The following is a 72,089-nucleotide window of genomic DNA, read 5'->3' as shown; positions in this document are numbered from 1 at the left end:
AACAAAGAATTACCTTGTCAAGAGTGATAAAATGGGGGAGTTACGTGAATGCCTACTGCCTGGCTACTACTAATGCTGGTCTCACCACAGCTTCACTCTGCTGAGATACAGTACTCCTTTGCTTCTTTTCTTACCAGAAGCAAAACATTAGCACCAATTGCAGTACAAAAAGCAGGCCACAGCCTGTTTGGTGATCCACAGTCCTGTCCCAGATGATACAAGGGTCTGTAGGCTTGTTGTAGCCTTTTCCTGGTGGATGCCTTTGAATAGAAACCAGACCAATCAGGAATGTCAAGCACAACCACTCACTGCTTAACCAGAAACAGTCAGGAATCAATGTACTCTGCTATTTCTCTCACCAGGAGCAAAACAGAAGCACTAAACTCAAGATAACTACTGACAGGCATAATGTGGGCTCTCCAATAATTGTTAGTTTGCAATAGATGCTGCATATTTTAAAGGTAAGGTGGAAAAATGGGTTAATATCCAAAGCACTGCAGTGTGCACTAAGCAGTTAGATATGAAAGAGATGTAACCTAAGATTTAGATGTCTAAGGGGAGAGCCAGTAAATTTAAAAGAGCAAGATAGACTGATGGGGGATGGGCACATTGTATTCTGATTCTATGGAATACAGTGGAATGGCCAATAAATTTAAATAGTTGAAGGAGAGTGATTTCACAAAATGATATATTTGTACTTACAACAGCCAGTGAAAGGGGAGAGAGAGAAGATCTGTGGTTAAATTAACTAAGGGGTAGGCAACTAGAAAGACAGTTGTATTTAAGACTCCCAAGAGACACAGCTGTGGTCTCTTTCCTAGTTTTAATATGTAATTAAAAGCAAAATACAAATAAAACAAAGTGTAAAGAAAGCAAATCACAGTATACAAAACAGAAGAAGGCAACAAAGTAATGCAGAATACAAAAGAAAAAGCAAATTAAACTTTCCCTCACAGATAGTAGTGGCAGAATCTGGGTGAGCTTTTCCAGTAAACATTGAAAACAGGAAGTATCTATATCTATATGTATCTATATATATCTATATATATATATATATATATATATATATATATATATATATATATATATATATATAATGTGTGTATGTGTACACAGCATGAAGTCTGAGACTTTTGAAATCACAATAAGTAGTTTTATGTGTTGAATGTCCAAAGAAGTAATAATTACTTGAGAATGCTGCACAAAAAGCAGTTGAAGTCAGGCCTCTCAAACATCTCTATTTTGAAGGAACATTCTCTTTTTCAGGTCTGAATTAGGATGTCCCCGGTTTTGGAAATATGTCCCCATTTTCATGCTTGACTTACTCCTTCACACAATTTTCTGATTCCCCCCTCATCATATGTGATTTTCGAAGCTGTAAAGAAGGAGGATACATCTTTCATCTCCATTTTTCTGAAGCAAACATAAATTACCAAGTGTGGTAGAATTTAGCAGTGTAGTTTAAAGTCTGCAGATTGTACACTGTCTCTTTTATAATGTGCTTATGTTTTTACATCATTTTTGTCTGTTTTTTAAACATATGATTCTGACTACTATCTCACATTCCTACTGGAAGCAAGAAGTGTTATTTTCTATATGATATTCAGATTTTATTCTAATTAGACATCCAGATTGTTAGCTGGATGTTTCTATTTTAAGGGCCTTTCCTATTTTTAATGTCTGCAGTTTGATATATATGATTCATCTTTATTAGTAACAATTGCAAAAAGAATATATATATATATATATATATATATATATATATATATATATATATATATATATATATATATGTGTGTGTAATTTTTTATATTTACCATGCTTCACTTTTATGCACAAGGCATGGTATATTTTGAATCTGGATATTTTATTGTACAAAAACATGCAAACCTGATTTACCAGATATTGCTGAAGTTATAAAAAGAATGTAGATTTCACAGAATTTCCCATTATTGTTATGAGGAGCCTTGCAATTTATAGTTTTATGGAGGAAAGCATACATATAATAAAGAAAATACTGTTCATTCTGTACCATCATTTCAAAGAAATATGTGAGGACTCACCTCAAATAGCATTTCTCCTCCTACTCTTTAAGGTAATAGAGCATGTATAAAGAACCCACATATCTGGCTTTTGAAAAGAAATGTTTAATATTTTTTCTTTTTACAAGGGGATGAAAATCACTGTAACAAAACTATTATAATACATTTTATTTGTATGTAAAAACTCTGTATTTATAAAACTCATGTTACTCAATGTAAATCATACTGGGTAAAGCCCATTTGCAAAGTAGCTGAAAGAAAAAAGATGTCCAAAATGAATTCAGCTTTACAGATAGATTATAATAAGAGAGAATAATCTAAGAAAAACATAGCAATGTCAGTAGTACAACAGGTAGTATACTCACCTTTGGTGCAGAAGGCTGGAGATTCTTTTCCCACACTAGGAAGATTGACTACTGCAAGTGCATAAGAAGGGTGCTGCACTTCTGAGTGTGTCATTCAAATGAGACATTAAATCAAGGTCCCATCTGCTTGGGTCGGTGATACCTTGGGTGGATGCAAAAGATCCTATGGCACTTTATGAAAAAAGTAGGAGTTTCCATGATTCCCTAGCCAAATTTCCCCTTCTACTATAAATACCACCTTGGATTTCTCCTGAAAACAGGCTAGTATAGTGGGACTAACCCAGTCAACAAAGTGTAAATAAATAAACTGTGCTGTTTCACTGGCAGTGTAGTCATTACTAGTGCAAACAGTTATCACTAAAAATAAAAGATATAAATGCAATGATGAACAGACTAAAAAAATATTTACTTCATATCCAAAGAAGAAGGGGCTTAAGGAAAATTAACTGGCCATTGTGAGTCTTCATTTAGGAGATTTGATATCACTAATGTTATACTGTTATCACACCAAAAGGCTACATAAATGAAAATGCAATGCATTTAGTATTAAACTCAATCAAGCCTATTACAAGGCAGTTTACATGCATGAGAAAAATATGCAAAGTACAAGAATGCTGTGGGTGAATGAACTGGTCAAACATTCTTTTCAGACATTCGCCTCAGTCAAAGGCTTAATGAAACGGTCTGATAATTTAATCAGAGACAAACATGCAAATGACAATAAATATCATTCATAAAATAAAAAAGTATAGGCGTTGATCACAAAGTCACAGAGGCAAGAAATAGAAAATAAGAGGAATACATGTAGACAGTGCCAAAAATCATGGCTGTACCAGATCATTTAAAATAAAAAAAATGTGTAAACTGAGTTACACTGGCTGGTCAAAAGTGCTTTTGTTCATATATGTATGATTATCTAAAATTTGCAAACATTTTTGAAAGGGTACTTAACCACTATTTATAATACACTGGTGTATATATCAAAGATTTGCTTAAGCATTATTACTAAAACTCTGAAGTGCCTAAAGGGGCACTAAATGTCTCCATACACTTGAATGAGGCACAGTTATATCATTTTTGACTTGCTGGGGTAGTAGATTTCTTAAACCTAAGGTGACTTTCCTAAATGTCTCCTCCCTTGCTTATAAGCCTGTCAGGGCAACTTACTTTGGTTATTTTCCTACAAGTGATGTGAAGTAGTTTCAAGCATGTGAGCAAATCAGGAGAATAATCCAAGTGAAGTAAGTGAGACAAGTATCAATGTTGTCTAAAGGATAACTGGAAACCACTTTACTTTCTCAAAGGAGAAAGAGGGGTGCCCATGGTGATTAGAAAGTGAATCAAATCTACAAATATCGATCATGGATTGGAGCTCACAATTATTATGCGATTACTAAATGATAGTAAATTGCAGTATGAACTGCAATGATATGTATATTCATATCTATGGCCATTCAGGATTCATAAAGTAGCCAATCAGTGAATCTGTAGCAAGTTTCATTTGTTTCAGTGCACCACTCACTTTTTATAATTTCTTCAAATCTTTTGGGTGTCTAATACCACGGTGGGAATGGACCCCATTCCTAAGTCAAATTATGATTAAAGTTCATGATATTAGTATTGTTTCGATCTTTGTTGTCAGCCAGAAGTGCTCTTCGCAGCAATGCACCCAGTAATGACTCCTGCAAATTGTACAGAGTTACATGTATTGGTAACATATCTAAATACAATTGTAGATTCTTTTTTATAAGACCCATTCCTCCTACCACTATTGGAACTATCTGGGTATCCTTCTTCTCACATTGCTCTCATTTCTGCCTGCAGATGTTGATATTTTATGACTATGTGTCTTTCTGTACACAAGACACTGCCATCACTGGGCAATTTCAATGATCAGTGCTACTTGTGTCTTCTTTTCATGGACCACTATATCTGGTCATCTTAATCTGTCTTTTGAACTGTTGGCAATAGATGATACCATGCGATGTACACTCCGTCATTTTCTGTGATGCTTTGTGGCTCATACTTCCAGTGTTTTTTTCAGCTACTTCAGTATTATAATGCTTGCACAATCCCCAGTTCAACAATCTTGTCACATTATTATGCCTTTCAGTATACAGTCCTTCTGCCATTAGTATGTCATAACCAGCAACAAGGTGTGCAACTGTTTCCAATTCTGTTTTACAAAATCTACATGTATCTGTTTCTCCCACATGTTCAATGGACTTTGTAAACCAACGTGTATGCAGTCCACTGTCTTGGGCCACCGATATTAACCTTTTATCTTTTGGTTTGAATTCATCTCTCCTTAAACATTCCTGCATTCAATCCTGATCAACATGAGGCTGTTCCAGGAGCTTTCTATAATTGCACATATATTTATGCATTTTCCACATTTCTTGGCTTCTCATCTGATCCTTCACCTTATATTCTTTCATTTGTTTTTGGCACATTCAGTTGCTGTCTGATTTTTATCTACTTCTGGTTTGATTTCCATTCCTACTTGATGTTGAGATGCTTCTGCAAGACTAAGCAGGGAAGTCATCTTAGATTTATTCTCCTCATGTTTCAAAACCTTCACTGTGTTTGGATTTGTGAGGTCAGCAGATATATGTGCAGTTCCATAATTGCAGATCTATACGTGTAATCAATTTCAAGAAGGCCCATACCTGCTTCAGAACAGGGAATATATAATCTTGGTATGCACTGATGTTTATAAATAATTTGGTGAGCATGAAGCATCCTTCTTGTTTTCCTGTCTAATCTATCCAACACCTTTTGGGGCCAGTCAATCACTCCAAAACTGTAAGTTAGGATAGGAAGAGCAAATTGATTTATAGCTTGAACTTTGTTCCTAGATGTCAATGCTGTTTTCAGGAATAATTTAAGTATTCTAAAACATTCTTTACTGAGGTTTATTCACATTTGTTCATGTTTTATTGTTGAGCCTTCACCATTTCCCAAATATTTATACACTCCTTCTTGCTCAAGTTCTTTTATATCACATTCTTGTCCCAAATTGATGTTTTCTTGGTGCTGCAGCTTTCCTGTTTTAAAGGTTGCTTTTGTGCATTTATCAAGGCCAAATGACATTCTTATATCATCTGAAAAAGTTTTAACTACTTGGAGTTGTACTTTCAGTTCTGTATCTAATGAGATATACAGTTTTAAATCATTGACAAAGAAAAATTGAGAAGTCTTTACATATTGTTGCTTTCTGGGAGTCAAGTTACAGGCATGGCCTAATCTGTTAAGCAGACAGCTGAATGGGTTAAGGGCAAGGAAAAAGAGCAACGGTGACAAAGAGTCACCCTGGAATATTTCACTTTGGATTGTAATCCCTGGAATAATAATTGATCCTTTGTTCCATATGACTTTCTTTTATTACCTTTTTGTTCTATTGCCATAATGGAATTTTCTTCTGCATGACTATAAACTCGGTCAGCATCAGCTCCAGTGTATAATTTACATGTCACTAGAAGACAAGTTATTGGTCTATAATTTTTAGGATAACTTGTAGGTTCACTGTTAAGCAAAGCATTGTTTTTCCTGTTGTTAGCTAGGCTGGTGTCTGTTTGGGATGTGCATATAAATAGTTCTTACTCATGGCTAAAATCTTCATGCAAAGATGTTAATACTTTTAGCTAGAAGTTAGTACTGAATCTGAGCCTGGGGTTTTCCAATTAGAGGGTTTTCTTAACATTGTTTAATCTCTTTGGCCATTACTTCATCCCATTTCATATCCTGTACCTTTGAACTTCTTATTCTTTCTTTTATTTCTTTATCCATTTAGCATCTTTATTATGTTCCACAGGATCTTCATAAATATTTCTCCAAAATGTTTCTATTTCTTCTTTTTTAGGTGGTCTTTCAATTCCTTTTAACTTGCTTTCCAATTCTGTTTAAAACTTGTATGGGTCATCAATAAATTGCTTATTTTGTATTTTTCCTTTATATTTTTCTGTGTATCTTCCAAGTTTTCCACCTGTTCTGATATTTTTACTTTATTATTTGCAATAGTGCATGATAAATCCTGATCCATTGTAATACTGTGCATTGGTTTTATCAGGTTTATCTTTCTGAGTAGTTTTGTTGATCTGTTCCTTCTTCTGTACTCTTCTAACAATGGCACATCTTGTCCTAATTGCTTTATAGTTTTCTCTTTTCAAGTACTTCCATGATGGCACTGAATTTCTCCCGTCCTTTCTATTACTACCCTGTGTTCTTGTGGTAGGACTTTATCTGTTATTATACCATGACCCCCCCATTAATATTCTAAAACGTGCACGCTGATTGGCCAGCGTGCACATTGTAAATCGACTTATACTAATGGAAAAAGGTCCGGTCGCCCGGACTTTTTCCATTAGTATAAGTCTTTTTTAAAACACTGGCTCGCTATGTTAAAGGAGTTTAACATAGCGACACAGATTTAAAAAAAGCAACGGAGATGTCCCTTGCTTTTTTTAAAGCTGTCTCGCTATGTTAAACTCCTTTAACATAGTGACACAGTGTGTAAAAAGCAACGGAGATCTTGCTTTCTCCGTTGCTTTTTTACCTTTCGAGTTAAGAATGGTTTAACATGCAGAGACAGAAAAAAAAAGCAACGGAGATTTCCGCTGATTATTTTAAAGCTGTCTCGCTATGTTAAACCCATTTAACATAGCGAAACAGTTTGTAAAAAGCAAAGGAGATCTTTTCAAAACTGTCTCGCTATGTTAAATGGGTTTAACATAGCGAGACAGATTTAAAATAAGACACAGAGATTCTCTGTTGCTTTTTTCAAAACTGTCTCGCTATGTTAAACCCATTTAACTTAGCAAAACAGTAAAAAGCAATGGAGAAGATCTCCATTGCTTTTGCCCACAGCTCTGATGTACTGTGTAGGCTTACGCATGCGCAGTACATCAGAACTGCCGCGGATAACAGACAGTGGCGGAAGGGCAGCAAGGAGGCATTATACAATGCCATTATTTAAGAAAAGTAATTATTATTTTTCTTAAATAATGCCATTGTATAATAGCAATAACCCATGCCTGGGTGTGGGTAATGCTGGATTTACCCACGGTTGGCTTTGTTTGGACCAAACCACGCCAACCGTGGGTAAATCCAGCATTACCCACACCCAGGCATGGGTTACTGCTATATTAACTTGGCTGCACAGTAATGTATCCTGTTTACTTCTGTTATATTGCATGAATCTCTATGGATAGTCCTAATTACTGTGTTCATTTGTTTTATCAAACTTCTAACTTTTTGGGTTTTAGTGACCATCTGTAGTCTATTTCTTTCATTGATCTTGATATATTTATCCATCTTTATTAAATCAAGAACTCTTCTCTTAGATTATTTTCTTCTAAACTGAGGGTACATTCTTTGTTTTTTTTTTTTTTGTGCTCCTCATTGATGTTAAGGGGTACCAGATTTTGGAATGGCTACAGGCAGTAGGAGAGGCAGCTATACCACTCACTGATATGACTTTCTACATGATACTGAAATGAGGACGTTCAAACCATAACTTAAGTTATTTGTATTCCTTTCCTATCTCAATTGGACTGTTGAAAGGATCAGTAATATTAAGGCAGTCCAATTACCCACCCTTCTGAAGTGCCTAATCTTTATGAATTTTTTATTTAGTGCTTTAACATTCATAATTGGTTTATTGTTTGAGAGCCAGTAGTACAGATTGTTAATATTTTAGAAGTCACTTTATACCTTCCCAAAGGTTGTGGCATATTGGAATATAGTCAGATCACCTGCATATAAATCCTTGTCAGTATTATTGATCCAAGACTAAATTGTTACAGTAAATGAAAACAGAATTGGACCACATACGGGTTCTTGTAGAAGTCCTGCCTTAATTCATCAACATGTGAAATACTTTCACCCAAATAAGCACTGTTGGCAGAGGTATAACTGTCTCATCTAGTGCCTGTAGCCATTACAAAATCTGGCACGCCTTAACAACACGAAGGAGCACAAAAAAATAATAAAAGGTCTGCATTATGGTACATCTGAAATGCAGGAGCCAACCAGCCAAATAGTTCCTGCTTCTGCATCCCACTCCACCCTCCTTACGACAGGAGCAAGAAAATAAAAAAAAAAAGATCCAGGATCCAGTACTTGGTGCTGCTGAAATGCAGGAGCCAATCAGGTCATGTTTCTGTACCCAACCTCACCCCTCATCTCTTTGCTGAGAGAGGAAAGAAAAAAAAAGTTCTTCTCTCTCCTTAAACTGTTATACTATGTACAGAGTGCATCAGCGCTCAGATTTGCCTTTAACAGAATAAGAAAAAAATTATATATTTTTCTTTTAAACTGAAGCAAATTTCTGGGATAAGATTTTAGATAAAGGAAAAGTGATGCAAGATTTGTACAGAGGAGAGGCAACTCCTTCAATGACACAGAGATGCAACAAATATAAGGACGAATAGTTTTGCAAGGCTTGTACCTCCCATCTAAAATGATGGGTATGGAACTCTTGCAGTGGAAATGCAGTGAAACTGAAACTTTTCCACTTATTTTCTATTTCAAAATCAGGCGAAGTTTTCCAAAATTTGAATCAGGGTTTGCCAATAGAAATACCATATAGGTCAATGAGAATGGGCAAAGTTAGGAAGTTTAAGCTGGATGCTGTGCTATCATCTTCCCTTAAAATATGATCCTCAAACCCTTAATCAGGTTGGCTAAATTCTATATATTCCAGCCCCTCTCATTTTGCTTTCCATTACCCAGGTTGGCACATTCTGTAAGACTGAGTGTCATGCAGTCAATTCTAAAAGCAACACATGCAAAACTGCAACCCCTGTAATGGGCAAACTCCCACACCACAAAAACATCCCCTCCCCCAGTGGAACTTTAATATCAAGTTAAATACCACTTCCTCTAAAAAGATGGCCATAGCCTAGTGGGACTAACCACGTCAACAAAGAATAAGAAAATAAAATAATGGGCCCTTGTTCTCATGCTTGTAATCTGAGGACCACAATACAACAACACACTGAGCTGATTATAAACAATGTTACCTATATCAAAGCTGAAGATACAGCTAACCTACAGGCCGATAAATTCAGCTCAAATTTTACCCCTCTTTCCCCATCTATTTCACATGAAATATCTGAAACCAACTCACTTCCATTACTCACTCAAGTCCAAGTCCTGAAATCATTATCAAAAGTAAAATATACTATGACAATGAGTCCTGACAAAACACAGGATGCCTCTTAAATAGAACAAAAGAATGATTTAGCCACACTGCTATCAACACTGTTCAGCCTAAGGTTCCATATTAATTTTGTTACAAGTGAATGGCGAATCTGGGTTGGGAGGGTGGCTTAATGGTTAAGGTGTTTGCTTTACAAACACAAGGTGCAGGGTTTGAGTCTCACAAGGGATAATTGGCTAGGCTTAAAATGGCTCACAAGGGCAGTTAGCCTAGTACTAAACTATGAACAGCGATACTTATTTTCCTGCTTAAAGGAAGACCTCCGGAGCCCCAGCCAGTTACAGACCCATAAGTCTGACAAGCCTCATATACAAAGCCATGGAAAGATTTTTCATAGAACTAATCAACAGGGACATATGGAACCTCCAAACAGTGGACCCCTCTCAGGCTGGATTCATCAAAGGAATGTAATGTTTACTTAACCTGTTTTTTTGAAAAGGTCACCAAAGCAATGGCTAAGATAAAACAGAACACAGTGCTTAATGCAACCTGGATAAGTCTTTTGGCACAATTCCCACTCAGACAGAGTAGAAAATTATAATAAACTAGGAAGAAACTCCTTTGTCACCCCTGGATTGCCCACTAGCTCACAGAAGATAGAATATAAGGCATCAAAATAGGGGAAGCAACCTCCACAAAAAGACCTGTCGGCAGTGTAGTCCACCAGTGATCAATGATGGGACCCCTTCAGTTTGGCATGTACTTCTCAAAAGTAAAAGCCAATACCAAAGTACCCTGACTAACTAGGCTTGCAGATGACTACAAGCTAGGAGCAGTGATCAAACCCCTAAAGACTCACCTATCCCACAAGAAGGCCTGTCACAAACAAATAACCACTGTCAGAGTCATAGACTAAAGCTCAATGCCAACATAAAATTATTGGATGCCATAAAATACATTCTGAACTTCTATGCCTTGCCCTCTTTGAAAAGCTTGGTAGAGCCAGAGGATGTTTATTAACAAGGCACATATGTTGACTAGTCTAGTAGCTTTGTATTTCCTATGATTCTTATGACATAAAGTGGTGCAACTGCTGGGAATAATGCAGGGACACAGTGTTGTAGGAGTCCTTCTGAAACTAGGATTTTTAATGTGGTTCTTGAAGTAGGTAATGTGGCAGGAGTAAACCTAAGATTTACTTATGCAAGGCAAAAACATTAGCTGATAATATCTATTACTGGTAAGGAAAATAAAGCGTAAGACAATGTTTGTTTTTTTAATGAGTACCAACAAATGTTTTAATTGTGTGTAATAGGAAGTAATACACCACCAGGCATTAACAAAATGGTTCTTCTTTTTAAAAGCTTTTTTGAATAAAAATCAGTTAAAACATATGCAATGTCTGTATGAATCATTTAATTTCTTAGTATATATATATATATATATATATATATATATATATATATATATATATATATATATATATATATATATATAATGGATGTATTTATTATATCTGGATTCAGAATGAAAATTATCCCTTAAAAATAAGTTTGATATTAATTGTAGTTTTATTTTAACAATTTCATCTTGTTTGGGTTACAAGCTACAAATTTTGTTTGTTCCTTCAGTATTTTAGTTGTTTAGAACTACTCATCCCAGTCAGTCACACTGTTATGTAAGCATTAATCTCAGCATAGCTTCAGTAAACATATAAGTAAAGAACTAAGCTGCAACTGCACTACATAAAACATGTCAACTAACAAAACACAGTCAAAGAGGCAGCATTGCTGCTCAGAATAAGATTATTTCCTCAAAGCTCCACGGTTCAGTTCTGGCCTCTTGTCACTGTATGTGTTAGGTTTGTGTGTTTTCTTCTTGTGAATATGTAGGTTTTATCTTCCTGTGCTTATTTCCTTAAACCTCACAAAATTATGCTATCTGAATTGGTTCACTGAATTATATCTATCTATATATATTTGTCTCTCATTTTTTCTGTTGTATAGGCCCGGCAAGCCAGCACGTAAAACTCTACTGCCAATCATTAGCGGACCGGAGTTCCGCTGTGGCGACCCCTAACCGGGAAAAGCCAAAAGACACAAACAATGTATATATATATGTATATATATATATATATATATATATATATATATATATATATATATATATATGCACACATGCTATATACTGCCATGTCATGAGGCCCAACTCAATACCAATTAGTTAAATTAATTTCAAAGAACATTCAAAGGTTATATTTCTACATTAAATCATGTCTTTATGGAAATAAGCTTATCAAATCAGTATGCAAATGTGGTAACTCTTTGAGATGCTTCAGAGGTTCTATTGTGAAATACCAACTTCTTGAAAGGACAAAACAACAAACAAAAAAAAACTTGCTCAAAACTCAAAAGGGAAAAAAAATCTGTTTTATTCATTTCCTGCACCCACAAATGCTACCTCCTCCCCCACTGAACTTACATATACCATTTTCATTGTCACATCGACTTAGAAAAAAGGTGAAATCCTCCAAAACAATTGAATTAACAATCAAATTATTGCCAGCACACACTTAGTAACTGCACCAGCAATGATTTCCTATGGAAAACAGCATTCAGCATTCTGCAGTTTGTCTATTTTTTCTGATTGCTATTGATGCTCAAGCAGTCTCTTTCCAAGCATGTGTACAGGAGCCACTTTCAGATAGTAAATCCCAAATTTAAGTGATAAAATTTCTTGTTGTAACAATACTTTGAATCTTGCAATTTAAATATGTACTTCTATTGTGTATTGGAGCTTTTCTCCTCGGGCCTCTACTGAAAACGGATATGTATCCAGTTAGACCAGCCCGGTTAACAAATGTAAAATAAATAAATAAATAAATAAAATAAATTAATTTTCTTAAGCAGATCACTGTTCTCATGAGTCCAGTTTGTACCAAAAGCCCAGGCCTTCCTTGCCTATGTCTTTGGTATTGCTTCAGGCTGACTCTGGACTTCAACAGGTTCTTGTCTAGATAGCAGGGTCCCATCTGTATAATTACATTAGACAATCCCATACCTAGGTACCATGCTTTTGCCTATAAAGCTCCTGTGGACCATGCCTCCCCAGCATGCATCCATCTGCATTCTGTCAGCTGCGAGAGGCAGCCAACTTTGTTGGCTTCAGCTTCAAGCCATCTCAATGAAAGGTCTTCCAACTCCACTATATACAATATACAGTATATATCCACTATATATACAACTCTATATGCAGATGCACACACACAAACACAAATGCACTCACACACTCACACACAGACACACACACACGCACACACACGCACACATAAACACACATACACACACAGATAGATACCTACATACATAGGTTCATAGGTTGGTACTAGGCTATCAGCCCTAGGGCCTATGCAAGCCTAGCCATAACAATTCCCTGGATATTTCTTCCCACAATATTTACTTCTCCAGGACCCTATCTAGCAGGGCGACTGACATGATCCCTGGGGTGAATTTCCTATCTCCCATCCAATCATCAAAGTTCCTTTTGAAGAGGGCCAATGAGGCGCTCTGTTTGATATGTATGGGCAGTCTATTTCAGAGTATGGGGAGTCTCTGGGTCAGGAACCTATCCCTCCAACATGTTTTGTTCATTGTGATGACAAGGTTTAGATCCCTGGAGCATGTGGTTCTGAGGGACTGGGATTTCTTTAAGTGGAGCATGTCCAACAGCTCAGGGTTTGACATGGCCTTGCATGTTAAGCAGAGATTGCCTCTGAGTAGACGATATGCCACAGGGTATAGCTGGAGTTTTTTTAGACGGTCAGTATATGGCATCTGCTTTAGGCCTGTGATTCTTTTAGTGAGGTATTTCTGTAGCCTTTCCAGCTGTTGCAGATGTCTTGTGAGGTACATACCAAACGGGGCATTATACTCTATAATGGGTCTAATGAGGGATGAGTACAGTGGGACAATGACCTCCTTTTTTCTGGATGAAAAGCCCTTAGTGATGAGGTGTGCCACATAGAAGGATTTCCTGACTGTTGTGGCAATGCAGACACACACACACACACACACACACACACACACACACACACACACACACACACACACACTCACACACAAAATGCACACACATGCACACTCACAAATATAAATATTTATAAAACTGGATATATTATTTTAAACTGAATAGCCAAAATATCGACAGCTAAAATATTGAATCATTAACATCAGTAACAAATTGTTCTCCAGCCTTGGGGACTGTCGGTCTTGTACACCTCTTGACCATCTATTTGCTGACCAAAGAGATCTGCACTAGACTGCAAAATTCTTAATATCAAACATGAAACCATCAAAATCATCAAATTAAGAACAATTTACAAAAAGAGTGATTTTCCATGCACTCTCTGAGACTGAATCTAGGAAAAAAGGCAAATTTCCTTACCCTGTGGTATGTAAATCTCACAAAAGACACAGCACTGCATACCACAGAAGTATAAATGGAATGGAATGAACACATCTATTCACTTACACTGATGCACTCAATAGAGCTGCACAGCATCATAAAACAGCATACACACAAACACACACACGCGCGCACACACGCACACACACACACACACACACACACACACACACACACACACACACACACACACACACACACACACACACACGTTAGTATTCATAGTCATTTGTGTAAATGCAGTAGGGGTATCACTGATGTTTACGAATGAGCATAGCAAAAGGCAAGATTCATAGAGGCCATTTACACTAAAGCAAAATGCCATGAGTATAATAAGAGGCAAATGAGAAATTTGATAAAGCAGTGTATGCTAATGAAGTGTTCTTGCAATTCATAGTCCAATGTCCACATGGTGCACACATGCCTTTTTAAAGCAATACCTTGTCTTTGATATCTGAATTGCAGTCCTTGAACATGCCCCCAGTCATCCCTGCAGTAATTTGTCCAAGTATGCACAAGCACTTCCTTGACGCACAATTTAATGATTCTCCCCAGCAGCTCACCTCAGTAGTTTATCTAAAAATGCACAAGCACTAAAATTATGCAAAATAAATGATTTTGCCCAGCATTCACTTCAGCAGTGTGACCATGTATGCACAAGCACTTTTCTGACACCAAAATGAAAAATTTTCCTTAGCAATCCATTCAGTATTATGTCCAAGTATGCACAACACCAAAATTAAACATTTTCTCAAGCAACCCCTTCGGTAGTTTCACCAAGTGTGCACAAGCACCAAAATGAAACATTTATTTATATTTTATTTATTGACATTTTTTTTCCACAGAAGTCTGACTAGGTAATAAATACCCATTTTCACCAGAAGCCTGGGGGAAAAATCTCTGGAAGTAGAGATGTAATTATAAAGCATATATACATACAATTTGACAGTGGAATATATAGGATACAATAAAGCATGAGGAGACACCAGCACTATAATAATATTAAAAGAAAACAATGCAATTAAATATGGTTAAATATGTGGCATATCCAAGTATGCACACACACCAGAATGAAACATTTCCCCAAGAGACCCATTCAGTAGTATCTCCAAGTTTGCACAAGCAGCAAAATAAGACATTTCTGCCAGCGACCCCTTCGGTAATTTATTTATGTATGGATGAGCACTTCACTGACATCAAAATGAAACATTTCCCCCAGAGACCCCTTCTGTAGTTTATGCTTGTATGCACAAGTATTTCACTGACAACAAAGTTAAACATTTCACCTATCTCTTCAATAGTTTGCCCATAAATGCACAGGCACATCACTGACTCCAAAATGAAACATTTCACTTAACAACCCCTACAGTAGTATGTCCACATATGCAAAAACACAAAATTACATAACAAAATACTTTCATTAAGTAAAGAAAATAACTGCACCTCATTTTAAAATATGTAGCAGCACACATTCCTTTTTCTCTTACCTTCTCACCTCCATGTTCTCATGGTAAATTGCTGTTTCCTGACATAACTTCTAGGCCATTTACATATTTTGTATGCAAATTTGGTAATTTTATATTCATTTCTATGAATCCCACTGATATGCAAACGTGTAATGCCCCTTATCTGTGCATTAGCTGTCCCTCTATCCATAGTGTATGAAGTGCCTGTAAGCAAATGGTAAGCTTTCTAATTAAATTGTTTTGATATGTTGTTTCTGAAAATGATCTTATCATTGATTTGTAATTGTTTTTGAAAGACAATGCTAACAGGAAAAAGCACAATATAACTTAATATTCATTCATACATTCTGATAAAGTATGTTCAACATGCGTCTGTTTTTCTAAGATTTTTATATTTCAGGAGTGCTGCAGATATTGTGTTCAGCTTGAAGTTCTTTGCTTTGTCTCACTGTTGTAATGCGCTCTTATCTGTTTTTCTGTTTATGTCACTTTGTGCCACACTAGCTTAGGATCAGTCATTATATTATCTTACCAACCTTTAAAGGAATAAATATATCTTGTTTTTATCTTATGTTTGTAAATAAGATAAAATGAATTACTTTATTTACAAGAACAGGAAAGTTAAGATGCATATGAAATTAGAATTAGTGTTTTCTTTAGAAATGAATAAGATTATGTATTTCCATCATGCAATCTTGATGGAGTGGCAAGTTTTGTTTCTTGTATTTTTGATATGTGATTCCTTTGTACCACTTTGTTTTATAGCAGTACTCTCCAGGTTTTTATAAATTCACAGAAGATGTTCTGATTGTTGTTTCAGTTGTTCTGTAATGGCCAGACAATCAAAATCAAAGGTTAGGACAATAATCAAATTATATGGATACAAACTGTATTTACATTAATGCTTAATTCAAAACAGAATTATTTGGTAAATGGTAGAAGATGAACTCAATTAATGAATTATAAATTAATTTAACAGATATTGCATTTATAATGGGTGAACAAATTTAATTACCTTAGAAATCAAATATACCTTTTACTTTTCTTTCTTTTTTTTCACTTGTCTTCTTCCATGTACAGCATGTTGTTGTTTGTCTTTCAGCTTTTCCTGGTTAGGGGTCGCCACAATGGAACTCTGGTGCACTAATGATTGGCAGTAGATTTCCACGAACGCCGAGGTGCCAGCTTGACGTTCAACCTTCAACGAAGACATGCCCATTTACGCATGTCTTTCGAACACCCACCCAACCATGGCGGGGACATGCAGACGCCATACAGAAGGCACTCCCCACACTCCAGCCGAGAATCGAACAGGAGAACCTCTTGCTGTGAGGCAACAATGCTACCGCTGCACCACTGCGATTCTCTTCCATGTACAATATGTATAGTCTCTTTCGGCTTTTTCCCGTTAGGGGTCACCACAGCAGAACTCCGGTCCACTAATGATTGGCAGTAGAGTTTTACGTGCTGGCTTGCCGGGCATAACACACAACCTTCAATGAAGGAACGCCCGTTCACGCATGTCGCCACACAGAAGATGCTCTAATTGAGAATCGAACGGGCAACGTCTAACTGTGAGGCGACAACACTACCGCAGCACCACCACCGCAGTCTTCCATGTACAGCATAATTCATTCAATTAAAATCTTTAAACAATAAAATTATGAACCTGCTCTTTAACCCAAGTACATTGTCTCACAGCCAACAAGAAAACCATATATCAGATATATAACTAAATAGTAATTTATTAACATTAATGGGGGTTCTATATTGATCATGGATATAGCACAATGCAATACTCCCAAGATAAATATGCTGTTAAATAGTATATTTTATGAAGTAAATTCTAAACAAGAAGTATTTATGTCATACAAAGGTACTGGTGATACAATTTATGATTTTTTTAAATTCAAGATAATATTGATATGACATGTTTTGATTGTCTTTCCATTAATTACCCCAAGTTTAGTTTATCAATGGGATACCTAAAATACATAAAAGTATTAATAATCCAAAATCAAGACTTGTAGTAAGTATCATAGTTTCAAGAAAAGAACTAACTGCTTTATTTATAGATATAGGCTTATATAATTTGTTAAATGTCAGAGTTCTTTTACAGTTGGTTGTATTGACTTAATTCATAAGATAAAAAAATATCAGCATGGCAAAAGATGTTTTTGTAATGTTTGATATGAAATCATTATTGCTGTTCTGAGACTGAGCAGTGTAGGAAATGTTAGGTGCATGTTCATCTCTGGCAGATGAGTTTAATTTAATATGTGAATTCTTTGAACTGGCTTTGACAAACAGTGAATTAATTATCCAAGGAGTAGTATATAAACAAATCAGAGAAGTAGCATTTGGGGCTACAGTGGCTCCCAGTTTTGCAAATATTGTTTTAGCAAAAAAAAAAAATGTGGCATGCAACAACATATTCTTTCAGAATATAGTGTGTTTTTATTTTTTATTTTTTATTTGAACATGAGGAGAAGCAGTTTGAGATAGAGACATTAATGTATTACTTATATAATAGTACTACATTTTTGCATTTTTCAGCCACAATTAGTCCTAGGAATATCATTTTTTTTTATTTTATGTATTTAAAAAGAGAAAGGCAGTGCATGTTTAAAAACAAAAAAACAGAGAAAACCAATGTGAATTAATACACTATTATTTTATATTAGCATTTATTCCTTATTATTAAGAGTCACCCCAAAATAACATTGAGATTAACTATAGATGAAAGTTTCTTATATCGCAGAATGCACTGCCTGTTGTTATTAATATACAGGCTGCATAATTAGCAATTGGGGAAAAAGGATTTATAGACACATGTAGAGTGAGGAAACAGGACTCATGATGCATTAGCTAGGCAAGTTATGGTATGCAATAATTTTAACCATTTCAGTCTTGCATTTTGCATAGAGTTGAGCTGGGACCTAAGGATGGAGATATCTAAAGCTGACTTAATTGCCCTAAATATTATTGATAATTCTTAGAGAATTAACATATAAATATAGTTTCACTTAAACAGTATCTCATGGAAATATACCTTCAATTTTTGTGAATATTAAATATCTCCACCCAGAGCCTTCAAAACAAGGTCTATTGTCAGTGTCCAGATCTTCCAGACTAATGTGTCCAAACAAAAGGAGAGGCATGAAGATCAGAAAATGGTGATGATAAATAAACAAGTCAAATAACTTTATCCTACAATTACAGGAATTCAGACTAAAGTGTTTCAAACTTGAAGTATAACTCAGAAGGAGACACACACACAAACACACACACACACACACACACACACACACACACACACACACACACACACACACACACACACACACACACACACACACACACACACACACACACACTTATTCCAACAAAATATCCAAAGACTCCTTATTAATACAAAAACTAAGACACCATGAGGGGAGCTTGAGACAATATTTTCCTTTCATACTTCATTCTATAGCATTTGTGAAAGTGTTTGTGCGTGGTATACGAGCATGTAATCTGACCTGTACATTAACTAACACACTATCTAAGGCACCAGGATGGAATGCTTCACATTGAACTTCCTTTACATTAGCAACAAGTGAAAAATCCTTTTGCAAAACAGTTCCTGCTTGCTGGGATTCATACCCACTTAGGAACATGCTCACATAATTTAGGAAACACCTAAAAACTTACTTTGTTGATGAAAAATAAGTATATGCACTTCATGGATCCTGGTTAAGCTACCAGTTCACAGTAGAGACTGTAAATGTTTCCATTGATTATAACCCCTTACTACCCTAACCCTGCTAATCATTGAAAACTAAAGTAAGTTGCCATGGAAATGATTTTTTAATATATCACTGAAATCACAGAAAGATAAACTAGAATGCTTCTTTTTTGCAGGAAAAACACATTGGCATACTTTCTCCTTGCCACTAAGTAGAAAATATAAATTGCTTTAAAAAAAGCTTAAGGTAATGGTCTGCACCATGAAGTAGGTAACAAGGATGGCCTTTCAGTGCATATTCCAATAGAACACTGGCTGCAGAGCAACCGGACATCGTTCCATTGGTGTATGCATGATGTACAATGGGTACACTGGTTGGACTGTCCAATCACTGTGCTCGTTTTTGAGTAGTACTGGGCCTTTTTTGTATAATCTTGTATATACTAAAAACAATTCTTAATTTAGCTTGTTCTGTGATTTTGTATATGATGGTACTTATCTGTTGCTATATACCATAGACAAGCTAGGTTAATATCATATGAATGATCTATGGATTCTCTATATCAATAATGTTTGATTTGAAGATATAACTGCAAAAACACATAAACTAGCAAGTCATTTATTATATAATTGCATATTTTATGCTTTCATTTTTGTTAATATGTCTCTACTGCATATCCAGCTATTATGACAGGTATTGTAACTGTATTACTCTTTATGTTTTCATGCATGTTGCATTATTTGTTTCTGTTATTTATGCCAAATACCCCAGGTTGTGGCTATAAAGGGCACTTGAACCAGGTCTCTTACCATTAGCCAAATAAGAAATGTTGAATGAATGAATGAATGACTGAATAAATAAATAAATACATAGATACTGACATAAAAGCATCTCAACAGTAAGCAAACTGTGTGAGACAACATCATTAAGACTTAATTTGCACAGCAATTGCTCAAAAACACAGTAATCACAGGAAAACAATCTAAAAATAATGACAAACCACATGCATGATGCTACAGTACCTGCCAGCTCTTTTGTTTTACTGTGAACTCTGATATCCCTGCAACTTGGTGAAAGAAATTATTCTCCAATTGGGAAGTGAAATTTCCTCAAAGAATCCACATGCTAATAAATTTGCAATATATTACTCATCAAAATTGAGTACTTGCATACTGAAAATTAAAACTAGATGATAAATATATTTAAAATTAAAATAATTCATATAAACATCAAAGAAGAGTAAATAAAGAACCAGCCGATCCACAATTAAATGACAAGTAATACTAAACTGTACTCGTGCACCCTATTATTATATGAGCAGTGCACCTCAAATGAAGTTTAATCCTACTGTCTACATGATGACTGCTGTTGTTCAACAACTATGTAATGCCAAGTTCTGTATCTGCTTGTCAGTCAACAAAAATCTCAAGGCTGATTTCCCATCTTGCTGTTTTTACAGACAGGCTAGAGAAAACCAAAGAATTCCTGTATCAACTTTTTTTATATGTTGTGATTGTTTGTAGTCATCATGCAACAGATATATGCATTTTAAGCTGAATAAAATAAGCCGCAGTGTGTACCACATCAGTTTAAGAGTGCATACATTTAACAGGATCACTTTTCTGTGTAATGTTGCATTGTACATTTTTGTTCTTTCATACCCTACATACTAATTCATCATAGAATTGGGAAGTATCAAAAACCTCAAAACTGCATTTTACTTTGTAGATAAGGCACCTGTACCCTATATATAATGAGTAGAAGCTTTACTCCTTCCACTAAATATCATAATCATATCTGAGTTTGCAACACTACAGAGAAGATGGAAATGCTCAGAATTTAGCAAAACAAAAACACAATCCCTGTCTTTGCAGCACTTATGTTTCAAAAATCTTTGACCCCCAGAAAAAATATTTTTATTGCACTAAACTCAATGGAAAAATAGCCACATATTATTAGTACTAATAGTAGTAGTAGTAGTAGTAGCATTAGTAGTATTATTAGTATTATTAGTATTATTAGTATTAGTATTATTAGCAGTATTAGTATTAGTAAAATGTACTCCGGGGTTCACTGCAGTGGCTCTGCTGGACAGAGGCACAGGGAACTAATGGCTCTACTGCACAGAGGCACAGGGAACTAATCTAAAGGGGTGGAGAAAGCCAACACATTCTGGCTAGGCTTATAGATGCCCTCGGGCAGATAGCCTAGTACTTACCTATGAACCTATGAACCTATTAGCAAAAGTAGTAGAAGTTGCTGCCTGGGTTGCTTGCTTTGTGCTGATTGTCTCCATCTTTGAAGTGTTTGTATAGCCATATAATGATAAATGCAAGGGAGTCTTTGTGCAGTTTATAACTAGTATCAAAATCTATAATCTATTGAATTGCAAGTCAATTTGTTCTGCACTAAAAACACATAGTATAGCCCACTGATTGCTTGCAAATAAGACTTAAATGAAATGTCAGAGTCCTCCAAAGTATCAAATACTGACTGTTGGTTACTATGAAATATGGAAGACTGAAATCCTTGTAATTGATTGCAAATGTTACAAATGTCATAGTTTATTAATATTATAGATAATCAGATTTATATGAGTTTACATATAAGTGCTTTATTTCATATCATAAACAATACTTAAACAGGACGTGTATAATGGTGACATTTATAGCTAGTCTCTTTGTCTTAATCTGAAGAGTGCAATACTTGTCTGAATTCATGTAAATCAGCCATGCATTTTCTAAACTATTCAAGTTACAAAAATGTAGTGCTGCAAAGGCATAACACAAAAAGACCAAAGCTGCTGATATTCCATTTATTTTAACAGAGTGAATGTCTAATTCCCAGTCATGATTTATTAATGCATGTTTAAGCCAGTGAAATATCACTGCAATGATAATTATCTGTAAAAAATCAGTATAGTTCTAAATTACTTCAGAAGGTAACTGAATAAGTAAAATAACAAGGCTAATGCAATAGGAAAGGTGATGAAAAATCCTTTCCAAAAAAAATGAATAAAAATCCCAGAAAATGTATGAGAGTGATGTTGCCATGGAAATTACAGCTGTCTTTTAAGATTAGAACTTGGTCTTTGCTGTTCTGTTCTTCCCAATTTCATGCTATGTACTACTGGCTGAAACCGAAGCGGCTCATACCATTGTAGTCATTCTTACTTTATGTCAGACATGGCATGCAAAGAAGTGACAAGGATATGACTCTCCGTAATCACTGACTTTTGAGAAAATCCATACAGTTTTATCTTTTACCTGTCAAATGTATATAGATGTCAGTAAAACCATCTACACTGTCAGTCAGAAGGCAGATGTCCCTGTGAAACTACAAGTACAAAGTATGCATCTGAGAACATCCCTGTATGAAATAAACAGTAAAGATTGCTGGTTTTTTTTCCCTGTGAGTCTAATGCAACTAACTATAAATATAAGTATGCAGAGAGCCTCTCCCTCACACTACTGCATGACACAACTCATATACTTCACTGTTCCCTCTGTGTGTTGTGGTACTTTTTACAATATGATACAGCTATCAGCTGTAAGGAATATACATGACAAACATATGTGGACTTTAGTCATGGAATGATGCTGTTAAGAGTATAAGCCTTTAAAGTGGAGGTCTGGGCTGAAAAGCTGTGGTTACCATGGTGATATTCATTCTCACTTGCCTGTCTTCCTCTCTCTCTCTTTTCCTTCCTCTGTAATTTCTAAAGACAGAAATCAGTATTCAGATCATTATAATAACTAGTTGGAAGGCATTTGTTCTTGTGTTCTAAGAAACTGAAATTGACTTTAACCACACATTTAAATCATCAACATAATATTGCTAATGGCAGTTCAGCCAGCCATGAGATAGAAAGACACCTTCTTTAAGCTCTATACGTTACAGTTTAAATATTGATTGTCATTACATATGAAAATAAGCATTATGGTATCTACTTGAAGAAGAGTTAATAGGAATATTGGGCTATGCCATTGGACCTGATTGGCTATTTAAGACTGATATTGCAAACATTAACCCAAGTGAAAGAGGCCTCATTATGTAGATGTAATGCAGGGGTCATTAAATCCAAGTAAACACTGCTAAAATATATAATCTGAGTCAATGAAAAAGGGAAAAATATTTAGAACTATCTAAACATTTTACACTATCTTGATTGCTTTGACTACATTTATCATGTCTCTGGTACTTCAAAAGATAGACTCATGATCAGTTTCAGACATATTAGCATTACCGTTTACAAATGATAGTGTGAAATAAATTGCAAGCAGTAGAATGCTTCAATGATGATAGGATGGTCTGACGATTGTGTGTCTTTAAATGAATAGGTAGAAGTGATATTTCTAAGTGTATTTTGTAGAGTTAAACTAATCACTAGACAGATTTAGGAAATCCGTCAAAACCATACTTAAATACATATTTTTGTATAGCATTATAGTGCTAAATCTTCAGCAGAAAGTATAATAAAGTGCAAAAATCAGAAGCTCAGCTGTTAATGGAAGAATTTCTATTTGCAGCTCTGTTATGTTGTAAAGGAGCTACACTTTCTGGAAGACCATTAACATGGACAGTCTGTTTTTCAGGCAGCTAAGTAAATAAACTTACTAATCACATTGTGGAAAATTGGCAGAGGGGGTGTAAAGTATGAATAACAGCTTGAGAAATGTGACAAAGGATTTCAAATGTGAAATGAACTAAAGCCACATAAATGGACGTGGTTAAAGGCAAAGTGTTGGGCTATGTGTTGCAGCTGTGCTTCTATATACTTGAAGTTACTACATCAACAGCTGTGAGGTGCCAGATCATCAAGACATTTACTAAATTACAGTGCCCTGCAGAATTCGATCAAAGAACATTTAAAATGGTTTCTCATCTTTTATACTCCTTTTGGGCATTTTTCTCACTCCTCTAAGGACCTCCCTTAAAAACCTTTGATCATATTAATTATCACACAGGGACCATGTCATTGCAGTAGTAGCTGTTATGATTCTCTGGTATAAATTGTCTCTAGAGATTAAGGGCTTTTTTCATTTGATGTATAGTGGTCACTTGCTGACAAGCAGTAGTACATCTTATTAAAATATTCATAAACCTTCTTTTAATTGTGGAATGCTTTCAGAGACTCATCATTCAGATGTTTGCATGTCTCTACAATAAATACACTGAGACACCTGAAGACTGCTGTTAGTGAGGACCTGGAGAATCCAAAACAAAAAAACTTGAAAGCAGTGTTATTAAATTTGTGTGTGCTTTCATCTGCTACACTTAAGACTTCAACAGACAGATAATGTTTATAACTTTCAGCTTTAAATATAACTTAATCATGTGATAGACTAGTCACATGACACATTGAAATAAATCATTTCCACTAAAACCACCGCTTTATGACATACAAAATTATTCACAGAAAATATATTAAAAGGACATGTAAACTATCTTACTTTGTTAGGCCTCTCCATTAAATGAATGTAGAGGCAGCTTTCAAGTATCCTTTAATTTATGTTTTTTCTGTTAGGACATTCCTTCACTGCTTTCGGAGTGTTCTTTAAACACTACATGCACTGACCCAGTATAATAAAGTAATATTAGCACCATTCCAGCGCATTGTTCATATTAGAGTACCATGCATAATGTAAGACTAGTTATTCTAGCAATGGCTTTATTTTCATTTTTCCTGTGAGTCAGCCAATTATGATTTTCAATAAGATGAGGCTTCCTCAATATTTTACATGGGTTTTTATTGTATTTTGTGATTTATATCCTTCAGACAGTTTATTTAAAACAGAATGTAACACCTCAGCTAAAGTTTTGCTATATAAGAAACTATGGCTTCAGTCAGAATTGATATTTAAAAGTAATTATGTATTAATTTCAAAAGAAAGGACCTGTTTTGTGATAATGCTGGCCCAGTTTGGTTAAGCCACAAAATGACAAAGACCAAAAGGGAAGAAAGACTAAGTGAAAATTATTTCCTGGCATGTATGCTATATGAGCTCTCATATAATAATATAAGGTTGTCTTAAATTTCACACATCTTTCCACATACAATTGATCCATTGGTGTAATCTGCTTAATGTGGATCCACATACAACTGCTCTACTGGTATAATATACTTAATGTCGATCCTCATACAGTTGCTCAGTTGGTGTAATCTTTACTGTGGATCCAAATACAATTGCTCCATTGTTGTAATCTACTTATTGCGGCTCCACATATGATTTCTCCATTGGTGTAATGTGTCTACCGCAGATCCACATACAATTGCTCCATTGGTGTAATCTGATTACTGCAGACCAACATATTATTGTTCATTATTGTTCATTTGGAATAGTCTGCTTACTGTGGATCCACATACAATTGCTCCATTGATGTAATCCACTTTTTGAGGATCAATATATAATTGCTTCATTGGTGTAATCTGTTTACTGTGGCTCCAGATGCAATAGCACAGTTGATGTAATCTGCTTACTGCAGATCCAAATACAATTGCTCCATTGGTGTAATATGCTTACTTCGCATCTACATAGAATAACTCAGTAGGTGTAATCTGTTTACTGTAGATCTAAATACGAGTATAATTGCTCCACTGGTGTAATCTCATTACTGCAGATCTATTTACAATTGCTCCATTGGTGTAATTTACTTACTGTGGATCTTATTGTGGATCCACATACCATTGCTCCACTGCTGTAATCTGGTTACTGCAGATCCACATACAATTGCTCCATCAGTGTAATCTTTACTGCTGATCCACATGCAATTGCTCCATTGGTATAGTCTGTTTACTGTGGATCAACATACAATTGCTCCATTGGTGTAATCTTTACTGCAGATCCATATACAATTGCTCCATTGGTGTAGTCTGTTTACTGTGGATCAACATACAATTGCTCCATTAATGTAAATGTTACTGCAAATCCATATACAATTGCTCCATTGTTGTAATCTCCTTACTGTGTCTCCACATACAATTGCTCCACTGCTGTAATCTGTTTGCTGCAGATCCACATACAATTGCTCCATCAGTGTAATCTTTACTGCTGATCCACTTACAATTGCCTCATTGGTGTAGTCTGTTTACTGTGGACCAACATACAATTGCTCCATTGGTGTAATCTTTACTGCAGATTCATATACAATTGCTCCATTGGTGTAGTCTGTTTACTGTGGATTAACATACAATTGCCCCATTGGTGTACATGTTACTGCAGATCCATAGACAATTGCCCCATTGTTGTAATCTACATACTGTAGCTCCACATAAAATTGCTCCATCAGTGTAATCTTTACTGCTGATCCACATACAATTGCTCCATTGGTGTAGTCTGTTTATTGTGGATCAACATACAATTGCTCCATTGGTGTAATCTTTACTGCAGATCCATATACAATTGCTCCATTGTTGTAATCTGTTAACTGTGGATCTTCATACAGTTGCTCCACTGGTGCAATCTGCTTACTGCAGACCACATACAGTTGCTCCATTGGTGTAATCTGCTTACTGTGGATCCACACACACAATTGCTTAATTTGGTTTAATCTGTTTACTGCTGATCCATATACAAATTGCTACCTTGATGTAATGCACTTATTGCGGATCCACATTCAGTTGCTCCATTGGTATAATCTGCTTTCTGCTGCTACACATACAATTGCTACATTAATGTAATCTACTTTCTGTGTATCTACATACAATAACTCATTTGGTGCAATCTGCTTACTGTGGATCCAAGTACAGTTGCTACACTGGTGCAATCTGCTTACTGCAGATCCACATACAATTACTTCATTGGTGTCATCTGCTTACTTCTGATCCACATACAATTGCTTCATTGGTGTAATCTACTTACTGTAGATTCTCATCCATTTGTTCAGTTGGTGTAATTTGCTTACCATAGATCCATATACATTTGCTCCATTTGTGTAAGCCTTACTGTGGATCCACATACAGTTGTGCCATTAGTGTAATCTGCTTACTGTGGATTCACATACTATTTTTAAACTGGTGCAATAGCCTTAATGTAGATTCACATACAGTTGCTTCATTGGTATAATCTGCTTACTTCAGATCCACATACAATAGCCTCAGTTGTCATAATCCGCTTACCGTGGATCCAAGTACAATTGCTATATTGGTGCAATCTACTTACTGTGGATCCTCATACAATTGCTCCATTGGTGTAATATGCTTACTGTGGTTCTTATTGTGGATCCACATACAATTGCTCCACTGGTGTAATCTCCTTACTGCAGATGCACAAATATTGCTGATCTGCATACAATTTCTCCATTGGTGTAATCTGCTTACTGTGGATCAACATAGAGTTGTTCCATTTGTGTAATCTTTATTTCAGATCCACATGCAATTGCTCCATTAGTGTAGTCTGTTTACAGCAGATCCACATGCAATTGATCCATTCATGTTTCTGCTTATTGTGGATTCACATATAATTGCTCTATTGGTTTAATCTGCTTACTGTGGATCCACATACAGCTGTTCTATTACTGTAATCCACTTACTGTAGATTTACATACAATTGCTCCATTGGTATAATCTGCTTACTGCAGATCCACATACAATTGCTCCACTGGTGTAATCTGCTTACTGGGGACCCACATACAATTGCTCCAATGGTGCAATCTGCTTCTGTGTATCCACATACAATAGCTCAATTGGTGTAATCTGCTTTCTGTGGATCCACACACAATTGATCAATTGGTTTAATCTGCTCACTGTGGATCCAAATACAACTTTTGCATTAGTGTAGTCTGCTTTCTGTGGATCCACACACAATTGCTCCACTGGTGTAATTATTACTGCGGATCCACATGCAATTACTTCATTGGTGCAATGTACTTACTGCAGATACACACACAATAGTTTCACTGGTGTAATCTGCTTACTACAGATGTTCAGATGATGCCAGGTCTACAGTCTGTCTTTCAACTGCATAGCTAACAGTAGACCATTATATGACATGGAATATTCTTAAAGTAAAGCAAGTGTGAATAAAGAAACATATAAGTGAAACATGCTGTCATTTGAAAGCCCGAGACTAGATTTTACCCTTGTGAAAATATTTAAATGTTAGTTTTTTTTTTTTTTTAATAGGAATCGTTATATCTGAGCATATATGCATATATCTGGATTTGTTCCTCCATTGAACTCTGTATCCATCCCTAAGGTCACCCAGTAAAACCCTTACTTTCCCTGGGGATAGAGCCCTACAGGCTACTTATTCTCTGGGATGAAATCCTACAGCCTGTTAGTTCCCTAAGGAAGTCCCCTGCATTGCATACATTCCTGAAAATGAGAGTCCCACGGCTTATTCATTCCAGGAAGTGAAATCCCTATGGCACATTCACTATCTGTGTTGATAGAGCCCTGCATTTCACTGCTTCTCTGGTGGTGGGAGACCTGCAGCCCATTCATTCACTGGGGATGAAAATCCTTCAGTTCTTTGCTTCCCTAAAGTGAGAGTCCCACAGCCCTTTGATTCAGTCACTAGGAGTGAAAACCTTACATATTACTGCTTCACTGAAGCCAGAGTCCTGCAGCCCACTCATTCACTGGGGTGAAAACCCTGTAGCTCAATGCTTCCATGAGGCAAATGACCTGCAGTCCATTCATTCACTAGGGAAGAAAACCCTGCAGCTGATTACTTCCTGAAGTGAGAGTTCTGCAGCCCCCTCATTCACTGGAAGTGAAAACCCTTCAACTCATTACTTCCCTGAAGTGAGAGTACTGCAGCCCCCTCATTCACTGGAAGTGAAAACCCTTCAACTCATTGCTTCCCTGAAGTCAGACTTCTGCAGCCTATTCATTCACTGGGATGGGAGGCCTAGAGTCCCTTCATTTCCTGGGATGAGAGTCCTAAAGTTCATTCATTGCCTGGCATGAGGGCCCTACAAATCAGTGGAATGAGAGCGTTGCAGCTTGTTTATTCACTGGGCTGAGATCCCTAAAATCAGTACTTTTCCTGCAATGACAGTCAGGCCAGCCAAGAGAGGTAGACATTTTCCGAGCTTTGCAGGATCAGATTTCATGTGCAAGCCTGCCCATCCCTTGCCTATCATGGTATAATCAATGATGCTTCCTTTGCAGACAGTATTTCCTTAGGCTTTATTGGAGATTCAACCACAGATACTGCACCGAGCTACATAGTCCCCTCCTCCATCCACAAAAAACAGGTGAGCAGGCAAAGCCTCATTATTCCTGCAGGTCCCAGCAGGTGCATGAGCTACTAAGTAAACTCAGGTTGCCTGGGTCACAGTTAGGACTTTATTCATCTGTGCCTACAGAAGTGGGTAGAATTATTAGTAACTAAATAGTAAAATGCAATAAAATCTATATTCCTTAATGCATATAAATCTTTACCCTACCCCAAATGTAAGCACCTGCAATGTATGTTACTGTCGAATGATGGGGGGGTACAGTGGGTTTGAACCTTCAAAAACACATTTTGCTCATCTGCTTCACTGAGCTGAAATGGTGACCAGATTGTTTCATCCAGTTGAAGCCTAACAGTGTTAGTTCTGAATGAAATGTGAAAGAAACAATGTGTTTATTGATTTTCCATATAAAGTCATAGTGCATATTATTCATCTACTTTACTCTTATTAACTGGGTATATGATTAATTAGCTTCATAAGTTACGCTATTTACATATTTCAATGCTGTCAGTCACCAACCTTTTCTTTACTTTACTCAGTGAGATATTCTATGTTTATTCTAGTTGTTATAACCATTTTACTTCACTGCTGCTGCAGCCATCTAAGATTTATTTAGTGATACATTTTGGAATGGTATCAGCCATTAGGTGTGATCATCTTGACTTACAAATTATCATAAACCATCTGATTTAATATACCTACCTATCTCTAAATTGCAAAGATATATGTCTTATATGGCCACCAAATCTCCGGAATAAGCAACTTTCTCACCTTAGACCAAAGGTTCAATCACAACATTTCCTCATTCAAAATCCAATTGAAAACCACCTAATGGCTATGTTCTTCTAACACAATGGCTGGATCCTAATATCCTCCTCCCATTAGTTTCCTTCTCTGACATCATCAATTAGCTTGGCAATAGATAAGCCATTGGAATAATTAAAAAGTGTCCTGTGTAGATGAGCTGTACATAATAATATTATTTTATAAATCATCCTGTGCTATAACAACTGCTCTTATACTCACCCTAATTCTAATGGAATTAATTATATTAACTTTAAATGCATTTTTCTAACACTCAACATGTTCATCAGTAGTTACAAAGCTTGTAGTCCAGGGGGACATTGAGGCTCCAAGCCAAAATTCTAAGCTGCCCCTAACAACTGTCTTGTCCTAGGTTACAAAACAAGTAAGAGAATGCTGAGAGAGTCAAACCTAGTAGTGCAGAAGCCACAGCTCTCAGTCTTTGCCCTCTGTACCACCTGCTTGACTCTGAACTCTCTCTCTCTATCCCCTGTATATCATTATTCTTCTAAGATCTTCAGAACTGCTACATAACTTCAATGAACGTTGTTGTTCTTCTTTTGACTTTTCCAGGATAGGGGTCACCACAGCGGAACTCCAGTCTACTAATGACTGGCAGTAGATTTTTAAGGTGCCGAGGTGCCAGCCCGATGCCCAACCTTCAACGAAGGCACGCCCCTTCACGCATGTCTTTCGAATGCCACTCGACCACGGGGAGGACATGCAGACTCCACACAGAAGGCGCTTCAGCCAAGAATCGAATGGGAGAACCTCTAGCGGTGAGGCAACAACGCTAACGCTGCACCACCGCAGCTGTAAAGGTCTTGTCAGTTAATGGTAAGGAAGTGTAGTAATGCAAAGCTGCCTTTTGGTGGCAGTGTTTCTTCCTAATCATCACAGAACTGCTTTCTTACACTGCTTGCTTGCACATAAACCATTCATTATGACTACCCAGGCTCCTTTCCTCTTTTGAAATTGCTAATGATTCCCCAAAGTGTGTACTCCCTTCTTGGGTTTCTCCTTACAAGTGTACAATTTACATTTGATTTAAGTTGTTTTATATTTACAAGTTCCAGTCACGCTTTCCTTTCTAAATTTTCTTTAGTACTAGCTCTCTTGAACAATCTTGTGCCATCAACAAAATGGTAAGGCACCTTTTCTTGCACACTTTCTGAAAGAGTAGTAATAAAGCTATTTACTAGGATACAGTACTAATCCTTCTAGGACCCAATGGTTACTAAAATTTCATCTGAATGTACTTCACTCACAATGACCTTCTTTACCAATTTTCCTGCATTGTTTTAGCCATGTTAATGCCCATTGAGCCACTCCAGGGCTGCCTAAACTATATAACAAACTTGTTATGTGGCGTTGTATCTTATTTCTTCAATAAATCCAAGTAAATCAAATTAATTGCATATTTCTGATGAAATAAATTGATATTGCAGTCAGTGAGCACTTGCAAGTGTTTAACATGACCTTCCAATTGTCATTGCATGTTGTTTTGGGCTTGGGGATATCATTCTTTTTAACATTCTGAAGTATTGTTTCAACATTTAAGTCCATTAGGACAGTATAATATTCTGTAGGAACTGGCCACTGCAGTTCAGAATGGAAAGTAGTGATGATTTTTAACAAATATTATGGCATTTTATAATTCTGTCGGTTAGTATTGAAGCATTTTTATTCCTGAACCTACCTCTTGCTTCATAACTGTACGAAACTGTACTGTGACTATGAATAGGATGACACTGTATGTGATTACTGTTATACTGCACGTTATTACTGTTGCTGTGACTATGTATAGGATGAAACTGTATGTGATTACTGTTATACTGTATGTTATTACTGTTACTGTGACTATGTATAGGATAAAACTGTGTGTGATTACTGTTGTACTGCATGTTATTACTGTTACTGTGACTATGTATAGGATGAAACTGTATGTGATTACTGTTATACTGTATGCTATTACTGTTACTGTGACTATGTATAGGATGAAACTGTATGTGATTACTGTTATACTGTATGTTATTACTGTTACTGTGACTATGTATAGGATGACACTGTATGTGATTACTGTTATACCGTATGTTATTACTGTTACTGTGACTATGTATAGGATGACACTGTATGTGATTACTGTTATACTGTATGTTATTGCTGTTACTGTGACTATGTATAGGATAAAACTGTGTGTGATTACTGTTGTACTGCATGTTATTACTGTTACTGTGAATATGTATAGGATGACACTGTATGTGATTACTGTTACACTGCATGTTATTACTGTTACTGTGACTATGTATAGGATGAAACTGCATGTGATTACTGTTATACTGTATGCTATTACTGTTACTGAGACTATGTATAGGATGAAACTGTATGTGATTACTGTTATACTGTATGTTATGTTATTACTGTTACTATGACTATGTATAAGATAAAACTGTGTGCAATTACTGTTGTACTGCATGCTATTACTGTTACTGTGACTATGTATAGAACGAAACTGTATGTGATTACTGTTATACTGTATGTTATTACTGTTATTGTGACTATGTATAGGATGACACTGTATGTGATTTCTGTTATACTCTTATGTTATTACAGTTACAGTGACTATGTATAGGATGACACTGTATGTGATTACTGTTATACTGTATTTTATTACTGTTATTGTGACTATGTATAGGATGACACTGTATGTGATTACTGTTACACTGCATGTTATTGCTGTTACTGTGACTATGTATAGGATGAAACTGTATGTGATTACTGTTATACTGTATGTTATTACTGTTACTGTGACTATGTATAGGATGAAACTGTATTGTGATTACTGTTATATCGTATGCTATTACTGTTACTGTGACTATGTATAGGATAAAACTGTATGTGATTACTGTTACACTGCATGTTATTACTGTTATTGTGACTATGTATAGGATGAAACTGTATGTGATTACTGTTATACTGTATGTTATTACTGTTACTGTGACTATGTATAGGATGAAACTGTATGTGATTACTGCTATACTGTATGTTATATTATTACTGTTACTGTGACTATGTATAGGATAAAACTGTGTGTGATTACTGTTGTACTGCATGCTATTACTGTTACTGTGATTATGTATAGGATGAAACTGTATGTGATTACTGTTATACTGTATGTTATTACTGTTACTGTGACTATGTATAGGATGACACTGTATGTGATTACTGTTATACTGTATGTTATTACTGTTACTGTCACTATGTATAGGATGAAACTGTACGTGATTACTGTTATACTGTATGTTATGTTATTACTGTTACTGTGACTATGTATAGGATAAAACTGTGTGTGATTACTTTTGTACTGCATGTTATTACTGTTATTGTTACTGTGACTATGTATAGGATGAAACTGTATGTGATTACTGTTATACTGTATGTTATTGCTGTTACTGTGACTATGTATAGGATGACACTGTATGTGATTACTGTTATACTGTATGTTATTACTGTTACTGTGACTATGTATAGGATGAAACTGTGTGTGATTACTACTGTTGTACTGTATGTTATTACTGTTACTGCGACTATGCATAGGATGAAACTGTATGTGATTACTGTTATACTGTATGGTATTACTGTTACTGTGACTATGTATAGGATAAAACTGTGTGTGATTACTGTTGTACTGCACGTTATTACTGTTACTGTGACTATGTATAGGATGAAAGTGTATGTGATTACTGTTATACTGTATGTTATTACTGTTACGTGACTATGTTACCGATGAAACTATATGTGATTTACTGTTAAACTGCATATTACTACCATTATACTTAATCTATTGCAACATTTTATATTTATATTTACCTTTTGGAGATTTCTCCTTGGTTCTCCACTGAAAAGTGGCATCTGCCCAGTCAGATTAACCCGGTAAACAAATGTCAAATAAATAGTTATTTTTTTTTTTTTTTTTATCATTGATGAATTTTGTGATAAATTTGTTAAGAGTGGGTATATGAGCATTTTCTCTCCAGTGGTGACAAACATCTATTTATTTCTTTCTTTCTGTATTTAGTTAGATAGCAACATCACTAGCTGTTTCAGCAGTAGTTTTAACATCAGTAGTGTGTTCAAGGCTTATGTCTATGCTTCAATGTCTGATTTTTTTTTCTAAAGTTCCTTTCCCTGGAGATTGGCATCATGAGTGCTGATACTGCAGCAAAAGTCCAATCCCCACAGCTGAGGGAAGACTGACAGCTAAGGATACAAAACATGTCAAAGTGGGAAGGGTCTGTAAACAACATTAATTACATCATCACCACATGGTATCAGACAAATGAGCAGCTGTACTAAGAGCTGCAGTATGTCCCAAAAGGTATAAAATACTGCTCTGTATCACATATTAAGGAATTGCAGAAATGAGCTGTCTAAAAATCTCTGAGTAATCTTTAACAGAGACTTCAAACTATTTGCATGAATGTCAAATTACCAATTTGATTAGAGGAAGAAAGGTAGCCTTAATGTGTATATAAATTTGACAGAATAAAATTAGGGGTTTTGACCTAGCTACTCTTATGTGTGAATAGTGCTAGCCATTTGAGTAAGCGGTTCTTACTTTCAAAAATAAGTCAGGCCCCAGTGGCTTAATGGATAAGACATTGGCCTCCTAAGCCAGGGATTGTGGGTTCGAGTCCCATCTGGGGTGATATAATCTTTTGGGAGGGTGGCTTAATGGCTAAGGTGTTTGCCTTACAAACACAAGGTCCAGGGTTTGAATCTCACAAGGGATGATTGGCTAGGCTTAAAATGGCTCGCAAGGGCAGTTAGCTTAGTACTGAACTATGAACTGTGAACTGTGAACTATAAAATACATGAATGCAAATCTAATTCAAATTTTTCCAAAGCAGAGCTAATATCCTTGATCAGCATAGAATCCCCCCAAATTGCTTAATACACGTCACTCTAAATTTGCTAGATAGGATTCTTGCAGATAGATAAAAATGCCTTCACAAGCTCCTGTACCTGTGTGGGTTTTCAACCAAAAAAAATGAGAATCAGAATGCAGCTAAATACTGATTCACACCTGCAGGGTTGAGTGTACAGTTTGCTGCTTCAACCCTATACTTGCTAGCTTTGTTTGCTACCTCCTCTTAATTAAGCCTGTAACATTTGAAAGACAGATAACAGACACAAATTGTTTCAGAGTAATTTAATAGTGGTACTCACTTTATAGTACTCAGGGCCATGCTTAAGCAGTTTCAGTGGGAGAAAATTTGTTTAACTACAATAAAGATATTTAAATTTTCTTTCAAACTGAGCCAAAAACAACTGCTGTCCAGTCTGCCTCCAGTGGGGAATGATGCAACCTCATTAAGTGACTGCTAGCAGATGTGAATTATTTTCATTTTAGGAAACGTTCTGCTGTCATCACTGTAATAGATTTTTGCATACATTTGACAGTACAGAATGGGATTTCCAGAGGCAACCTCAATTACTTTACCTTTGATTAGTGGCTCGTCAGCTTGATTCAGGAGCTATGTTTAATGTCAGAAATATAAAAATGGTGGTCACTGGGCAGATTTCACTTTCCCCTGAACTGATCATCAATACCAGACAGGCTCGCCCATTCATTGTCCCCAATTTCAATACACCCTTTAATTAAAAATGTCTTGGTTCAAAGGTGTTCACAAAGATATATGGCTAAGAGAGAAGAATTTAAATACATGTTGTCTGCTGACAATTTTATTTCAGTATGTTGCAGTCCTACTTACAGTCGCAGAATTGCACTGCTCAGTACAATAGTTCAGATCTCTGTCTGTTTTTATTTTCTGTTTGTCTCTGTCTCTCTCTTTCTTTTTAATAGATGTGTAAATAATAAGCAGTGTAGCAGGTTGCCTTAATATGTGACTAATAAAAACTGTTATCTAGAGAAAAGGACCTCACCCTAAGAAACAGACTTGCAAAAGTAGATTTCTTAGAAGCCAGTCTAAAAACAAAATGTGAGACTTTTTGTCTTTAAGCCTGGTTTCACTTTTGAAAATGTTTCATCAAATACAGATATATGAAAAAAATTCTATGTAGCCATTTTAAGAATCATTTTCTCATATGTCTGACCACAAGAACACAGGGATAGCATTGCATGCTGGTACGAAGTTTCCTTCTATAGTGTCTGGTATAGTCTCTCATTATGAGTTGTGTGAATCTAAGCCATTTAGATAAAAATGTGATTCTATGTTACCCTTAATATTAGAAGTATGAGTATAGTCTACTCATTTACTTAAAAATGAAATTTCATGTTTGTTTTAGCTTTCGGAATGTCTTCAATAAGCAAATGACAGTCACCTGTATAAGCATGGGCAGGTTTCTCCATGGGTCTACCTTCAATTATGGCACAACTGCTGAGACTTCATGTCTCCACCGAAAATAGGGCACAGACATAGTAGGAATAACCTCATCAACAATCCTAAATGAATAAAAATAAAATAATAATAGCTGGCCTCACTTTCATATGGAACTAGACCAGCCTTCTACTCTTTGTCTGACATGTCGCAAAGATGATTAATTTTATGAGCTGTTAATAACCTGCTTCCTGTAGTGCAATCTTTACCTCAGTGTCTGTTTGCCCAATATGTGATTGAGCAACTTGCTTGACCAGATAATGTTCTGTGGTAATTAGGAAACAATTCCAAATAAATATCAGACAGACATATTGACCAGCCTTTCCTCATCTTTATTGACTGAATTCTGGGATCCTCAGATCCATGATAATGTCTTAGTTAAGCAATGGTTTTGTAAAACTAAGAGCCGTAAGTAGTTACTGAATAGCATATAATGAATTCTGACTTAGCTGTGTCTATGACATGGGTATGGGTTATGGTGGAATTTACTCCTGGCATGTAAGTATAGAAGCAAGACCGAATCTCAACTGATCACATGATCTGGCAAGGCAGAGGTAAGCACTACCATTACTTGCACCCCTCAGATGTCTATGTGTGTTCCCCTAGATATCATTGTTTAAAATAATATCTTTCATGGTTCCCTAGCATTGTCTGTGTTTGCTATGAACAGCTTTTATTCACGCTAGCAGTACTAGTATATGAGATGCCTTTCATGGAAAACTACTGGTGTATGAATGCAGAGATGGTCATTTTTTTATAAGCTGAAAGCATGTCTGTTTGAAGAGATTGTAAGAACGAAAATCCCATGTACTCAGTAGTTCCTGTAGGACAGCAACTGCAAACTGATGAAATTAAAAAGACAAAATATTGATAAATTTGGAAGCACTTAAAATTCTATTTAAAGCATCTTTTAGCTCTAATATGGCAGCAACTTTGATGTATTTAGATGTCTTTTCTGTTGGGTTTATTTGATTTCCTTAACCAAAAATTGAAGAAGATACAACCACCTGAAAGAAATTTAAGTATACAGAGATTTTTAGAACATACAGATTATTACCAAATATTTTTAGACAGTAAGATATTTGCTTGTATGTGGGAGACACACCGTTAGAATAAAATGATTTTCCTGGCAAAATATAATGCATTTTAAGATGAATCATCCCAGAACGGCAGTGACAGTGGTAGCTCAGGCCACCAGGGGGCAGTGTCTGACAGACAGACGAGGTTCAGTTCTGAGGCTTGCATCTCTTATGATCACACTTAAAAGGGCAACAAAGAATTTCACAACTTGGTTATATAAATTTCAATGGCAATTCGTGGGGGTGGCTCATACAGAAGAGTGCTGCAATGGCATTTGCTCATTCATTTTAAGAGTCAAAGCCTAAGGTTTCCTATCATATACATAAGCCATATGCATTTATATAAACACACACCATATACAGTGTCAGACAGAGTACCGTTATTATTATTATTATTATTATTATTATTATTATTATTATTATTATTATTATTATTATTGCAACTGTTCCATTGTATAATAGTATTATGGTTCTTCAGGACTGTATGCCACTGTGTAATAAAATTACTGCACATGTGGTTGGAATACTTGTCTTCATCTCACACATTAATTCAACTGAGGAATTATGCTGCTTTATAGTTGAAACACATTTTACCTGTTAAGTTATGTAGTTTCATTTTTCATGACATCATGTAGCATTTCACCTGGTGCATTGTCCTCTGGAATATATCTAAATACACTTTATGTGTAGCTATCTTGTAACAAAGGGCTACTTAATTTCTAAATATAATATCACAAGAATAAGAAAAAAAATGTAAATTTTGGCTACTGTAGTAAACAAAAAGAAACACATTCCTGTTGCATTTTATAGGTTTAACTTTGCATTCTTTCACCTTTCTGTTGCACCTGTTAATGTTACATTGTACCATGCATTAATCTGTCATCGTCTGTACCTTAAATCTGTATGCAAGACTCCTTTTATAGTTTGATAAAAGGACTGCACTTCCTCTGTGACAAAGATATCTGCACTTGAGATTGTGCTTGATGCACTTGTTTACATGTACTCATATATATACCTAATTTAAATAAATTCTAAGCTGCAGGGATCCTAGTGTGACACCACAGGTTTAGTGTGAAAATCATTAAAGGAAGACTGAGAAGACAGCTGCTGTCACTGTGTACACTGTTTTCATGAGGAAAGACAACCACCCTGTACTACATCTGTTCATGCATTCTTCATCTGCAGGGAGATGATGTACCTGTATATTGGCAGTAGTTGTTTAGTGTTAAGTGTGGTTCTTTAGCAACCCTTAGCATTTAATAATACTTGAAGCTCTTCCTGAATTACATGATTCCAGTAATGACAGTAGCTTAGAATGTTGCCCTGTCTGGTTAATACTTCACCCTCATTTCTGTAATTGGAATACATTTAAAAATGGGATAGCACGCTGAAATATGCTGGGAAATTCAGGGCTGCTAGTAAGAAACTTTGTTATATAAATTACTGCTCTGCCATGCATTATGGAAATATAATGTTTGAATATCTAACGTTCACATATATCAACATACGAAGTGATGAATAAATACTGAATCATTTTTCTTGTCTAAAGCAGTACAATGCCACCAAATAAATGAAAGGCTGAGTTATATGCACTGAAGGGTGATAGTTATACATTAGGAAAGCTCTTTCATTTGCATAATTTGCCAAAGAGATGTTACATGGCTGCAGCACAGCTTTAGTAAGTATGTGAGTGTGTTCGTGTGTGTGTGTGTATGTGTGTGCACGCACGTGCATGTGTGTGTGTTTGTGTGTATGTGCGTTTGTGTATACATGTGTGCATGCTTGCATTTCTTTGTATCTGGGTGTGTGTGTGTGTGTGTGTGTGTGTGTGTGTGTGTGTGTGTGTGTGTGTGTGTGTGTGTGTGTGTGTGTGTCTTTTTCTGACACTGTATGTGCATTCTTGAGGCATTAACACACACACACATTTTATATATATATATATATATATATATATATATACCTAAATGTCTTTCTTAGTATGACTAGTGCAGACTAACTCACAGCTATGGTAACTATGGTAGCGTGTTCTGTATTTATAAATCAGAAATAATGAAGATTATCTCTAGCTCTTCTAAGAAGACAACATCAATGATTGCATATATTTTCAAAGTTAAAGGTCATGGGCAAGTGTTTTTAGCTTCCTAAATTTAATAATTCTTTTTTTTTTTTTTTTATGTGGAGCAAAAACAATGTTAATTGGACAATTTAACCTTCTTGACTGGGAATATTCTGCCATTAAAAACTGTCCCACATTTAGATATTTTACACATTCACTCTCTAGAAACACTATAATTCTGAGCAGAGTGACATTACTTTGACAGTCAGACAGAAAATTTATAGAAATGTCACATGCCCACTTTCACAAATTTTGCATAGCATACTTTTTGTGGTAACCACTCTATCTAGTCTGTTTCCTAGCCAAATCACAGTCTCCTAGTGTGAACTGAAAACTGGTCTCAGTAAAATAAAGAACAATCTAACATCATTGCTCTACTTTGTGCAGAACATGTCCTTATTATTTATTTGCATATTTATTTGATCATTATTTGCATATCTGTGCATTTATTTAAACAGCTATGTTTATATTCTTTCTTTGAGGTCAAATGCTGGGCACTTAACCAAAGTAGAGTTCCAGTGAAGTCAGTTATTTTTAACTGTAGTGCAGAATATTATTCTTATGTTATATGAAAAGGAGCAACTTACCCTTAAATTCTCATTTTTAAACATACAAATATAAACACGGACAAAAATGAAACACTATTGGCTCCTTTGTTCGGTACTGCAGATTAGATAATGATATGTTAATATTATGTTAATGATATGTTAATCTGTTAATTAATATGATATTTGTTAATGATATGGCTATTTTATTTCTTAAGTATAATAACGCTTGCTTGTTTTAAGGAATATACATCTGATGTTTCTTGTTTTCTCTGTATATGCAGTGGTAATGAAAACTGCCCAGTCGCATGGACCATATAAGTAAATATGGAGGTCTTAGTTATGAGTAGCGCCCTGCAACAAACAAGGACAGGGATAAATCACTTGAGAATTTATAATATTAGCACACCTACATAAATACTCAGATTTTCTGGGTTGTGGACAATAAGTCACAAATTAGAAAAAAAATGTTTAAATGCATAATTTAATAATATTTACCAAGGTATAGCTTCCCAGACTTTAGTAGTACAGAGGATTTTCTCAAGAAGACATGTTTGTTAGAGCATATGGCTAGCTATGAATTTTGTTAACCTTCTTATCCCATTAAATATGTAAGATAACTAAGCTGTCATCAGAACAGAAAAAGGAAAGACTGGCAGAAAACCATGAGATTGTAGTCTGAGGTGAAGGTGATGATATAGAAAGGATGTTTCATGGCAACGAATGCCATTTCACAGCAGACCAAGCATGACAGGAATGTTTCATATATCTTCCGTCACCTGCAGGAAGTAATATGTGCAAAGCACATCTCTGTAACAGAACCATGCAAATGAAAAAAAACAAGGCCTAGACTGGAAACAGTAACGGGTGTAAAATAGTTTATACTAAATAGACAGGACAGTAGAGATACTTTGGGTACAGATTACTTTCTATACATTCAAGCAAAGTAACAAGGCAGTAAAACTATTTTCATTCTACCAGTTGGAGGTATGGGGAACTGGAAAAGACTTGAAACAATAAACGAACAGCGGATTAAGACTGCATATAGATTAAGCATACAAGCCATATAATCATTAGAACACATAACTGTGTGTGCTGTTTCTGTATCATCAGATTTGTTTTATATCAAATGAAAAATTAAAGACATGAAGATGTGCAATGTATCCTTCCAAAAGGCAAGTTTTGAAACAAAAGATGGACAGAGGGCTTGCTCTTCAATGGAAAGTGAGATTACAATAACAGAACAGCGTTTTTTTCAAAAATAGTAAGGTAATACAAAAGTTGAAGTGAATAATACAATGACACTGTTATTATACAATAACTAGTTTTGAATGTCTTGGACCATGCATTTCTTTTTGGCAAATCATTTCCTGTGGAAGAATGAACACTTTTCTTACCATCCCATTCAGTATGACAACAATTGTTGGCAATAGTAATGCATTTATGAAAATGCAGACATAGGACACTAGTAAATGCCAAAATGTTTCGCACAGTAGTCAAAACATTTCACCACAGCTTTCAATAACATTTGTAGAAATCTTACCAATGTAGACTATTTAACTAGTTTGGCAGAATGAGGTCAGTTTCCTTTTGGAACTGGGTGTAGGGCTTTTGATGTCTCCTTTAGCCCGTGGTAAGTATGGTTGTATGCTTGTATCTGACAAAGGAGGAGTTTAGTTCTTTGTTTCAGTAAGTTTTGGTGTATTTACAGAAGTAAGTTATTTTTCAGGTATGATTTACAGAAAATGACATTTTTTTTTATTTTTCATTGGCTACTTTTAACTCTGTTTTCAGTTTTTGCTCTTCTCTTTGCATTTTTTTTTATTTATGTTTAAGAATTAGATTTATGAGGGTACTGCTCTATTTAGTGAGTTCATTCGCAAACTGTGTGCATGCAATTTGCTAAGCTCCTTCCTGTTTTTTAACAAGGTATGTGTGACTGGAGATGAATTATGGTGGTGTGTCTTCATATTTACATTAGCTTTTATTTCATTTGTGACTGCTCTGTAGTGTACCTGTGTTGTTTAGGTTAGAGTGTGTATTTTTAATTCAATTGTTTATTGCTCCAGTTTATTGATCCATACTATATGGATGTAATCAGTGCTTATTTTTTTACCATCCCTCTTTTTGCTTTGCTTTAGTATTAGATTTGTACTTCACAGCAAAAAGTTCTCCAATTCGGTTCTCGGCTGGGATGCCTTCTGTGAGGAGTCTGCAGGCTCTCTCTGTGTTTGCATGGGTTTTCTCCAGGTGCTCCGGTTTTCTCCCACATTCCCCAGACATGCTGCAGGTGGATTGGACATTCTAAATTGGCCCTAGGTGCGAGTGTGTGCATAGTGTGCCTTCTGAGGAAGGTTGGGCACCAGGCTGACAGCTTAACACCGTAAACGTCTACTGCCACTGTTCTGTGGCCCAATTATTCACTGTTGCAACCCCTAACAGGAGCAGCCAAGAAGAAAAGAAGAGGAGGAAGGTTAGATTTGTACTTCCTTTTGTTTTAAGTGGACTTTGTCATTTCAAGGGGTATAGCAGAATGTATTTTTTTAAGAAAAGTACATGGTTTCTTTTTTCTTTTCTTTTTTTCTTCTTTTTTCTTTTGCAGCTTTAGATTATGGCTGACTTTATCCTTTTCTAGGGAGATCAGGATTAGTGACATGATTGGCGTCTGCCTAAATGGGATGATGCAAACACAGTGTATATAACCTCTTGATAATGTGTGCAGAATAATAAAATGTGTGTCATTGCAGATTTTATTCAACTTATAGATACAAATACATCTCACTCTCCTTATACAGCTAAATAAAGTTATAGTTACAGAGATATGGAACATGTTTGGATATGATGCATAGTAAATGAGATAAACTACAAGGCTATGTGCACCTCTGGTTCCCCAAGTAATGTTGATCTGTAGTGTGATTATTATCAAAATGCACAGGCATTTTAACTAAGCAGGTTACTTCTATTCTGTCCAAAAGGGCAGATTGTTAGGAAAGATATTAGCAGTTCACTCATTATGAATACACTGGCACTAGACACAGCACTCAGTGTAGAATTAGGTACATTCAGTCTTAAAAGGACCATACTATAAAATATTGTTAAAGTGTCAACGGCTACATATGCAGATTCAAACAACTCTGCATCATATATGCAACCCCCCCCCCCCGCCAAGGAAACAGCATCCTCTCTTAGCAATTACAGAGGATGGATGTGTGCACAGCTGATGCACACATGCATTCATCAGATTGGAATGATTGTGACAATGCACATATACAACATTTAGTAATGCCATTAGTTATGCAATAATCCAAATGTTTTTCATATTCTCTAATGAGATTATATATAAAACAGTATCACTTGAAACATCAATAGCAAGATATTCAACAAGGAAACAATTGTAGTTACTTATCTGAGTTTGTGACCCTGTCACCATTATGGAAACAATTGTGTATTTTAATATCATGCCCACTGCGCATCAGTAGAACAGCACAGGAACTGGAACGCGATGGTGTAGAAAGAAAACTTATCATACACAACGTGCATCAGTAGAACAGCACAGGAACTGGAATGTGATTGTGTAGAAAGAAAACTTATCATACCCACTGCACATCAGTAGAATAACACAAATAGCAAAGGAACTGGAATACGATCATGTCGAAGGAAAACTATTAGGCAAACAAGTATAACAGACACTATGATGCTTACAGTCATGCTGTGAAACAATAATAACAGGATCGGGAATAGTCACACTCAGATGAGCACTGCACATTAATTCATCATGCACTTTTCCACCCTTGCCGTGAATATTGGGATGTGGTAACAATTTCAAGAGAGCAGGAATAATCTTATTTGATATGGATCTGTCTTATTTCAGTTCAGTCACGTGAAGTTTGTTCTGCAGATACCTCATGAAGAACTACCTGAATATGCCTCTGAGTGCATATAACTATAGCATTATCCTCTTTTTGCATCATGCAGAAACTCAGTTCATTAATGTTCTGCACTGTAACACACACACTGGGTCCCTCTTTTTCTCCCGGTCTAGTTTCAAATATACTTTCTGGGCTGTTTGAATAACAAGTAGTGCAGAATAAGATATCTTTATACAAAGCTTTAGCTTTTTCCTTATTTTGTTTAACTCAGTAATACCATATGGTTTTAGGCTCAGGTTTTGACTCTAACACTGGTGTGTTTGTTATCCCTTATTTGTCTGCCAAGCATTAGTGGTGAAGCACTTACTCCAGTAGCACTATCTGGAATAGCTCATCATACCACAACAAATTAGTATCATATTAGCTGCTTAAGTTGCTCTACCATAGTCATCAACAGATGCTTGGAACTCGGTCACCTCAATCTGGGTATCATGCTCTGTAACCAGTTTAACAGATGTTCCATATCTTGAGAATGTGGTATTGAATTTAGCTATAATTTGTTGCCTAAGTGTGGTTGGTACATATATTATTCCTCTGTCATGAGACTAGAGGTCCACTAATGTGAGGTAACTTTTCTGATCAAACTCACAGAAGGCAGTGGCTACCTTTTGCCAAGAACCTTGTGGTATGGAATTAATGGTAATGACTCTCATCTTCATGTTGCATTATGAACAATAAGCCATCATGTAGGCTTATGAACAATGCCTCGTGTTGGCTGATTTTTGACAGCCACACCAACACATCGTCTCTTTCTCAATGTTTTGTGAGACCTAAATGTATGTGACATAGTGCATCAGCATGTCGTGATAATGATACTACTGAATGACCTTCATGTACGTGACACAGTGCATCAGCATGTCGTGATAATGATACTACTGAATGACCTTCTTGTATGTGACATAGTGCATCAGCATGTCATGATAATGATACTACTGAATGACCTTCATGTATGTGACATAGTGCATCAGCATGTCATGATAATGATACTACTGAATGACCTTCATGTGTGACATAGTGCATCAGCATGTCGTGATAATGATACTACTGAATGACCTTCATGTATGTGACACAGTGCATCAGCATGTCGTGATAATGATACTACTGAATGACCTTCATGTACGTGACACAGTGCATCAGCATGTCGTGATAATGATACTACTGAATGACCTTCATGTATGTGACATAGTGCATCAGCATGTCGTGATAATGATACTACTGAATGACCTTCATGTATGTGACATAGTGCATCAGCATGTCGTGATAATGATACTACTGAATGACCTTCATGTATGTGACACAGTGCATCAGCATGTCGTGATAATGATACTACTGAATGACCTTCATGTACGTGACACAGTGCATCAGCATGTCGTGATAATGATACTACTGAATGACCTTCATGTATGTGACATAGTGCATCAGCATGTCGTGATAATGATACTACTGCTCTGCCTTAATACAGCAATCAACCATTTTGTACTGATAGTTGCATTTTGTAACAATTATACGTAAGATGTTTCGCCTGTGCACAGCAAGTTAGCCATTCCTCTCATACTCAATGAATAACAGTTTGTAACTCCTGATAATTTTTGGTAGCTTTTTTAAACTTCATGGTAGTCACAGGTCTGGTTGTCAATGTGTCTGGCACAGAGGCAGTGATGTATTCTTTGGTATCTGACAATAGATTATAATGTATAGGATTTCTGGAAAACATGTCTTCTATAGCTAATTGTTTTCAAGACTGGTCTGGCATTGTTTCATCTTTGGCATTTATATGACACTTTGTCTAGATTATAGGAATTAGTGGAACCAATGGTTTATGGTCAGACTGACACTGAAAAGTCTCTAACCCTAACAACTATCCAGAGATCCTATAACATGCCCACTCCCTTGCACTCCATCTTGATCTGCAAATTTCTCTGTTTATCATTGTTTGACATTCTGCTGCAAAAAACAACATAACATAACACTTATCCATTTGAGGTAATGCCTCATCTAGGCCATACCAAGTTGTATTATTACTCACAGTTGCTGGTTTGGTGATGTTATGTGCTAGCACTGAAGAGGCTGTTAGCATTTCTTTTGTCTTGGCCTTGAACATTTCCCTATGACTAGGGCACTTTCTTTACCAGATCTGTTAATGGATGTAACACAAGTTGATAGCGCTGCCATGACCATGCAAAGGAAGTTAATAATGCAAGAGTCTTGTCTTATCTCAGTTACACAAGATGGGCTCTTTATTTCAGCCATTCCACTGACCTTGCTTGCACCTGGTCTGGTACCACTAGCCCTTACACTGTGACCAAAATACTGGAGCTCAGGTTTTCTAAAGAAACATTTGTCTTGGTTTAACTTCATCTTTAAATTTTTAATGGTCTGGAGCATTGCCTTTGACCTCAAATTATTCATCTCTTTTTCAGTGCCAAATACCTGGATGCCATCCATAGTTACAACAACTTCATCCTGCCCTTTGTGGAAGTCGGTCATTTTATACTGAAAGATTTTAAGGACCGTGGTTATACCAGACAGAACCTTTCAAGTGAAGTAATGAAGGTTGTCACCTTTTGGTTATCTTTCTCTGAGGGTATTTGTCAAAACCCAATGGATGTATTTCATGTCAAAAGCACTTTGTCATAGACTAGAGCCAAATCATAAGTTCATAGGTTCACAGGTGTGTACTAGGCTAATGGCCCCAGAGCCTTTACAAACCTAGCCCATAGGATTACCCTGGCATTGTGCCACCCGACCATAGTTCCTAGTACCTCTGTTGAGTAGAGCCACTGGAGCGATCCTCTGGGTGAATTTTCTATTTCCCATCCACTCATCAAGATTTCTCTTGAAGAGAGCCAGTGAGGTGCTCTGCTTGACATGTATGGGAGGTCTATTCCAGAGCATGGGGAGTCTCTGGTTTATGAACCTGTCCCTCCAGCATGTTCTGTTGATTGTGGTAATGAGGTTGAGGTCTTTGGAGCATGTGGTGCGGAGGGATTGGGATTTCTAACAGAGCTGGGTCAGACACGACTTTGTAAGTCAAGCAGAGATCGCCTGTAAGTAGGCAGTATGAGACAGAAAATAGTTGATGTTTTTGAGTCTGTCCATATAGGACAAGTGTTTAAGGCCTAGGATCCTCTTTCTGAGGTACTTTTGCAGGTGTCTAGTGAGGTACATGCCAAATGGGGCATTGTACTCAATGACTGGCCTAATGAGGGAAGAGTAGACGGAGACAATGACCTCTTTCTTCCTGGATGCAAAACCCTTAGTAATGAGATGTGCCACATAGAAGGACTTTCTGACCACAGCGGCAATGTGGTGGTCAAAAGAGAAGTTGCTGTCAACCTTTGTTCCCAGATCTCTTACAACGCCTTCTGTGTTCAGTGGACTACCATCAATGTGGTAATTCAAGGGAACCAGGTTTTTTCCAAGGGGGGTGATGACACATTCTTTTGGCATTGAGTTTAAGACCATGGTTCTGACACCAGTCGTTGGTGTCATTAAGGCCTTTCTGTAGGATGTCAACATCACTTGGGGAGTTAATAATAGCTCCCAACTTGCAATCGTCTGCGAACTTTGTCAGCCAGAGTCCCTTTGTTTTGGCCTGAACTTCAGAGCAGTAGATACTAAACAGAAGAGGACCCAGGACTGAACCCTGCGGGACTCCACTCATGACTGGTTGGCAGTCTGACTTGGAGTCAGCTGCTTTCACACTTTGGGTTCTATCTGTGAGGCAGTTTGCTACCCACCTAGTGATATCGGGGTTTATGCCTATCTTAGTGAGTTTTTCTATGATTCCTGAGTGGGGAATGGTATCAAAGGCCTTGGCCAGATCAAGGTAGGCTGTATGAACTACCTTGCCTTCATCGACAGCTCTGGTGACTGACTCAAAGAAGTCGACCAAGTTGAGCAGGTATGACATACCCTTCACAAAGCATAACTGTGTAGGATCCAGAGTTGGGAGATTCCCTATATCCTTGTTTATTAGGTCCATGATGATGTGTTCCATAGCTTTGAATATCAGAGTCATCAGGCTAATTGGGCCATAATTCCTGGGGTCTGTAGTCGCTCCTCCTTTGTGGAGAGGGATGACTGTAGCAGTGCACCATTTGGTTGGGACAAAGCCTGAGGTGAGGCTGTGATTTAACAGGGCACACAGGTGAGGTGCCAGTTCACTCTGTAGTTCATGTAGAACACAGCCAGGGATATTGTCAGGTCCCATAGAAGCTGTATTCTTGGCCTTGGACAGTGTCGGCCAATATAATGGCAATATCTGTTGGCTCGGTATAGGAGGTACCGTTGTGCAGTAGCTCAGAGAAAATCTGGGTATTGCCGTGGAGATTCTTTACATAACTATGGAAGGCCTTGTGGTTGTTTTTACTATCTGATGCAATTCTGTTTTCATAGCTAACGTTAGAGGATTTAATGAGGGATCTCAACCTTTTGTTGAGGCTGATAAGGGAGTTTTTCCAGTCTTGGGACTTCGCCTTATTCCGCATCAGTTTCCTCCTTCTGTTGCAGAGTTTTTTTATGGCAGGGGACCACGAGATTGGCTTCCTTTTTTTGAGGAGAGTGTCTTGGTTCTATTGGGTATGGCGAGAGCCATGCATTTGTGTATGTGTTCGTACAGTGCACTGGTGTATAATTCAGTGGTCATGCGACTATTCTCCATTTGCATGGGTGCCGTGAAGTCAGCCACCTCTGTTTTTAGGAGCCCAAAGTTAGCTTTGGAGAAATTTTTCACGGTGGTTACCTTTGTGGGGGGTGGGAGGGATGTGGATTTCCAAGGTGATTATTTTGTGGTCGGATGTAACCAGGGAGGAGTTGACTATTGGTATAGAGCAACGGTCACCCATGTTAGTAATGACCAGGTCAAGGATGTTGCTACCTCTAGTGAGGGTAAGAACAAGCTGGTCCAGAGCATTGGACTTAATGAATTCCAGAAAGCATCGGGCAAGTGTATTGGTATATGAGTAGTTTTCCCAGTTAATGGAGGGGTAGTTGAAGTCACCCAGTATGAGAGTGTTAGGTTGGACCCTAATAGTGCTTAGGAACATGGAGTGTGATGTGAGTCTTGGGACATGGTTGGGGACCTATAGCAGGCTACGACCTGAATTGCTGTCTTACCCAATGTTAGCTGCACCTGAAGCATCTCAGATGCATTATGTTGGGCTACCAGTCTGGAGGTGTGCTCATCCTTTATGAATAAGGAAACACCACCGCCTTCGGAGCTTCGGTCCAAGTTCTGGAGCCGAAAGGTGTGGAATGAGTTATAGCCTAGTGCAGAGGTGCTTTCTACTGCCTTAAACCAGGTCTCTGTTACAGCACAAATGTCGATGTTCTCCATTATAAGGAGTGCTTCCATTGAGTGGATTTTGAGATTTAGACATCTAGCGTTGAGCAGCATGACTCTCAGATTGCATTTGTTTGTAGCTGTTACAGTGGTAATTTGGTCTTTGGAACACTGCCTAAAAAAGGCACTATGGGGTGGCAAGAGCCTTGGCCAGTATTAGGAAGCCCAGCCGTGACAGGTGCAGGCCATCTCTGGCAAAGCATCGAGGTCTGTCAATCATGTCATTCCAGGCAGACAGATACTGGATCTCCTTAGAATGACATCGGAATTGTTGAAATCAATCATTTTCTGCTTTTACTGTGGTATGATTCTGGGTGATGGTAGAATGCTGCATAGGGCTAAGGTCATACCCACCTGGGCTACATAATCCAAGAGCTCCTCCATGTCTCTTTTCATGTAGTCCAGGGAGGTACATCTCAGGTCAGTCACACCCACATGTACAATGACAGAGTCATATTTGTACCTGTTGTTGAGGGACCTGAGTGCGTGCACTATGTGGCAGATCCTGGCCCCTGACAGGCAGCTGACTGTTACTTTCTCCTTATTCAACCTAGTGAGTTGGACATCAGTGTGCCTCACTATTGAGTCACCTATGACTAGTGTGTTTGGCATGCTGTTTTTCCTTAGGGGCTTTGGTTGAGTGGCACACTGTTTAGGAGAGTTATGTGTCTCATGATTAGTGTTGTGGTGGTCGGGTACGATTCTGCCTTGGAGGTCTCTGCTCTTTGAGTAGATTTTTATTGAGAGTCTCCACAAAGGTGTGTGGTTTGTGTTTTTATGTGAAGGCAGTTTTGGTGTGTGTTCTGGAGGGCTGTGTGTTCCATGTGGTGTGGTGCAAGTGTTGACCTTCTCCTCTTTATCAGCTATTCTGGTCCTGGCTGGAGAGTACGTGGCTTCCAATTTGGATATATAAGTGCATCTCTCACAAGTCTGAGTGTTGGGAGGTAAGAGGACAGGGTTGTCAGTGTACATGAGGCAGTTGCTACATTGCCTCAGGATGCCCAAGTTCATCAGGTTAATAGGAGAAAGCACAGGGAACTGACCTTTAAACATGCCTGGAGGGGTGGGCATTAATAAATACTGGAGCTGTTTCCTTGTAGAAGGTTTAGTGCTAGTAGCACTTTTGTGTGCTACAATAATTGCTACAAGAAGTCTGGTAAAGTGCAAAACTAATAAGCTAGTAAATGTGCAGGAGAGGATAGGACTAGCAGAGCTAAGGGAAAATTGAAGAGCAGACTTTGGCGTCGCTCAAAAGCTTACAAACAGTCCTGGATACAGCAAATCTGTATCTGGACTAAATAAGTTACAGGAATTGTGGGGAACAAGTGCAGACATGGACTTTTAAACCAGAAAGTTGAAAGAAATGGAAAAACTACCCAAATGGCCAATAAGTACAATTTCTGGGCCAGAAACCACTCCTCTTGTGGTAGATAGGCTACCTAGTGCTTGCCACTCCCACTGATAAGCTAGAAGGCTTCCCTCCAACACAGAAAGGCTTGGGGGGGGTGGCTCAGAAGCTTACCAGCAGTCCTGGATACAGCAAATCTGTATCTGGACTAGACTATTTACAGGAAAGGCAGGAAACAAACTTAGATTTTTTTTCAGAAGGCAGCTGAAACAACACTAAAAACAATTCAAGTGCAGTGCAAGCTAGTGCACTTGAGTGTGCAGCAGTATTAAAGCAAATACAGTTTAAATAAATGCAATTTATTCGAAATGTATTCTGAACTAAATTCAATTGTTGTTTTATTCACCACTGAACAGTTAAAAAGTGCCAAAAAATATACTTATCAGCTGAGAAGCACACTCAGTCAGAATACAAGAAAATTTGTTTTTGTTATTAAAGTGCAAGGGGAGGAAGGAGGAGCAGAATATAATTCAAGGTTAAGAACCTAAGTTCGTTGGCCTTCTCAAATGTTCTCTCTGTATTAGGCAGAATGAACACTAGACTGGGAGGAGTGTCCCAAATCAAATTTACAGTAGGGGTGGGCAACTGCAAAGCCACCAATTATAACAAACACCATAGGAATAGGGTGGGTGGGAGGGAGAAAACCAGTTTCAGAAGTGATCAGAAACAAAAAACAATGCCAGCAAATATATAAAATAATTCAGTCAGCAAATATATAAAATAATTCTGCCAGGCAAAAATTAAGACAATGCAGAACTCTGAAAAGTTAAAGTGGCAAGAATTATACTTATCAGTGATTATATTTCCAGATTGTTTGAGAGCACTCTTCAGTCAGAACACAAGGAGTTTCTAACAATTTGGGACCCTAGGCAGGATAATGGACAGCCCCCCCCCCCCCCAACAGCCATATAAATTTCCCATTACTTGGGAAAACACTGGTTAAACTTGCAGTATTTATACTATTTTATTTACTTTAACAATCACAAAGAAATTAATTTGATTTAAATATATTTCAAAATTTACTGCAGAAGCACTAACAGCCACATGCTAAAGAAAACAAGTTTTTCTCACACTGAAAACAGTCTTAGCATGAGCAATTGTATACTTTTCCTGTGAAACTCACATTTACCGAAAATGCATCTGGCAACCTGTTCACCTATAAGAGACATGCTGGAATTCATAGTCAGATGGCATAGAGTGAAAAACTAATTAGTGGCTATATGAAGTACATGCATGAATTCAAACATAAAAGGGTAATGCATTTACTAATATCTTGGGACAGCCCATTGGATACACGTATCCCTTTTCAGTGGCAGTCCAGAGGCACTGTTTGATGAAGTAACTTAGAGTCACAGTGTAGACATAAGAAGGCTTAGAGAATTAAACCCTACTCTACAGGATGCAGCAAATTAATAGCTTGTCTACACTTAAGAACCAATTAAACTAATGTGAATTACACATTTATTTGCCTGAAAAAAATAGAAATTAAAAAAGTTAAATTAAGAATCTATTCATATTTAAAATATTAACATTACACTTATAGTCTTCATGCTGTCCAATTTATTTATAATCAAATAATAAACACAGTGTCAACAGTCATCAAAAAGATGTCAAGGAACACACTCAAAGAACATGGCTCATAAGATGATGTTCTTGTTTACTAAGCCAATTCATTCCCCTACACCATAACTACTCTGGAATGCTGGAACCAAGAACTTACAACATACTGACAAAACCCACCTTTCTTTCTGTTTCTCTTCCATTGCCAATCTCTCTATTAATCAGTCACCCTGACTCATCTTTCTTATCCCTGTCTTTTTCTTTCTTTCATCACTACATCTGCTCTACCATCTAACCTATATCTGTAATACTCTCTTACCAATACTTCATCCTAACCATACCTCTCAACCTGGAAACATCAAAAATCTAGACAAAGGCCCATGAAAAATAGGTACATACCTGTACATTGTTTAACATAAACTTTGCATAGATAATCATGTAACCCCACCCACTCCGATGTAATTGTGGGATACCAACTTTCAATTGCAAACTAAAGGACAACCAAAATATGGCCCCAGACCCTGTAGTAAATGGTAACCATTGTTTAAGTGTGTTGCAATAATGTTCACTGGGAAAGGAGAAGATGATGAACCTTAGGATTTTGTTCCTGGTGACTTGCAGTATGTGGGTTTTGTGGGAAATGTAGGGCATTTAATAGTAGGCAATATTCTAATCTTAGCAGAAGATTATTATACTTTGCTAGGACCTCCAAAAGTCATTTTCCTTGGGCTACTGATCAGTGGCGTAGCTAGAGTTTGTGCTGACTGGGGCTGTTTTTAGTTTGCTGCCATTCCCCATTCACAAAATCATGGTCGAATGGGGCCCCCCATACACAGCCCTCCCCCCTGCAGTCATTCCAATGTCCCTTTACTTGGCTATTTAACCCCATTTACCATAAACACTGTAATGTGCATACTGCTTTACGTCTACAATGATTATTTGGATTTCATTTAAAACTTTTATTTTACATTTTATAGCATAAACACTAATACATATCTGCTAAACAAAGCAGTACAGTCTCACAATGAAAATAGACTTAGCATTAAAACTTCTCTGCCCTTGAATCTCACATTCATTGAAACAGCCTTTAAACCCACATTCAAATGCATCTTGCCAGTGGTGGACAAAGATTACCTTTGGGCTGTTTTCAAATCACAGGCCCCTTGCACATGAAACATACATGTGTTCTTTGATACACCTTCCTGACTGTATTAAATTATATTCCTTGTATAATACAGCACAGTTGTTAGTGTGCATTTTAAATGTATTGTTTTGAATGCTTCCAGTAAGCAATGAAACAAAATGCATGAACCAATAATGACAAAACTGCCCAATTCGGAAGATTTCCATCACAAAAATCTACTCAAACTTCTGCAATCCACCAGTATCAGTAAATATGCGCAATCTCTACAGAAGTAAAAGTCATCTAAATAATTCCACATTAAAGATATATGTAACAACGTTATATTTCATTGTTTCACAAATAAAGTGCCTGTTGCACTTGAGGAATAGATTGCCTATGTTACATTAAAAAAATGATAAGCTAGTAATATTGCAATAGGGAATAGATGGCAAACTAATAACAGGTTCATAGTTACTAGGTATCGCCGCCAAAGAGGACATTCTCAGGACTGCAGCATCCACCCCCTTTAAAAGTACAACACAGTACAGTATCAGCAATCCATCTGCATACTGTGAGAGTAGAGCCCACACCTTCTGCATCAAAGGCAAGCATTCTAACTGTTGTGCTACAAACAACACAAACATACTTGACATAGGCAGCACTAAACTTCTCTCCTCTTGAAGAACTATGCAGCACAAGAAATCTGGATAAAGCCAAAATTTATTGGGGGGACAAAATCAGGGATACATTTCAAACATGGCTCATATAATTTTAGAAAAGTTGCTAGAATAAAATGTTTTGTGTTACCATGCATTTCCTGAAAGGTAGGAAGACAGAAACTTAAATGGCTATCATTATTTAGTGAATTCAGTTATCAATGATTTGCCAGAAAACCACACATTTTAAGAGAAACAGACATTCTGAAACAGAAGTGGTAGTGTGTGCACCTCGGGTACAGGGTTTGAGTCTTAGTAATCCTCACCACCAGCTATACCTAAGTGGGCATTTTACACACACACACACACACACACACACACACACACACACACACACACACACACACACACACACACACACCACGTGCGTGCATTCACGAAACAGTAATCAGTCATCTCCAGCACTGAAATGGATTCAAGCTAAAGGTAATCTCCAGCAATCAAGCTACTGCTGTGTCTCTAAAGAGCCCCAAATTCAAATCACACATACACTGATGCCTTATAAGTCAAAAGTAATTCAAAGTATGTTGCCTACCATTCTGTTAAGTTAAAAGTGATGCCTTCTGCCTGGTAATTCAAAGTATGATGCCTGCCATTCAAAGTTAAAAACTGATGCCATCTGCCTCGTAAAGTAAAAGTAATCTCAGTTTCTGCACATAAAACAATTAAAATGTATTTATTTTCCATACCAAGCCAAGGGAAGAAAGATTGCCTGAATAAACACACACGCAGACCGGTATAACGAATGGCTTGGCATTCTGAGAAGCTGACATCATTGTGCACACCCTGCACATGATGACATATTCGTCTGGAAAAAAAAAAAAAAAAAAAAACAACAGGAAATTCAAAAATTAAAGGGCCACTCAGGAATTTGTGGCACCCCAATATTTTGCCATCAGAACTGGTATTTACTGACAAATTTGGTACATTTGAAAGGTATGATCCTAACTCACCTCATCATCTTACCTGTCTAGTGCTATCTCAGCCTCTCCGCTATCGGAACTATTTCTCCTTATGTTTTCTCTTGATTATTTCTGCAAATTTCCTTCCTCCTCCTCTACTTTCTGTTCCTGCTATTATGACATCCTACCCTATTAATGTCAGTATAATATACTGAACCTGTGTGCATTATCATTGTATCTCCATCTATTACATATTAACATGTCTTTGACTTATGTAAAGTAACATAACTTCTAAAGTATAAAATAAATGTCCTTACTATTTGTCTCAATTGTTTGTGTCTTTCGGCTTTTCCCAGTTAGGGGTTGCCACAATGGAACTCCGGTCCGCTAATGATTGGAAGTAGATTTTTACGTGCCGAGTTGCCAGCCTTGACGCACAACCTTTGAGGTACCCCCATTCATGGATGTCTCCACACAGAAGATGCTCTTGCTGGGAATTGAACAGGACAACGTCTTACTGTGAGGCAACAATGCTACCGCAGCACCACCACCGCAGTCTACTATTTGTCTCAATGCTACCTGCAAAGTAATGCTTAAAATGTTTACTTTTATTTATTGTAAATATGTATTTTATGTGGAATACTACAGCAGGGCTAGCCACCCAGTGGTATAAACCTTAGCTTGAGGTGATTGTCACTGCGGAAGTGACACCCTACCCCATGTGTAAAATGGGAAAAGGGGTTGAGGACAGATGGATGGGTGGATGTATTTTATGTATAACTTGTTTCTTTAAGTCTTTGCTGTAAATGGGACCTGTACACAGTCAGACTTTCCTGACAAACAAAAGACAATAAATAAATTACACACACACACTGTCTCTCTATCTCTCTATCTCACACACACACACACACACACACACACAGCCATCAGTTACAGCCACTTGTATGACTCTACAGCTCAAATAACTGCACGAGATCAAGTGAATGAATAAACACATAAATAATGACCCAGAACTCTAAGTTTTTTCCTATCAGAACCATATAGTGCTTCTTATATGCATCCAAGCACATAATAAGCTGCTTGTTTTAGTAAAAGGTGGAGGGTTGGATTCTTTCTACCTCCATTTGCCTGCTTAACCAGACAGTGCTTCTGGGTTGATGCTAAAAAATAAGTTTACCTGGTTAACAAAAAATGGGACATAAATACGAGATAAAAATCAAAGGAGCTTGCATTCTCTGAACAAGAAGAACTATGATGAACTCAAATGACTGTCATTATTGACTGACTGCAACCCTCAGTTATTCATCATAAAATGTTTTCAGAGCTTGAACTGAGTTTTTTCAGACTTCCAACCAACTTTGGCTTGTTCAGAGCTCTAGTTTTATTCTTGCAACTCCAAGGGACGCACACATACGTACACACAGAGACACACACACACACACACACACACACACACACACACACACACACACACACACACACACACACACACACACACAAACAGACACACGCATACCCACAGACACACAGCATCAGTTACTTATTGCCTTTAATGGCAATAGCACCACTCCTCTCTCCATGCTGAGAGTATTGGCTTCTTTGCCGAGTTAAGTAAACTAATCTGCTCAGACCCTTCTGTGGCTGCAAGGTAAACCTAGCAAACTACAGCAAATTACCTCATCTGTGGGAGACAAAAGCAAATGTATACTCAACTGTGACTCCAAAGTACACACACTCCTACTTCTGTCTGCATCTGTTAAAAACGCTATGCTACTATTACTGGCAATTGCACCTCTCCTTTCTCTTCAGTACTGAATTCCATTCTTTTCCTGTCACTGGCTGCATTACTGGCTTTATATGTTGCTGGTGTTACAGATGGCGGTGACTTGGCTTCCATTCCATACTAGCTTCTATGATGCTGGCAATGGCACCTTAGATATTCTGTACTGGCCTCGGCACTAGTAAATCACTTACTGGCAACACTGGCTGAATCAGTTACTTACCACTGATAGCAATCCTGATATTGGCTTTAATAAGGCCTCACTGTTCTGGCTTGCACATTGGTCCATAGTCTCACAGATAAACCAATTTTAGCACAAGGCCTTCATCAGATATTGAAGAAGGCCTTGTACTGAACCTGGTTTATCTGAGATACTATACACCAAATTAATATCAATACCACTGTATTTCAGTGTTGCAGTATGTTCTTTTGTGCTGGATAGTGTTCTAATTTTACATGTCAGCTAATGAAAGTGACTTGAGCTGTTGCTCATCACATTAAAACAGAGCAAGCTTGCCAGTTGAGTAGAGCAAACCTAAATAATCAAGGCTGGGGGGTGTGGGTTAGACATTTTCTTTGTTTATATTTTATTGGCCCCCAGCCAGCACCAGGCTCTCGGCATTTGCCAAGATTTCCTTATGCTGGATCCATCCTTTTCATTGACTGACATAGGTGTTATTGGTTCTTAGGTTTATACTAGGCTGTTGATCCAGTGGACCATTTGTAGCCTAGGCAATGCTCTCACCATTTTACCAAGACATGAATTAAAATCAGAAGCCAAACAAGTTTTGGCCCCTTTCCATAATGCCTATAGAGTCCACACCAGGTGTGTACTTAACATTGACCATCAAGTTATCAAGGTTATACTTAAAAAGGGTTATGGTGCTACTCTGGTTAACCTATAAGGAGAGTCCATTCCATAAAAGAGGTACTGTCTGTGAATGATATCAATCCCACCTACAAGTCCTATTTATGTTTCAGTGGAAGTTTAGGTCTGTTGAACAAGTGTTTAGAATGCTATTATTTTTGTGGGTGAGTAGGAAGTTCTGAAGTACTGGATTTTCCAAGGAAGGCTCTATAGAGACAACAGAGTTCTCCTCTCAACAGTCAAAAGTAAATAGTAAAGAGTGAGAGAACTTTAAGGTGGTCAGAGTAACTAAAGAAGGACATGCTCTTGACTGTTTTCATAAAGAAGTGGTGTGGTCTCTCAAGCTGGGTCATATGACTAGCCAAGTCCATACCAAGAGGGACATTCTATTCTATTATCGGCAGGTTAAGGGAAGAGCAGAGGAGAGGGGGGAATGATGATATCTTTGGATCTAGAGGATATTCCCCCGGTGACAAATCTAACTATATAAAAGGATTTCCTAAAAAAAGTGGTCACATAGTAGTCAAAGAATAGTCCAGCATCAATGAAGGCCAAGTCCTTAATGACCGAGTCAGTTTCTAGGGGATGTCATCTATGTGAGCAGGAATGGCCAAGTTTGCCAAAAGACACGGTGGTACATTTTTTTGGCATTTAGTTTGAGGCCATAGTCCAGGTGTCACTTGTTAGCATGAGTCAGGACATCCTAGAGAATACGTAGGTCATCTGGGATATGTATGACAACTCTTGATTTGTAGTTATCTGCAGATATCATTAGCCACAGGTCTTTGGTGTCCATTTTAACATGAGAGAAGTAGATACAAAAGAGGAGTGGTCCTAGTAATGATCCCTTGTGGACACCACTGCTAACCACTATTTTATTTGAGAGTGTGCTGGCAGCACTAACAGACTGGGTTCTGTCAGTCAGCATGTTTGCAATCCAGTGGGTATATTGGAATTTACATTTAATTGGATTAACATATCGATGATACTCAAGTGTGAAATGATAACCAAGGCTTTAGCCAAGCCCTGGTATGCAATGTGAACTCCTTTACACAAGTCTAGTGCCTTGGTGACTTGTTTAAAAAGTGCACCAGGTTCATGAGTCAGGATCTGTCTTTAACATTTTGAAGACTGCTTATGTCCCATAATGATGTGCTTCATTGCCTTACAGATAATGATAGTGAGGCTGATAGGCCTATAATTGCCCAGGTCAAACAAGAGGGCCACTCTGAGGAGTGATATGACTACACTGAAGAAGGCATATTTTTGCCAAAACCGGTCTGTTATTTATATTATTAAATCGCTTTATCTACTTATATATTGGGCGGATTTCATCTGTTACATTCCCTGGCCAACTGTGTTTGTTTTGTATTTGGTCTGGCCGCACATCACCTATGGGCATAGCATTTGGTTTCTTCCTTGACTTTTGGGCTGTGCTGTAGGACCAGCAGATCATCCGCCATTTTCTGTTAGCAGAGGAATCCTCTCCTGTTTGTACTAAGGATCACTCATTCATCTAACATCTATCGGGTTGGATGTATGATTGTGTTTTTGGAAGTAACAGACGAATTTTTTTAGATTTGTGGCGTGCATTTGCAAACTTATTCTTGAGATTCAAGCTACGACGACTGTTGTTGCACTATCCAGAGGTTGGGCCTGCGAATTGGTGGATTACTAGACCATTATCATTCAGTGAGACTCTATACAAGGTGGGGATTTATTTTATGTGGATTTCATGCATACATCGCGTTTGGGACAACATTTCAACATTGTACGCTTATGAATTGGTGGACTTTAACATCTCAGGTATTTTGGTGAACATATATGTGTTTGGAGATATTTATGTGTGACTGGTTTGCATATGCATGAACGCGACGGGGATTTCAAAGTACTTTTTACGTATTGGCCTTTTCTTCACCTGTTTTTGTTCGAAATTGTTGTCGAATCTATTATTTGACTTTCAAGAAAGGTCTGATATGGTGGATGTGAGTGACTTTGGTCATCGATCAGCGTGGAACAGCTTTTACATGTTTTTGGGACTAAGTCTATGAGGACACTAATTTGGACTCCGTTTATTCATAATCTTGGCTGATTTTTCTTGTATTATTTATTAACATCTACAATAACTTGGTATATGTTGTATAAACGATTTTTGCATAATATTGCAGGGATCTATCAACATATTTGTGTTTATTACAACCGGATTTACCAGGCAAAGTTATAATACAGGACAATTGCATTTGTTATTGAATTCATTAATTAAGTACATATTGGCAATACATTTTTTTGGTTTAGGGGAGTTCTTGGTGCCCCATATTTGGATTTTACTTTCACATCATCATAACAGGACATTTGCTGATCTTGGCCTTAAACCTTACAGACTTAGTTTTGTTATAAGACAAAATTACTTGATAAAGTCTAGAATTTACTACATTGTCCATTATTGGGTTATATTGATGCATACCAACCTTTGGTTATACTTAGTGCAACAAATCTTTTTGATGTAGGGATTTAGTTTCATCTAATTCATATTATTGTTTGTGGTTGCATGAACATATTTTCTGTAAACCACTGTATACATTGAGTTTGTAGGGGTCATTGAACAATACATGTTGAGTATATTCAACTCCTTGTGGTCAGCAATGTCTATGCATACTATTAGAATACATATGGAATAATAAAGTTTTTGGAATATAGAGCTGCTTTTAGATATTTAGACATTCAGTTCTATATTTTGGGAGTGTTTTGTCATATAATTGAGTGGGTCACTTTGTATTGGGTTGTTAGCAGATGTTTCTCCTATAACAACTTTTTATTACAAGGAGAGGAACTAATACACAATCTATATTGCCCCTATTATGATCATAGTCTATGTCCGATTGAACTTATTATTTTTGAATTTTGGAGTATTATATTAACATTGCAGATCTGTTGAGTCAGGATAGTTATATCTTGGTCTCATATTCTGTTTACATTGATACTGTGCAGCAAGATCATATCCTGTTATAACCAGTTTTTGATATTGATATTGGTGCTTTTGCTGCCATATTATTATCACAGATAGTGAGAATCATACAACACAGTTTTTATCAAGGCATTGGATGTCCAGTCTTATACCATTATTACTATACAGGGCTTGAGTAGGTTTTCAGTCTAATAGTTAGTGGGTTCTTTATATTCACCTTGTTGTTGGAAATTAATAATTGGTCATTCTTCCTGAGTTTTATTTTTGGTTGTTATTTGACAGTGGCATATATACCTCTTATAACCATACTGCCACAACTAATTTAATACCCATTCAGTATTGGAAGATTCTATAGATTCCCGGACTTTCTGTTGAAATGGTTTGGGGTATCTCTGACTGACTTCTGTATCAATTAGATCGTATATTTAGTTTTTTCTGGCTTGTCATTAACTACCATCACTTGGCAATTATTGTGAATTTGGTTGATTTTGGCATATTTTCACAGCATACTTTCTGGTTTATGTGCCGATCGGGAGGATATTGGAGTCTTTGGGATCAATACCTCACCAGGCAATAATCCAAACAATACTGATCAATAAAGATCTTCTGATTGTGATTTATGCTTCCATTCCCTCACTAAAGGCCTTAAGAATCTTAGGTCAAACATATGGCACTTGAAATTGTTCAGGGCATATTCTAACAAGAACATTGCTCCTAGGGGCTTACGAATACGGCTCCGACCATTGGTAGGAAGATCAGATGAAAAATTAAGCAATGATTGGAAGGAAGCCTTACAAACTGGGTCCATGTTATTTGTGAATCTCCTTTTACAGTATTATGAAAGGATGGTGGACACTAATATTCAAGAGGTCAAAATGTTATGTTTAGACTGTAAGAAATTTGAATCTCTTTCTAAATTTAAGGACTATCTGCAGAGGTTATCCAAAGAATTGACAAATCATGAAAAAAACATTAAAGACAGAAAAATTAAAAAATTTCACAGAGATTTCTCTGATTAACAGAGGGGACGACCCTTTGAGCTCAACCGCTCAGTTAGATTTGCAGAAGTCAACCAGGGATTCACCCCAAATCGCACCAGAAAAAGACCTAGATCTATTCTTAAGAATAGAGAAGGTTTCAACAACAGTACATCAGGAGAGGATTCCTTTCCCACAGATTATGACAGTACTGGGGACAGGGGTTCACCACATAGAAAGAAAACTAATAAAAACATCCCCTTAGATATGGTTCAAAACATAGAGGGGGACGAAAGCACAAGAAAAGACCCATTAGAACACTCCCTGGAGGGATTAATCCAGAACTTTTTAACATAAGTCAATCTCAGCAACCAATCCACAATGTTTTGAACTTGTTGAATGTCAGTTTGTCTTGTGATCAACAGTTTCTTTTGAATAAAGGGCACAATTTTATACCTGGCTTTTTTACTGATGAGTATCATATAGTTACAGATATTATCAATTTCTGTCGAAGTTTAAATATAAAGTTGTTTTTTACAGATGATACAACTCAAAGATCTAATGAATTTAGATTTGGCAAATCTAATTTTCAGTCACCTATGAATAAGCATGTGTCCATCTTTATGCAGTCTGTCTTTAGGGACCTACATTTTCAGAATCTAGGATATACCATGATGGGACATAACCTCTCACAGCCAGCGAACACTGCCCTTCAACAGTTACGTAACAATAAAGACATTGTCATACTATCCGCAGACAAAGGTGGGGCAGTGGTGGTTCAAAATATTAGTGATTATCTGCAAGAAGGTTTATCTCAATTATCCAACACTGCATGCTATATGAACATGCCCATTGACCCTACGCCAAATTTTAAAAAAGAAATTGATTCATTTTTGAACCTAGCATGTGAGGAAGGTATTATTACCAAGGGTTGTGTTTCTCAACTTTCAGTTAAGGACCCTCGAAAGCAAATTCTTTACTTATTACCCAAAATACACAAATCATTAACCAACCCTCCGAGTAGACCAATTGTTTTGGGTATTGGATCCCTAACTGAACCCCTGTCTGCTTTTCTGACACATTATCTTAAACCACTTTTGAGTTTGGTCTGGGCAAGGCAGGATACCACACAGTTCCTCAAAATTATCGAGGACACACAATTGGAGCCAGGGTGGTTAATGTGCTCTTTAGATGTTAAAGCATTATATACCAGCATACCACACTGGGCTGGTTTACAAGCTCTTCAATATTGGTTAGACAGAGCTGGACTATACACACCAGGGTTCAACACATTGCTTATTTGCATGACAGAACATATACTTTGTAAAAATGTCTTCTATTTTCAAGGCCAATGTTACTGGCAGCTCCAAGGTACAGCTATGGTGGCTTCCTTTGCTCCCATCTACGCCGATCTGTTCATGGCATTTTTTGAGGAATGTATGATCTATGATGATTCCCATAATATATATTTGGTGGAAATGGACATTTGGCATAGGTACCTGGATGATTGCTGGATGGTATGGCGTGCAGATGCTGGATATTTGCAGGAATTTGTTAAATATTTAAATGACAACATCTGGGGCATTGAATTTTCTATCACTTCTGATTTGCAAACCATCAATTTTCTGGATGTGACTATATCTAGGAACCCAGACCATACTTTGACTACCCGAGTATTTCGCAAGTATCCCCAATATAACACTTTACTTCATGCTACAAGCATGCACCCACGCCATACCATCAGGGACATCCCGGTGTCACAATTTATGCATATGAAACACCTTAATTCCAACCAAATAGATTATGATGTTGCCAGTCTTGATCTTTGTCGTAGATTTGTTAACAGAGGGTATAAACTTGAAGACATTAACAATGCATGGACACGATCATCTCACTTGAACAGAAAAACATTGTTGGATTATAAGATTCCATCGGAAGACTCAGGAACTTCTACTATCAGGTTTATTACCACATATGGTAGGAACTATTATGCTGTTAGGGATATCATAAACAAACATTGGAATATTCTTTTGGCCAATGAACAACTCAGATGTGTTTTGGGAGAACAATGCCAATTCTCATACAGGAAAGGGAAAACATTGGGTTCCTTATTTTCACATTACAAACATATTGGAAGTGGAGGAGCTATTCATAAACAACTAACTATAACAGGACATGAGTTATTGGGAAACGTTCCATGTGGCCATTGTGGGTCCTGCAAACCGATTACCAAGTCTAAGCACTTTTCTAGTCGTAACACCAGTAAAGTTAATGAGTGCAAAATATTTGGCAATTGCAGCAGCAACTGGGTTGTCTATTTGGCCTCATGTCATTGTGGGGCATTTTATGTTGGCCAGACCTCCAGGCCATTAAGAACACACATAAATGAACATCGCAGTGACATCAAAAATAAAAAGGAGACTAATACACTGTATAGACATGTTTCCAAACATCAACAAGCTCAGTTTAGGTTCATGATCATTGACAGAATAGTTGGTGACCGTAGCAATACACTAGGGTGGCACGACATATTGGATCACAAGGAGAAATACTGGATAATAAGGTTGGGTGCACTCTTTTTACCTGGACTCGATCATCTTTAACCACTTTTTTATGATGAACAAAGTATATTTTCTACATCACTGTTCATGAGCATCAAGTATGGTACATTTTTCTTTTTTTCATATTTCGAAATATTGTACATACATGTTGGAATATCACAATAAATATATGTCTAATATATATGCATTATGTCAGTAGGGAAGCTTGTACCTACTGGTGTGCATTGTTGACAATGGAGTCTCTATTGATATTTCATGTTTGGACATATTTGTTTATATAAAAAAATATATATGAGCATTTGTATACACCTTAATTATATCTATACTATTGCTGTATTCAGCCCTTGTGGTTTCTTAAGGATGAATTATTTCTAATATTTCATTACAATATATTAGCTTGGTCTCATAGATTTACTATGTTTTGGATTTTCATGTATTATTCATGAGTATTGGCTTATCAGTGTGCTCATTGGTAAGCCAAAAGTATTTATTTGCATGTTAAATTGCATTTATTCATGTCTGTTTTTTCCAACACTGAAGAAGGCATATTTTTGCCGAAACCGGTCTGTTATTTATATTATTAAATCGCTTTATCTACTTATATATTGGGCAGATTTCATCTGTTACATTTGCTGGCCAACTGTGTTTGTTTTGTATTTGGTCTGGCCGTGCATCACCTACGGGCATAGCATTTGGTTTCTTCCTTGAATATCATTAGGTCATCAGTGAGTTGGAGAAGACTTGCCTTAAAATAGCCACTTAAAATAAAGGTGTTTCAAGATGACTTAGGTCTCACAACTAGAGTAAATATTACTGTATAATGGTCAGAGTTGGCCAATGATTTGGTAACCATGATTTCTGAGCATAAGGAGAGCTACTTTTATGAGTACCAGGTATAATATTTTAGAGCCCCTCAATAGAATTTGAATTAGTTGTTCCAAAAAGTAGTCACTGATGAAATCCAGAAATCTCTGTTCATACTTTTTGTGGTGGTGTAGATTCTCAACTTCACAAAGGAATGTGGATATTGTACACCACTATAATGGAGATATACAGTTTTTCTTTGTAATTAACCTGAAAAACTCTTTATTGCTTACGTTTCTGTTTTTTTCTTTGTGAAATGTTTAGTATTTCTCCCAAACTGAATCTGAAATTGATCAATACTATGCTGTGCACTGCCATAGTAACCAAATCTGTACAAATAAGTGAAATAATAGATGGACAGTTGAAATCAAGCAAGAGGTTAGTGTTAGGTTCTTTCATGAGTGAAATGGGTTTATTACAATATGTCTCATGGTCTCCTGTGTCACGGGGGGGGGGGGGGGGTAAGGTAGTTAATTACAGTATGGTACTGAGTTGTATCATAAGAAGAATGCGGAGAAGTTCTAGATCATTGCCCTACAGTATTAGTCCGGAGGTGAATTTGTTTCATAAAAATACAGATATTTCTCCCATCGGCAACAATGTTAAATTCATTGTTTGGTCTAAAAGAATGACAGACATTAAAACCTTGCACTGCAGAGGTGCTTTCACTATTCTGAAGACACGTTTCTATAAATATGCTTCTAACAATATCTTCAGTGATTAGGAATGCATGCAATCAGATCAACTTTTTGTATAGGCTTTTACCATTGAGCAGTGTTACTTTTTATACGATTGTCATTCCGGTTGGCTATGTGGATAATTAGAGGAGCTGGTAGAATGAAACTTCCTTACAGAAATGCAACTTCACCACTTTTTAGATCAACACAAATTCATACCTAGCAATTTTTCTTTCTTTCTTACTGTGATGATTTGTGTACACCACTCAGTCAGTTCAGTTACATTTTCTTTTACACTAAAGCTTTGCATTTGTTTGAGTGCTCCACCTACTTAATACACTGCAGGAAATGATATTCTCCTAGGCATGCTTAAGGTATTTTGAACAGCACTGGCTTTTAATTTGACATTTGATTATACACAGTTAAGCAGACCAATTTCACCAAACTCATCCACACTGATGATTTATTTTGGCCTACTTGACCCATTTTGTATGCCAAAGTTCTGCCAAGCAGATTATTTATGTGTGGACCATCTTGCATATAAACATAGAACTCAGATCTGTACCTTTTCTACTCAGACATGTCTTGGAATCTTGCAATGTGCTTCAGTCAGCCAGCAGGACAACATAATTTACTCTCAGCTTCATGCTGCGGCCACTTCAAGAAGCTACGATAGGTAGCATGTGAAGTCACAGTTGCGTTTGTGCTTTTATCAGTCTTGAAAAATCACATGAAATTCCATGAAAAAGATGTTTTCACTTGCCAGTCTGTTTCAGTATTAGAAAAAGTAGTGAATATTGCCAGATCCATATCAGTTGATTGAGTTTTCAGAAACTCAAAATTCATATGGTTGAGACCATATGATCAAGTTTTTGAAAACTCAAACCTTTTGAATGGAGATTGCGGTACAACGAGGATCGGTTAATTTACCATTTTCTTCACTGTAGTGTAGTCTTGGAGTTGATACGTGTAATTTGCATGGGATGTGGGGGTGCAGCCCACCACATGGGAGTGCAGGGGGGCTTGCCCCCCCCCTGCATAAACATACAAAAAGTAGATTTTTTGTGTGTTTATTTTTTATTTTTTTTTTTTTTTTATGTTCAAGTTTTCAGAAATATATGAATTTCAAGTTTCTGAAAACTCAGTCATCTGACACAGATTCATATTCCCAGGGTAAATGGGCTTAGAAAAGTATTTTCAGTTTTATTTAGAAAGGCAAGCTCTCTAATTAACCTTGTCTTGCAAACAAAATCAAAATGCAAAAATGCTATACATTCCTTACACCTTCTGCTTTGACTTGTAAACTGCTCTGATTCAGGGTAATGGTTATTCCCTGTGCACGTGCCACATTTACACTTATTCTCTTTCTCACAAACATGCTTATTTTGACCTGTTTCTGGTTTTAAGCTTGTTATTTTCAATGTGGTTTACCTCACGCACATTATTCACTATATTTAAATTAATATTTTGCTTACTTACTAATTTCTTTACTCTGGAAATCCGTATACTTTTTTTCTAAAATTAGATTCATTTGAACATATAACCTTTCAGCAACTTCAGCATGAATCAGCCTAAGGATGCTTCTGTCTGTAATTTGTTCATTTTTCACTCCACTAAATTTGAAATTTCCAGTTGGTTTATACAACTGCCTTACAAAAGTGTCAACATGTTCAGCTTTGTCTTGTATACATTAGTTTAACTATGACTGCATGCCTTTATAAGTTCACAGGAACTTACCTGATCTGTGAGGATCCTAGCCTTATATTCACATATAGGTATTTTGCCTTTATATATTGGTGAATGAATCACCCCGAGGCAGGCAGAATAAAGATATGTTGGGACATTAAATTGTTGCCTGTATGCATTGTGGATACAGGTGATAGACTGGGTGTGAATTTTTGGTTTCTCATCCATTCATCAAAATTACATTTGAATAGAATAAGAGAATTTGCTTTGCCTTATGTAGAGTGAAGATGGTTCTGCAAAATAGGTATTTTCAGTGATACATACCTACCCCTCTAACATATTCTATTTATGTTGCAAATGACATTGAGATTGCTTAAATGGGTATTTACACTACAACTGGACTTGTGAATGTATAATATGCCTGAGAGCATAGGGTATGTTGAGGTTGTATATGTGAGGCATAGGTCACCTCTTAGTAGCCTGTATGATACCAAGAAGAGGGGCAAGGCTTTGAGATGGTCTGCATAATTTCTGTAACTGAGGTCCCTGATGTTTTTTAATGAGGGAAATTGTGGTCACTTCAGTTGTGTCAAGTGTTTTAGACAGGTACATCTCAAATGGGGCATTATATTCAGTGATCAGCCTGCTGAGAGCCGAGTACAGTTCATAGGTTCATAGGTTCATAGATTAGTACTAAGCTAACTGCCCTTGCGAGCCATTTTAAGCTTAGCCAATTATCCCTTGTGAGACTCAAACACTGCACCTTGTGTTTGTAAGGCAAACACCTTAACCATTAGGCCACCCTCCCAACCCCAAAAAGCTTCACTTGTACCAAGATTATTTCACCCCAGATGGGACTTGAACCCACAATCCGTGGCTTAGGAGGCCAATGCCTTATCCATTAGGCCACTGGGGCCTGACAGTGGGACAGTTACATCCGTGGACCTGGACACCACACCTTCGGATATAAGCTGTGTGATGATCAAAGGGCAGTTTGATGTTGACATACATTTCCAGTTCCCTGACTACAATAGCAACATTCAGGGGTGTGTCATGAATGTGGTAGTTACAAGGGAAGTCATTCTTGCATAATTAAATGATTATAAATATCTCAGCATATACTTTTAGTACATGGTTTTAAAACCAGCTGTTTGTGAAAGCCCCTCTTGGAAGATTTTGGTTTTGTTTGGGGAGTCTATGATGGCACCAAGTTTCCAGTCATCTACAAAATTGCTCTGCCATAAACCCTTAACATTTGCTTTGACCTACAAGAAGTAAATGTTAAACAGAGATGACTCAGAATCATTGTTGCCCCACATTCATGCAAGGGAGATGACTGTTGCTGTCCTCCATTTATCCAGCACGAAGTTGGTTTGGAGGCTGATATTGAATAACGTCTGTAAGAGGTCTGACAAATCATGCTTCAGGCTGACTACTCAAGCCTAGTATGTTGTATGGTCCTATATAAATAGTTGTTGGCCTTGGAGTGCACTTTGAGGACTTCTTCCTAGTAGATTTGAGGGGAAGTGTAGATGAAGATATGTGATGTGACAATATGGAGGGGGGGTAAAGTTTACTAAATTTGTCTGCTAATAGATTGGCTATGTCCTATGGGGCTGAGTACTACTACCAGCACCGTACATCCTGGACATTGATTTGAACAGTTCTAACTTAGTTAAAGAAGGTTTTGGTTGATTTGATCATGGTCCACAGTCTTTGTTAAGTTTACCAGGAGTGTTACTGACAACTTGAGATTTAAAATTATTATTGCATGCAATGAGTTTTTTCTTTCATTATAGAAACTGTTTATTTTAGAGTTCCACCACAGAGGTTTATTTTTAAATTTGATATTGCATTTACTTCTGAGAGGGGACAGAAGCATCTAAGTAGCTATTTAGAGATGCATAGAATTTGGCAATAACGGATTCTGTATATGCAATGGAGTCTTCAAAATGGAAGGGGCTTTAGAATTTAGCCAGAAAATCATTCAGGTTGAGTAGATTAAGCTTTGCATAGTTTCTGAATACTAACTTATTGGAAACTGTTTCTGACTTCAGTCTTAAGGTGAATGTGACAGATTGTTGTCCAGTTTTTACCTAGTGTTACCACCTGTCCCACTTGGCGAGGGAGAGTCCCTCTTTGGGCAGTTGTGTCCTGACAAAAAATTGTAAAAATGGCAAATGTCCTGAAATTTTAGGACAAAATTATTTCCTATATTTTGTGTAATAGTTGCATAAAACAGTTATTCTGTATTTAAAATACCTAAATGTTATAAGAAACAGAATAAGCAACTAAAATGCTACAAGAATAAGCTTTTATTTAGGCAAAAAAGTTAAGTTTTAACCTTTGTACTGACCGTGGGTATGTGTCAGCCTATAAAATTTGATGTTTGTACCAAAAATGTCCCACTTTGGCCATTTGAAAAGGTAGCAACCCTATTTTTACCATGGAAGGAAGTTACAATTGGTGGGGAACAAAACTGCCCCATATCAGTAAGGATCAAGTCCAGGACTTTATCACCCCTAGTTGGGGGTGAACTAACTCATCCAGAGAGCTTGTATTAAGCCCAGAAACTTTTGGGCATATATGTTTGGGGATGCATAAGTCTCCAGGTTGGTGTATTTGATGTTTCCTAAAAGAATTGTGTTTGATTTACTGCATAGGAACTCCTTACTGGTTGGTAAAGGTATGTTCTGACAGGGACACAGAGCGTGCTTTTTGCTATGATATGATACGTTTATTTTAGAACTGAATTGTACATAGAGGAGTTCCAAGTCATTATCTTGTCTAATGAGTCTGGAGGTGATTTTTTTAAGACTATAGAGACACCACCACCTTTATTCCCTTCATGTAATACAGTGGTCCTGAATGTGTGATAAACATTGAGATCCCGCACTGATTGAATGCTATCACAGGTCTTTAACCAAGTTTCGATGACAATGCATATATTGATTTTTCCAGGGTAAGGAGTTCTTGTAGGTAGTTGTGTTTTCTGTTAAGGCCCCTAGCATTTGGCAGCAATACCTATATGTTATGCGAATTCTGTTTAGTTATGCTGGAAGCTTTAGAAGACTTGTGCTGACTAAAAAGGCACTATGGGGGTAGGAAAGGCCTTAGAGGAGTAAGCACAGGCCATTGTTGTCAGAGCTGTTAAGACTGTCTACCACCTCCTCCCATGCTAATATATATTGTACCCCTTAGAATGACGTTAGATGCTAAGCCAGTTGTGGAAGAGACTAATCTTTTTTTCATACTGCTGAATCATCCTAGGTGATGGTAGAATGCTGCTCAAGGCTAGGTTCATACCTGCCTCAGACAAATATTCTGAGAGCTCTATCATGTCTCTCTTTGCAGTCTAGATAGGTACTTTTCAACTCATTTCCACCCCTGTGCACTGTGTCATATGTGTGCATGGTATCTGCATGGGGTATAAGGACTTGAGGGCCTATGTAATGTGGCGATTCCTAGCATTTGATAGGCAACTGACACTGATGCTCTCCTTGCAAAGCTTGGTAAATGGTGTATCAGTGTGTCTCACTATGGAGTCACCTATGACTTAGGATTATTGATTGTGCAGAGGTTTACCTTATGGACTTTTGAACTGAGTCAGTATGACTCTTGGATGTATGGTTCATGATACATGCTGCCTGTGTTGAGTGCTTGTGAGGTGACAGAGGGTACTTATTTCTTAGGTTACATTTAAGAGACATTTGAAGTTTAGGTAAGTTAATTTTAAGAACGTGAATATATGTACGTGTGTTTGTTTGGTCTAGGCTGTGTGTGATTGGTTTACTGTGGTGTTGTGTGGTATTGACAACCTGCATGTTATTGGTCATGGCTTTGTGTGGGAGCTTTGCCACCAGTAACATTATATAACTACATCTCGCACGCACTGTATCAGTTTAAGTACTGGGTGTTTTAGAGTAAACATGAAACTATTGCTACATTGTCTCAGCATGCCTATTTCAACCAAGATGGCTGGAGAGATTGCTGGAAAGTTCAAATCCATGGTTTTGTGTGCTACAAATGTTGGCTGAAGGGGGAGTAGTGCCTACAAGGTCTGAAGCTGATTGGTGGGGGTGCTGTCTATCTGGTCGTATAGATAGTGTTGTTCTAAACAAAATGGCACACAGCTGGGAATAAATGATCCTTTACTCTTTCTCACCCCAAAGCAAAAGACTAGCACAAACCCCAAGCTGCATCCTGAGAATTAGTATTAACCAATATGTTGATGAGTTCAGTACACTTGGTAGATAACTTGAAAATAGTCTAAAGCAAGTGTACGCAATAGAAAGCCTAAGTGCAACCAGATACATCAGGGAAGTCCCAAATACAGTCCAATAAGAGACTAACAGAATCAATGACCCTC

General features: G+C 37.1%; 2 non-coding genes across 2 annotated transcripts; one reads left to right on the top strand and one right to left on the bottom strand.

The window, feature by feature from the left end:
- The first annotated feature begins 34,854 nt into the window (after window positions 1-34,854).
- Window positions 34,855-34,927, top strand: TRNAR-CCU. The gene has a single exon. It is a non-coding gene; the product is annotated as a tRNA-Arg (tRNA).
- A 33,636-nt stretch (window positions 34,928-68,563) lies between these two features.
- On the bottom strand, window positions 68,564-68,636 carry TRNAR-CCU. Its single transcript has one exon. It is a non-coding gene; the product is annotated as a tRNA-Arg (tRNA).
- Window positions 68,637-72,089: the final 3,453 nt, after the last annotated feature.

The sequence above is a fragment of the Protopterus annectens genome, chromosome 1.part1, assembly GCF_019279795.1.
Source record: "Protopterus annectens isolate FY-2018-M chromosome 1.part1, PAN1.0, whole genome shotgun sequence".
Classification (NCBI taxonomy): Eukaryota; Metazoa; Chordata; order Ceratodontiformes; family Protopteridae; genus Protopterus; species Protopterus annectens.
This window is presented reverse-complemented; position numbering and strand designations above follow the sequence as displayed.